The sequence below is a fragment of the Physcomitrium patens genome, chromosome 1, assembly GCF_059467195.1.
Source record: "Physcomitrium patens ecotype Gransden chromosome 1, ASM5946719v1, whole genome shotgun sequence".
In the NCBI taxonomy this organism is placed as follows: domain Eukaryota; kingdom Viridiplantae; phylum Streptophyta; class Bryopsida; order Funariales; family Funariaceae; genus Physcomitrium; species Physcomitrium patens.
This window is the reverse complement of record NC_143410.1, coordinates 3,031,513-3,092,460: the sequence shown is the minus strand read 5'-3', so window position 1 is coordinate 3,092,460 and position 60,948 is coordinate 3,031,513. Positions and strand designations below refer to the sequence as shown.

The 60,948-nt window shown below is 34.0% G+C and overlaps 3 protein-coding genes and 1 pseudogene across 14 annotated transcripts; 2 read left to right on the top strand and 2 right to left on the bottom strand.

Annotated features, from left to right (window-relative positions):
* Nucleotides 1-4,521: 4,521 nt before the first annotated feature.
* Nucleotides 4,522-11,307, top strand: LOC112288213 (uncharacterized). 10 transcript variants are annotated; one of them, XM_024532275.3, is made up of 8 exons: nucleotides 4,522-4,699; nucleotides 7,138-7,225; nucleotides 7,512-7,592; nucleotides 7,805-7,921; nucleotides 8,127-9,647; nucleotides 9,931-10,292; nucleotides 10,473-10,884; nucleotides 11,050-11,307. In XM_024532275.3, exons 2-7 carry the CDS (start codon nucleotides 7,157-7,159, stop codon nucleotides 10,477-10,479), a joined length of 2,157 nt encoding a protein of 718 aa, XP_024388043.1. In that variant the 5' UTR covers nucleotides 4,522-4,699; nucleotides 7,138-7,156; the 3' UTR covers nucleotides 10,480-10,884; nucleotides 11,050-11,307. The 10 variants fall into 10 exon arrangements, with proteins under 10 accessions (XP_024388043.1, XP_024388034.1, XP_024388027.1 ...); XM_024532266.3 differs by lacking the exon at nucleotides 4,522-4,699 and adding an exon at nucleotides 4,713-4,892; XM_024532259.3 differs by lacking the exon at nucleotides 4,522-4,699 and adding an exon at nucleotides 4,713-4,898.
* A 19,722-nt stretch (nucleotides 11,308-31,029) lies between these two features.
* Nucleotides 31,030-34,091, top strand: LOC112280029 (uncharacterized). The gene is made up of 4 exons (XM_024514951.3): nucleotides 31,030-31,299; nucleotides 31,440-32,662; nucleotides 32,786-33,171; nucleotides 33,502-34,091. The coding sequence occupies exons 2-4, from the start codon at nucleotides 31,442-31,444 to the stop codon at nucleotides 33,506-33,508; spliced, it is 1,614 nt and encodes a 537-aa protein (XP_024370719.1). The 5' UTR covers nucleotides 31,030-31,299; nucleotides 31,440-31,441; the 3' UTR covers nucleotides 33,509-34,091.
* Nucleotides 34,092-44,002: 9,911 nt separating this feature from the next.
* LOC112289526 (inositol 3-kinase) lies at nucleotides 44,003-48,198 on the bottom strand. Of its 3 annotated transcripts, XM_090256184.1 has the most exons (6): nucleotides 47,800-48,198; nucleotides 45,775-46,014; nucleotides 45,319-45,597; nucleotides 44,790-45,191; nucleotides 44,556-44,666; nucleotides 44,003-44,366 (listed from the first exon to the last, which is right to left on the bottom strand). In XM_090256184.1, the coding sequence occupies exons 1-5, from the start codon at nucleotides 48,028-48,030 to the stop codon at nucleotides 44,586-44,588; spliced, it is 1,233 nt and encodes a 410-aa protein (XP_090112310.1). In that variant the 5' UTR covers nucleotides 48,031-48,198; the 3' UTR covers nucleotides 44,003-44,366; nucleotides 44,556-44,585. The 3 variants fall into 3 exon arrangements, with proteins under 3 accessions (XP_090112310.1, XP_024390550.1, XP_073395387.1); XM_024534782.3 differs by having other exon boundaries at nucleotides 44,003-44,666; XM_073539286.2 differs by lacking the exon at nucleotides 47,800-48,198 and adding an exon at nucleotides 46,749-47,121 and having other exon boundaries at nucleotides 44,003-44,666.
* A 5,702-nt stretch (nucleotides 48,199-53,900) lies between these two features.
* LOC112288423 (UDP-galactose/UDP-glucose transporter 3-like) lies at nucleotides 53,901-55,984 on the bottom strand (annotated as a pseudogene).
* Between the last annotated feature and the right edge of the window lie 4,964 nt (nucleotides 55,985-60,948).

The following is a 60,948-nucleotide window of genomic DNA, read 5'->3' as shown; positions in this document are numbered from 1 at the left end:
TGTTTTCTTTTAAAGATGGTTGATAGGTCTTCTTTGCCACTGATAGTATCTGATACTAAGGCAAAAAGACCACCTTATTATTTGATCATTATTGAGGCTTTTATAACTTCTTTCAAATAAAATATTTGAAGTTTCGTTAAGAATTGTTCCTACCTCCAAGAAAATCACCAAACATCAAGAGTTTCTTCCAAGGTTGTGATATCAAATGCATTGTATCTTACCATCTATTTGAAAAAGAATATGTTATTCTTAAGGATCTTTATTTCTATTATATTGTCTCAAAGATTGTGACAATTGTAATATCTTGTTTAATAATTTTTCAAATGATAGCTCTTAAATTGAATTTTCTAGTAATTAATTTTCCATCTATTTAGTCTTACAATTATACATAAATTACAATGAAAGATAGAAGATAAAATGCAATCTTTTTTAAATTATATTTCTTTTATAGCAAAGATTTGTTATTCTTCATCTTGATTTTGATAGATGTCATTGATCAAAACGTATCAACCTTTTTTATTATATTTATAAGATTATTTGTTGGCTCATATGTGCCATTTAGGATTCTATTAAAGTTTCTAAGACCTTATTGTTGCAATTTCTAATTTGCTCTCCACAACCAAGTACTCGATACATTCTCCAACAAGACTTTGCATAATACAACACTGCACTTTTAAATTTGTTGCTACTATTGGAGTTGCTATATTCCTTGTATTCAACCACTTCAACCCCTTCGTTTTCTCCCACTAGGGCATTTGAGGGTGTACTTAAATAATCTCAATCATCCCACAATTTCATTCATATATATATATATATATATATATATTTAATTATATCTTCCAATTCCTACAACAATTAAAACTATAGCTATTCCAAATGACATAGATGGCTCCTCAATTCACCAATCAAGGTTGCTTGTCCCTTCCCCCACCACGAACAAATCCCTTTTTTGTTGTCAAGTGCAGTACCTAATTCATCAACCAGTATATCTTCTCCTTTGATGGACATGCCAACCTTGACATGATTCCACATAAATTTTAAAACCCAACATAATTTATAAAAGTTCCATCTACTTAAAATTATGAATTAAGCAAAGTACATGGATGAATGAATGAATATATATTTATATATATATAGGATAAAATTGAGTACTAGTGTGGTTAAAGATTTTGGTGCCCATTTTATATACTGGAAATCTTTCCAAGTCAATTAGTCTAACAAACTCAAGTTGATAGTTGATATCTACTTATATAAAATAAGATCTCTGCAGAGTAAACTCTAAAAATGCATGCTTAAAGAAGTTAATGAAAACAGTACAATTTTTTATACATGAATGTGTTTAATCTCCTTCAAACCATGAAAACCAGATCACATTATCCAACTCCTATCAATAGGCAGCTAAGTGCAAGCAACTATAGTTCTTGAACATGGATTCTTGTAAGGGAAAATTCCTATTCAGCAAGGGAAATTCATTAGGATTCAAATTTTACTACTACCCCTTAATGAGAATTAAATCTGGTTCAATTATAAGAGGCTAAAAATTATAGATTTATTTATTTATTTATTTATTTATAAGAGAAAACACGTATTGTATTTATGAAAAGCATATAGAATTCAATGATAAACTAGTTTACTGTGCACATAACCCACACAAATTTGGGGTTTATTTGATCTTACCATCTACATCTTCATTTCAGTTTGTGATTATTCACAAAGATACAATTACACCAAAATTGAAGTTGTAAGGAGATGCTTCCTCAACATCTAAATGTTTATTAAGGTTTACCAATTATTGTAATAGCAAGTTCAAAAGAAAGAAGCAATCATCCATTTTTGCATTCACGTATGTACAAAAAATAACATATTTCCTGAACTTAAATTAATGTGTGTAACTTTTGACCAAAGGTGAAGCACTGTTCCATCTCTATTAGACACATGAACTCAAATTAGCTCATTAATTAAGGTGGGTCCTTAGATTGGGCATCTAAATGTAAGTGGCGCCATTCGATGACGCCATGAAAATGGGTCGGTGGGGTCCCACACGGAGACCCACTCTGTTACGAGGTTCCTATTACCGTGACGACTGAATTCATCCTACATCCAAATGAAAATTCAAACTATGGATTAAATTATTCATACGAAAGGTGACTTCACGTGGAAATTTGTTATGATTTTCTAAAATTGTGCGTGTTCAAGGAATTCATGAATATTACATCCATTAATTTTTTTATTTTTATTTTTATTTTTTTCACGATGAGTACATGTAGTTTTGATTGTTTATACAATGATTTTTTAAAACTTTTTTTACGTTTATTGAGAAGAAACGTGGACCCAATTTATGCCTTCATGAACCAAAGCAAGGATGTAGATTCTAATGGAACTGTCCCATTTGTGTCAAAGTGTGAAAGAATTTTTACTGCAAATAATGCTCGAGTCTTCGTATTGTACTTCCATCTTATCTTCTTACTTTTTTTTTGAAGGCTTGCCGTTATCTCCACTTCTTTTCTGGGCCTATTTTGTTCTATGATGCCATCATGGTTTTCATACACAAAGAAATAAAGTAATAATGAAAAAGCAAGTGTATAAATTTTTCAAAGAGGAGACTAATACATATGCATACCAATGTAATAGACAAATAATAAGATTTGACATTTAGAGGCAAGAAAGGATTTCATAGTAAGCTTCATTACATTGTATGTTTCTGTGGTTTCAATGGCATTTGCACCAGAGTGTGAACGGTAAGGAGTTTGTGTTTGGGTGATAAAGCATCTTAGTCTTTTCAAAGGCTTGCACTTTTCCAATGTGGAATCAATAAAGCAAAATAATAAAAAAGTAACAAAAAAAACATTGGATTTACTCAAGAATTGGCTGATGGTTTGGCAGTGAGCTGGACTCCCACCGCTGATCCACTTTCACTTTTTCCGTCCACCTGTCACTTTTTCTTGCCGTGTCGTGGTTGGTCCAGACCCCATCGTTGCCAGCTGGGCTACCAGAAGAAATCCACGTTGCCCATCTCTGATTATTGCTTTATAGTTTGGGAAGAACTTTTTGATGGTAATTTTCCACGTGGCATGCATTCGGTGAGGACTTATTGCCACTCTTCAAATCATTCGATGATGTCCAATTTCTTTTTAAGAATCCAGTTGATATTTTATATCGTGCCTCCTTTCAAAAACAATGTAGTAACAATAAAATATATATACTATCGTGAGGGACTTTGTAGCTTAATTTTCGTAAACACAATTTCTAATGAATAATATCAAAGTTCACAAATAATAATAATAACAGTATTATTATTGATGAAAGCAAATTAACCAAAATATGCCCCCGTTAATTTTATGCTTTGTTATTTTAAAATACAACTGTAATGTTTCTGAATTTCATTATAACCAGTCACTTGTGTTCATAGAAAGAATGAACAAATTAGCCCTTTCTATTAAGCAATCATTTACAGCACAATTAATCATAGATTCAAAATACAATTTGGTAATTTCAATTTGATTTGTCTTACTATTGTTGGTCTCTCAATTAAAATGAAGGAGACACACACATACACACGTTGAGCAAAGTAAACCATTCTTTGATTTTTGTTCTTACTTTCTTGATCCTCCTATAGTTGTTCTGTATTTATCTGTGTATACATATTTCACAAAATTTAAAATCATAAAAATCTGCTCTCTTTAAACGAAGGGTCCACACAAAGTTAAAAAATGAGATCAGCATATCCTCAATGATACATTATACAAATAAATTAATCCTTCAAAATTTGTTGATTCATTTGAGATAGAAAGTACATCCATACATTACTCTTAAATTTAGTAACGTGTTGTTTTGTTTTTTAACTAATTGTTATTCATCCTCGTGGCATAGAATCCATAGAATTGAATGTAAAACCAATGGTTTAGACTCGTATGCCCCCCTGTTCCATCCACTACCACGACCAGCTTCCTTTCTTTCTTCACCTTGCGAGGAATCCAAGACTATATACTATTTAAGATACATGGGATGCGGCTGAAAGAGATATATATATATATATATATGCCTGCAGGCTCTGCAGTCGAGGAGGAGGGGCAGCAATGTGAAGAAGATATCCTGCTTGACCATCCACTTGATAAGGCGACTCGTGATTGGACACGAGCCCGTTATGGGCAGGAGCTTGAAACAATATCTGCCCGAACGTGCCCGCTCAATAATTCGGAACATTCCATTGGGCGGGGTCACCCTCCCTCCATCAACATTCATCCACAGAAACACATTCATTCATCCGCTTTGACCCTGGTGTAGGTGCGTGCGGGTCAAGCCGCGGGTGACAGTGACAGATAGTGAGATTAAATTTGAAATGACCATGATTGGCAAAGGAAGGGTAACTTAAACCCCGCTAAATGATGTGTTCCTATGACAGGGACCGTCGTAAGGAGCGCACGAAGGAAGTGGGCCCCGCGGGTCTCTGCGCGTTTCCCGCCTCACGGTAAAGAGGGGCTTTGCAGTTTAAACTGCGATCGTTTTTTTTGTTAATATTATTCTTGGACTGTATCGAATCGTGGAAGACTCGCAAGGGGTGATGCTGTTATCCCCGTCATCTTTCTTTGTCGCGCAGGGCACGTCTTTTCACGCTCCGCTGTTTCGCAACTTGTTTTCGGCGGAAAAAAACGTTGTTCAATAGCGGTTCTTGACGTGGTTTGTGGAAGGAGATTTAGAGGTTGGCTTTTGAGTATTATTATTTGTTTTCTCTTTAATTTTTAAATTTCGAGTTATTTTTAATAGAGAGTGCGAAGGTTTTGTTTCTGGAAGGGAGATGGTGTGGAGAGGTGGTGGTTTGGTGGTGAACAGTGGAGCGGAGAGTACACTCGGTACAGCTGCTCCAGGTGCATCAATCAGTTCTGGAAGAAGAGGTTGAGGTTGGCGTTGCGTTTTTGGTAGAATTGGTGGTGAATTTTGCTTGCTGTTGAAGTTCTGAGTGCATTGGAGCAGCAGCTGCGTGGTTTATGAATCCGGTGCGGGGCAAGCGTTAGTCGGAACGGTTCTTGAAGGTTGGGATGAATTGGCACTTTTACGGTTTTGACCAGTTTAGTGGTGTACGCTCCAGGTGTGATTTGAGTGATAGGGGGATATTTTAGATCTTGCTTATCGAGGACTGATCGTTGTGCAGCAATAATTCCTCGGAGGGGGCACAATTCTCGAGCTGCATGAATAGGAGAATCTCCCTTGAATCGTGTTACTGATTGGGTAAAGGATTTCGTGGCTCGAGACGGCCCTCTTGGTGTGCAGAACGGAGACGCAGCAGGCTAGAGAGCAGAATCGTCTCGTGTGTCTTTGCCTACATTCTTGCTCTGTCCCCCACCGCTGCACAGATGACGACGTTGCTTCAAATGCTCGCGGATTTCGGACAGTTATGCCAGAGAGATCTGCGGATCTTTTTGTGGCGGGGTGTTCTGATAGTGAGCCTACACGTTCGCGAATTAGACTTTTCTTAACGAAAATTTCTGAAATGCACTCAGCTGGGAAAATGTGAGTCCTTTGAGAGTAGGGCCGTTGTTGCCTCATTCAGGCTGTCCGGAAGACGCAAAGCGTGTGGAACATCGTAAGAATAGATCTTCTTCCGCCCTCTTTTCCTACTACCTTGCGGTCTCAAGAAGTGCTAGCTGCTGAAAACTCTTAAGGCTCTTCTCGCATTGCGGAGAGTAGATGAAATTCTTGATCGAACACGATCACGGTTGAAGTCATTAACAGCCGCCCTTTTCTTTACTTGTTTGTAGAGTATCCGATTGGGAGTTTTTTCACGTTTGGTAGCAGCAAGATTCCGATCGCACTGATTCGATTGGTCTCGACATACTGTGGCCACTGCTCACACTTTCAAGCATAGCCTAGCTGAGTTCATTTCAAGAGAAAGAGTATCGAAAGATCGCTGGGGTCGATTAGGCTCGTCGCAAAATTCTTCCAAGATTTTAGCATTCGCTAGCAACCACCTTATTCTGTAGATACAATTGATTATCTTGCAGTAAAAAAAATGAAAATACGATTTCTCCCTTCTTGGCATGTGCGTTGAGTCGATTTCTCAGGATCCTTGGTAAAGGCAGAGACACTCGTTGATTGTGTTCCTTATGTCATTTTGCAACCGCGGCTCCCGTTAAGTTTTTTATTTTTATTTACTATTATTATTATTATTATAAATAGTAAGCTTCAGATGTCCGTTTTTGGAGACTTTCACCATGCTCTTCCTCAATTCCGAGACTTGTACTCAAGACCATATGCTCAAGTTTGTGTGTTTGTAGAGATGATCTATTGTTTCTGCTGTTGATGTGCTAGACTATTGAGAAATTCTGTTAAGTTCTAGTTTGTTAAGTCTGAAAACCATGTACGAACCGGTGTTTTCCTTTTTTTTTTTGTTTTGTTTTGTTTTGTTTTTTTTCGGGTTTTGGTATCAGACCATTAATGGCGTTCTGAACTTAATGAGCACAATCTCAATGCTTAAAGCAGGCATTGTGCCAGGTGAGTTCTCGTTACAATATATTTAAAGTGATGCGACATTTGCAACTTAAAAATAATGGGTTGAAAACTTTGACGCTTTCGATGTTGGCGAAACAGCAAATATTGTCCTGCTTCACGAACAGCAAACTATACGGCATTGTGGTAGGATGACAACGTCCTGAGAACTACAGTCTTCTGCAAGATTGCAGCATGTGAGCACTAGGTGTGAGAATCAGTCAGGAATGTAACAAATCAGTTGCCGGAGTTGAAACGTACTCCCGGCAAAGCATGCTACGTTACGTTTCGTGCGATAAGACAGGATTGTTGCAATAGTGGATTTATTCGGGGTTCCTCGTGAAGATCAAACTAGAGGCCCCTGAGTTGGAGTGGAAGGGTTTGTGAACCCAAAAATAAGTTATTACCGAGTTGTGAAGCCAGTTCGGAAACCTATTTTCAGCTGCACGATTAGACATTATAAATTTTCCCCATGGAAAGGGCGGAATGAAACCTGATTCCTTCTGATTGCATATTGTATAGTTCTTCGATTCCATAAACAACCTCTTATTGCATCGAGTAATAACCTCACCTTATTCCTCTTTGTCTTTGAGTCGTTTCATTAGTAGCGAACGCTTCATGCCGCTTCTGAGCATTAGCTGTTGGATTTTGCAGAATCCATGTGAACGGATCAATGCAAGAAATTGAGTGTACAACGCCATTGGTTTCTTTGTCTCCAACAACGGCTCTTGAAAATTCCCAGGTGATTCTTTATGCAATCTCTTTAATTTCAAAATTTGAGTGAGAAACTTGACAAGTTTATCACTCAAATTTTGAGAAGTTTAACTCCAAAATTAGAATGCGAAAGTCCCTTCCTAAATTCTTATATTGAGTGAAGGCAGTGGATTATAATATGACGAATGGTTAACTTACACGTCCTAGAAGTTCTGTATTGATCTGGGTACGAAGTTGCAATAATTTTCTCTTCCCTTTCACTTCTCACGTGGCTGTTAATGAAGCTCGTCTAACCAAATCTTTTTCCTTTTCAGGGGCAGCATTATGATGTTGAGGTCAATCCCAATGAGAAGCTACCAGAGATCCAGGATCAACGACTTGCCTTGGAGCAAGAGGTATTGTTAAAATGGTGGATACTAGTGTGGAATATATATGACGGTAATTTTATGTAATAATGTTTTATATGTAAGTTCATTAATCTCTTAGAATGCGGAAGTTCTTAACCTGAATAGTCCTACAATAGCTTCCTTCTCAGTATGCTGTTCGTTGTATTCATATGTGTCACTCTATGGATTTTTTTCACAGTTATCTTGCATTGTTCCCTCAGGTGGCCAACTTGAAGAAGAAGCTTACGCATGAGATCAAGCTGCGGGAAGCTCTAAAGAGTGGCCTTCAGAGGTCTCCGGGTTTCCTGCCCAAAATTCCTGGATACGTTCCTGCCGAGGTTTTTCTTCTCAAACCAAACCTCTTCATGTTACTTCCGAAGACCTCTTTTGCTAGTTTGTTTTTCTTGGCATTTTTGGAACTTTGGAATACGTCTAATTACAATTTGGATTTCGTTCTGTTGTTTCGATCAGCCTGAAGCATCTCGTAGCCCTCTCTTGAAATTTGGAGCATCGAGTATTTATGTGCTCTAATCTGATGTGCAGACGAGAGAACTGCTATTTGAAGTTGCTGTTTTGGAGGAGGAGATTAATTTCCTTGAAAAGCATGCTGTGTATCTACGGCAGGAGATACATGATGAAGATAAGTCTGAATTGTTCGGATCCTTTCGACTGGGCGGTGAGGAAGAAACTGTCTCCGTCTCCGAGAAATCCGCTGTTTTGGAGATGGAGACCCCAGAATCGGGAGTTTCTGTGCAACCGTTAGTACATATATCTGAACCAGTCACCCCGACAATCCCAGTTACGCCGTCGTTGACACCGTTTCTAACTCCCGAGTGGAGACCGTCTGTCCCATCTTCACCTACACGCGTCCATGATAGAAACATTCCCCTACCTGTACCTTCAACTTTTGTGTCACCCCTCTCTATGGACTCTTCGCATCGTAATGAATCAGAAAGTGTACTTCCTCAGGTATTGAATAGGAAAAGAGTAATTAGACGAGGTTCTTCCTCATCAGAATCTCTTCCCGCAGACCTTACTGAACATTACAGTGCAATTCGAATGCCCTTGAGGAAAAAGGCAACTCACAAAAAGACTCTGTCCCTTCCACATGACGCCAGGAAGGCGGATATTGAATGCAGCGATGCCAGCTTTGCCAAATCTTCCTTAATGAAGAAGGAGGTGGGTAGAGGAGATGTCTTTGAGAGGTTATCTGCACTGAAGAATGGAGGACAAAGAAGAGCATCGGTTATCCCCTCTCCTGTAAATTCTGACAAACCTGAGAATTTTGCCGTCAAGAAGCCCGCACATTTGAAGGGGGTTCAGAGCAGGTATCTGTCTCATAGATCACCGCCAACTACCTTGTCGAATGAGAACGTGAAAACTTGTACAAAGAGGCCTACGAGAGCGAAGGAAGATCGTGGCCGTTCGCCACGTCTTGCTTCGCCGCAATTGGAGACTAAAGCACCTTCGTGCTTCGGGCGCTCCTCCAGTAACAGAGATATACAAATTGAATCCTCACCCACTTCAACTCCGTCTCCGATATTTGAAGATAAGGCTATATCCTCTATTAAGCGTATTGTATCAAGCATGAGTCCAACCGGATCCCCACAACTGAAATTTCAGAATGGCGTTAACTCTCCATTCACTCCAACTTCGGATATAGGAAATGAAGATCGGTTAGTAACTCCTTTCAAATTGCCTCCAACTGGAGAGAGGGAAAACTTGAAAGTTTTGACTCTCAGTGATGAGAGACGAAGGACACATGATCTTGTTATTGCGAAGTCTCTTCCTTCCATCAAATTAAACAAGGCATCCAATCAAATACATTCGCCTTTCAGAGGTTCTGTACAACATCGTCTATCTGGGACAAACAATTTCGCGGAGAATGCTAAGCTATATGCTCAGGTAAAGGTCTCATCTACACCGACAAGTCAAGCTTACAAAATAAAGCCTATTCAAGTTCAGAAGTCTATGCCTAAAGGCGTGGACAGCGTACATAGCACTCCCAAGTCAGAGTACACATGCTCGACAAAACCTCGGCCCGACAGGGACAACGATTATAAGGTATGTAGATTTCGCTTATGCCCAATTCATGTATTCTGCCGTATTCAGTTTTTTCATCCCATGAAAGTATTTTAATGTACAAGGTAATACTGTGTGCCTTCTGCAAAGCTACTCTTCCTTCTACTTAAACTTCGTTATAATTTAATCTATACTTCATTTTTTCAGTGTGCAAAAAAATATTAAAAAAATTGCTGAACATATCCATATGTTCAACCGTGATGTTGGTGGTGCTTCCGATTCGAGGAATCGATTTCTTACCTATTGAAGTTCTTTGATATCTTAGGATGATAAGGTGGACATGGCTTGTGCCCCGATATCAGATGCTTCCTGGCTATCTGAAGACCTGGCAAAATTATTGGGCACAGTATGTAGCAAAATCCGTAGGCATTCTCCGTCTCCAGATGCAAAGGTGGTTGCGAAACCTCCCGTTTCTGTGCTTGGAAGTTCTCGAAGAACGGATTCCTTTGGGAGAAGCCAGAGTTTTGACATTCGAAGTCACGAAGGTTTACAGTTATTGGAAGAATTCTGTTCAGATGACATCAGCTTGTCGGATTCTCATGGTGTACACAAGCATCGAACGACGAACTTAGGGCCTCATCGACATTATTACAAAGCGTTGAAGTTACCACTTGAGCAAAATTTGAAGTAAGTTACCTTTCAATCTCAATTCGTTTTTTTGTAGCTTACCTGTCTTTTCTAGTGCCAAGCATGCGAAATCTTAGATGAATTCAAAAGTAAGCTTATTTGGGCTGTAACTGAAAGGATTTTACTATCGCGTATATGCAACTATTAGTGAATTCTTATGGATGAGTTGTCTGCTTGCAGGGCTTAGACCATTGCATTCGAAGAGTGGAAGAAGGATCTCTCAGCCCTCATATGGGGTGCAGTTATACACTGTCATAATCAGTATCTTTGACCTACGATCACAAGCTGCTACGACATGGAAGGAAGAAAAAAATCCGCTGTCCATCTGATTCTCTGCGGAAGGGGTGGACTTATGAGGACAAAAAGTAGTCTAGTGTGCTGCGCCATAGTGTAGAGTGTAGATTGAGATTGTGCATAAAAGGACATCAGGTGGTGAGATTGAGTTTGCTGAATGTGATTTTTTATGCATAGCTCCAGCAAAACCACGACTTCGACAAGAATTTGCGGAGGAAATGTTAGAGCATTAGATGTATCTTCGGCGATCAAGCAGCTAACTCTGATGCATGAAGTCAGCATCCAGCTACTCTGCACAGTAAGTCCTAATCGTTTATTTTATTTTATTTTACTTTATGTTGAGTTACTGTTAATCATATCTTACGTTATCTTCACTGCTAATTTGTTGTTTATACAAGCGAAATCGTTTCACTCTGGTGCAATATTGTAATATGTAATCTGACAAGTTGTGACGTATCAACAGGATCGTGGTGAACAATGTTCTTAAACGACTCTTTGACCATGGCAAACTACGGTTCAGAGTTTGAATGTAAACGGTGTGGTTTCTATGGGCTCGCTGAAAACGTAGAAAGCACAGAACCTCAGCAAACCGCCTGGCCCAACTCCTATTTTATTTTAAGTTATGATTCCTGGCTCCCTGCAAACTATAACTTTCACAAACTGTATTTTGTTTATTTTGTTTCGAATATATGAAAAGGGTTGTCAGATGTTTTCACTTGGAGTGCGAGCAACCGACTTACGTCTCTGTTACATCTGATCATTGCGAGGCATGTTGCTGTGGCTCAAGCCTAGTTAGCGGTCAGTTAATGGGGCACCCGATCACTTCAGTTGATGGGTATTGTCAAGAGTGATGGAAGGTGCTCTCTTAACGGGCTGAATGGGGGTTCTGTTGGAAATTTCTCAACAAATATTGATTTCACCCAAAAGAGGTTGTGTGCTGAGCATCATTTCTTCATGGAACCTATATTAGAAAACTTTCATGAATTTCTTCGATGAATGTGAAGTAAATGAATTTGGGAACGGAGAGTAAGAGTACAACTCAGATTACTTCCAGATCTCTGCAGCTTTGAGCAACCTTTTGAGATCTCTCCAAAGTTTTAAACTCGAGTCGCTGGTAACTATAGAATGTATTTTGAAATATTGTGTTAGATCTGTCAAGATATTTTTGGTTTAATATATTGTAATAGATTATCGGGACGGCAAACCACTTCTACAATGCGTAGTTTGCAAGAGTAAAAATGATTTATTATTTCACTTTTTGAATAAATAAAAAAATTCCTTAAAAAATGTAGGACATAACATATGTTTATTTTATTTTTAAAAATGTAATTAAAATCGATCTTTGAATATTGCATTTAATTTCAGTTGTGTTGAGATTTTGCATGTTTATAATGAGATAAAATATGAATATATATGTAAATATATATAAAAATATATGTGTGTGTGTATGTGTCTTAATAATTTAATTATTTTGACATTTGGCAAAAAATTAAGAGTTTCAAATAACTAGTAAAAGTAAGAAAAACTATGTTATATATATATTGGTTGTGGTTTCTTAACAGAGTTATTAAATTCCAAGAATCAATTTAGGTAGTTTTTTATTTTTATTTTTATGTACTCTTGATGATATGATTAAATAAAATGTTAAAAAACACAATCACTTTTTTTAATTTTAATTTTTTAAAAAAGAGGCTTTCATTATAGATAAGAAGGTAATAGCTATTCATATTAAATTCATGTTTCTCAGGGCTAGTATTTATTTGAGTCCAAATCAATTAAAAAAATAAAAATAAAAATTGAGATTGTTTTGACAATCTATTTGGATGTCATTGAAATCTATAGTACATGTTTACTTTGTATTACATTGTATTTATTAGATCTATTTTTTGTATAATTTATTATAATTTTACTTATAGAACTACATATTTTATTTTGATGTTTTGCTTTAAGATTATTCCAAATGCAATTACTCAGTATGTTCATTGTGTTTTTCCTTATTTTTCTTGGCATTTGGTTTTCTCTACTTTCAATGAGATATCATGTATCATAAATTGTAACAATTCATGACAATAATAAAAAATATTTTTTTATCAAGTTTTCCTTGTATTTGTATAGATGTACCTTGCTTAATTTATAGCCTTGGTAGATGGAAATTTTATAGATTATGCAATGATTGTTGGTTACGGGATCTAAGTTTACTACTTAGTAACAACTTTTGTTCCACCAAATATTATTATTTAAGCAAGAAATATTAGTCAAATAGTATCAAATAATTGGGATTGTGTTTTATCATCATGTGTTACGGAACATAAAACAACAATTGACACCGATTTAAAATAACTTTATTTTTTATTAGTGTACTTGATATATATATATATATATATATATATATATATATATATATATATATGGATAAATTATTGAACCAGGTTTTAAAAAAAATTGGAATTAACATAACATTCCAATATGAAATCAAAGCACCTGTTTTCAAAATTTTAAATCTTCTCTACTTAATATCTCAAATTGTGTTACTATCATTTCCCCAACAAAAAAATAGAAAAATAAAAAAATAGCATCCACTTTAATAAACACTTGGACACAGAACTCAACATCTCAACTGCAAATGTGTCATCTTTACCAGATATCCATGTCAAAAAGTGCCCTATGATGTTTTAAACATTAATCTAATTATCACCCATGTTACAATAACTAAAAAACATTCATCCACTCTATGAAAAACAAAATAGTGGTCAAAAAATGTTGTTTTCGTTGAGAATGTTTAGAAAGAGACAAGAGTAATAATAAGTCATACACACACATAAGAGTAGTAGTAAGTCATACACACACAAGAGTAGTAGTAAGTCATACACACACAAGAGTAGTAGTAAGTCATACACACACAAGAGTAGTAGTAAGTCATACACACACAAGAGTAGTAGTAAGTCATACACACACAAGAGTAGTAGTAAGTCATACACACACAAGAGTAGTAGTAAGTCATACACACACAAGAGTAGTAGTAAGTCATACACACACAAGAGTAGTAGTAAGTCATACATACAAGAGGGTTTCTAAGGAGAGAGAGCTTCATACATACACATCTATTGATCTGGTTGTGTCTCGTATACAAGAAGAGAGAAGATAAGAGAATGAACAGTACTTCTCCACTAGACTCTAAATATTGTAGCTATGGTAATTACTGTAGTCTATAGTAAATATTATGGAGAGCGTCGGTTACATTTAATGATGTCAATACTCCTCGTTGCTCATCATAATATTTACATAATATAAAATTTATATAGATTTATAATCTATACTTTTCTGTGATCTTGCAAGATCAAGAATTGTTGCCTCATTAAAACCTTATCTAAGAAAACCTTATTTTATTTAAGGACAAAACCATAGATGGAGGAAAAAGAGTACAACATCATTTTCTTTAATTATTTAAAGAGCTCATTAACTTTCTTATTCAAGAAAAGTAAGTCGCCGCATATCAATGCCATAAGTAAGTCGACGATGATTGCTTAGTGGGAGAGCTTTGGTGAAGAGATCACCAAGGTTATTTGTAGATTTAATTTTCTTAATTATAAGTGCTTGATCAGTAATCAAGTCATGAGTATAACTAAAATACTTTGGATCAATATGCTTTGACTTGTCGCCTTTAATGAAACCAACTTGCATCTATGCAATACAAGCACTATTATCTTCATGCAAGATAGTTGGAGAATCATCATATGAAAATCCATAGGTTGTTTGAATGAATTTATCAATTGATCGCAACCAAATACATTCTCGAGATGCTTCATATAAGGCAATAATTTTTGTATGATTGGATGAAGTTGTACTTATTGTTTGTTTCATTGATTTCCATGATATTACAACTCCATGTCTTAAAAATACATATCTTGTTTGAGATTTAACTGTTGTAATATCAGATTTATATCCTGCATCACAATATCCAACCAATTTTAGATCTGTAGATTTTGTGTAATATAATCGGAAGTCTTCAGTACCTTTTAAATATCGTAATAAATGTTTGATGCCATTCCAATGTCATAGTGTTGGACATGCACTATGTCTTACAAGAACACTAACTGCAAATGTAATATCTGGTATTGTAGATGTAGCTAAATATAAAAGTGCTCCAACTGTTGCGAGGTATGGATATTGGTCTCCCAATATTTCATCTTCCTCTTTGCATGGACGATATGGATTATGACCATTACGACCACGTCCAACCATTGGTGTGGACAATGAATAAGCATCAATCATATTAAATATTTACAAAATTCGTCTAATATACATTAGTTGGTAAAAAAAAATGCTACCATCTGTAAGATGCATAATCTGAAGACCAATGCAGAAAGTTATTTTTCCTAGCATTTTCATCTCAAATTCACATATAAGTAGGTTTGTAGCTGTAACACATGCAGATGTAGTACCCACTAGGTTAAGATCATCAACATATACAGTGATGATCACAAAACCAGTTTTATCTCGTTTGATAAACAAACAAGACATTAGTGGATCACTTATAAAATTATTTGTAATTAAATAATCTTAAAGACATTGATACCACATTTGTCCGGATTGTTTTGAACCATATAAGGCCTTACATAATTTAATACCACAATATTTTTCTGGAGCGGGTTGATTTGGAATTCCTGTTTCTAAGCCAGGTGGAACTTTCATATAAATATTTGCATCAAGGGAACCATATAGATATGTACTAACTACATCCATCAGATGCATCTCAAGGGTGGCATGAACTGTCATTCCAATAATATATCGAAATGTAATTGAATCCATGAGTGGAAAATATGTGGATTCATAATCAATGCCAAATCGTTGAGTAAATCCTTGAGCAACAAGACGAGCTTTATAGTGGATTATTTGGCCTTAAGCATCTCGCTTGCATATTAATACCATTTTATATCCCACATGGCAAGATGTAAGAGTGTTTACAATTGGACCAAAGACTTTCGTCTTATGTAAAGAGGCATATTCTTCTTCAATAGCAGTTTTCCATTTTGACTAATCAGATCGACGCATCGCTTCTTTGATGGTTTGAGGTTCAGGATCGTCTTCCTTGCAAGAAAGGGCTTCTATAATCATATATGCAAATGATTCATCTACCGTAATAGATATTCTGTCCCAAATATCATCTGTAGCACAATACAGAATAGATAATTCTTTACTCAACTTGTTCTTATTCCTTCCAATTCCAAGATTGTTTTTCATAGGAATTGAAGGTACATTATGCATGGATATATCATCATGAATTGGTAGTCCTGCAAGATAAGTGGCAATTTCTTGAAAAATAATACCAAGATTAGTTAATTTTATAGCTTTCTTTTTACGTGGTTGCTTATCTGGTCCACGAGTTCTTTTAGTTGTTGTTGTTATAACTTGAGATATTGTAATCAATGGCCCTGCAATCTGAGCAAGTGCATTCTGAGCCTCATTAATAAGAACTCTTGTAATTCTAGGTACATCATTGAAGCCATCAGGTGTTTCATCCGTGATCCGTTTTAAATGTAAAATCTTAGCAATTTCAGTTTCTGCTAAAGATGTCCTAGGATCGAGATTCATTATAAATGTTTCTCATGCTTCAAATATGAGTACTTTATTTCTTTGTTGATTAGATATTCCTCCTTGAAGAGATGGGAATACAGTTTCTTCAAAACGACAATTTTACAAATGTACACATAATAATGTGCCAGTTGATGGATCAACAATACGAATAATGCTTGGTGAATCAAAACCAACATATATGCCTTCTTGTCGATGAGCTCCAATGGTACACCGTTGAGGTTCTAGTACTGGAATCCAAGCACGGCAACCAAATACTCATAAGTGAGATACATTTGGAACACGACCTGAAATGAGCTCATGTGGTGAAACAATTTCAAGAGAAGAAGGGCGGAGGCGTATTAATGCTGTAGCATGTAAAACTGAATGACTCCACATAGATGCAAGTAGATTTGCGCGAAGGAGGAGTGGCCATGTAATGAGTTGTATACGCTTTATAAATGATTCTACAAGTCCATTTTGAGCATGTTCATATGGAACACAATATGCCAACTCAATTTCCGTTGCAGTACAATAGTCTTCAAAAGACTTTGATATAAATTCTTTTGCATTATCCATATGCAATGTTTTTATAGGATAATCAAAAAAATGTGCCAGAAAGCGAATAAACATAGATATAAGATTGGCAAACACCATGTTTCGAGTTGATAATAATGAAACATGTAATTGTTTACCTGATGTATCAACAAGGACCAAAAAATAACGAAATGGTCATGATATTGGATTAATAGGACCACAAATATCACCATGCAATCTTTCAAGCATTGGTGGTAATTCTTGTGGAAGTTTCCAAATTGAAGGCCGAGTAATCATTTTACCTTGCACATATGCACAACATAATTCCATAGAGTCTACATCTACAGGCTTTAAATTGTGCTCAGTTATACATGGAATGATCTTTCTAAATAATGTGGATCTTGGATGTCCCAATCATCCATGCCAGAGAGAAACACGACTCTCTGAGATAGATGATGCAAAATTAAATATAATGGGAGGCCGAATCACAATTCGGTATAAACCATTTTCTGTAGCAAAAGCTTTTTCAACAACTTTATGGTTCTTTGCAAGAACCAAAACTTCTTTTCTATTTAAAGTGGCGATCGAGAGGTGATAACTATTAATACATACATCTCGGTCGCTGATCAAACTCCGAGGTGCTGAGGGTGCAAACATCGCATGTTTATATTTTATGATGGAATCCGTAGGTAATTTTACCATCGCTGTGCCCTCTTGGAAACAAAACGCATTTGCTCCAACCATGGTCATCATATTTTTAGTTTGCCAAGTTGAAGATTTTTCAATAAAAAATCGTCTAGCTTGCAAGATAGTATGTGTTGTTGCAGAATCAATGAGTGCATCATTTGATTCATCATTAGAGGTTCTATCATTCATATAAGCTTCTAAGTCATCAACACCAATTGAATCCATGGACGCATCCATGATATGAACTTCACGAGCCTCAACTTGTAATTTCTTATTTTCTTGGAACATTTTAGTAAAATTTTTTGAAGTACGGCACGCTTGTGCTAAATGTCCAATCATTCCACACTTATGGCAAGAACGCATCTCTGATTTTTGTTTTCTACTATAATTAATAGTAGAACATTTATTCTTTCCATATGGGTAGAAATGGTCTTGACTATGACTACCCTGATACTTATGAGTACGTTTTCCATGTTTATATAATTTCTTCTTAGACTTTGAAATATTAAGAGCATGAGATTCTGGAATTGTAGTTCCAATAGGACGAGCTTCCGCATTGCACAAGAGTAGCTCATTTTGCTTCTTCGCAAGAAGTAGATAGGACATGAGATCAGAATGACTCTAAAATTTCATGTTCCTATATTACTGTGCAAGCACAGCAGATGCAAGAGGAAATGTAGAGAGAGTTTTCTCAATCATTTCTTCTTCAGAAATGCTTTGTCCACATAATCGTAATTGTGAGACAATACTATACATTTCACTATTGAAAGCATTTAAATTTGAAAAATCCAAGACATGTAAATGTGTCCAATTATGACGTGCACGTGGAAGAAAAATGGTTTTTTGATGATCAAACCTAGATTTAAGATTCTTCCAAAGTATTGTAGGGTCTTCCATTTCCAAATATTGATGTTGTAATGTAGGTATAAGATGACAACGAAGGAGAAGAAGTGCTTTCCAACGAATAGCAGGAGGTATAAAAATACTTGTTGTAGGAAATTCTTCAAACATAACAACATCCGAGAGTTGTTTTGCAAATAAATTTGCTTTTGCCATTTTTGCCCATAATAGATAATTATTTCCATCCACAGTCAATGGTGGAAATAAAAGAGTTTGAAAATGTTGGGATACACTGGTAATAGTTGGAACCATAGTAGAAGCAGTTGAAGATGTTGAAGCACTCATTATAAATAAATCTGTAAGGAAAATACAAGATCAAGTAGAAAAGTTGAGTAAAACATACCTTAAAATATAAAGACAAATAAAAAGATAAACTTGAACTTGAAAAAATAAATATATATATATATATATATATATATATATAGATTTTTAAGAAGAAAGAGTTGTAGATTAAGGCAGCAGAACAACAATAAGATGGCAGCAGCAGGCAACAGTTGTCACGGACATACATATAATTACCTATATGAATAGATAAAAGTATGTAAAAGTAGGTTAATTGTGTAATATCTTCTAGAGAAGCTTCTTAGAAGCTTCATAGACGCTGCTTTGACTTTATAGGAGTCTATAGTTGACTTTTAGGTTAGAAACTTGGTCAATAAGTTAGCCATGTGCCACGCATGTTGGAAGCTTAAAGAACAAGCTAACTACGTGGTCCATCCATAGAAAACTTGCCTTGCAAGCAAAGGCATGTGGCCTAGAAAGTCAACATATATTGGAGGTCTTATAGAACATCGCCACGTGGCTTCTAGTTAGATAGTATATATAGAGGCAAGAGTGAAGCCCTCTTCACTCTTGTCAACTCCTTTCTTGCTTCTAGTCTAGTTTCAAGGGTCTCTAGTTTTCTTGTATTTTGGCAATAGCCATTCCAGTTTCTTTCTTAATATACATATTCTTATTTTGTCCTATTTCTTTTTGAGAAAAGTCTCACTTACTCTTTAGCTTTCATCGAGTTCTTGTCCCTGACAGATTGACAAGAATACACTTACAATATCAGAGCTTTGTCTTTTCTTGATTAAGAGTGGATTACCCCTTTTTCTTGATAAGACATAAGCGCATTAGAAGTTGCGGATTACCCTCTTTTAAACTGATATTGTTCTTAGTATTTTCTTTGTTATCAATTCCTCTCTTCTATTTGTTTTGAGCGTTGTTAGACATCTTCTCTTTTGTAAGTGCTACTATGGCAGAGCTTGTTGAAATGAAGAGTGCAATGGCACAGATGCAAGAACAATTGAGGGAGTTAATGCTTGCGATGCATCAATTCAATTTACCACCACAAGGAGCAACAAGAATGGTAGGAAGTGAAGATATAGAGATGATTGGGGCTGCTTCAACATCTGCACCAAACCATGTCCCTTCTCCCAGAATGGAACACCCTTCGAGTGTTAGAGAACCGAGAGTTGCCTTGCCCGAGAAGTTTGATGGTACCAGATCCAAGTTTCGAGGATTCATCAATCAGGTCCAACTAGTGATTGAACTTCAACCCCAGAGCTATCCAACTCCAGGGTCACAAGTAAGATTCATTGGTACACTTCTTTCAGGTTCAGCATTGTCATGGTTTTCATCTTTTCTTGAACGACGAGATCCAATATTGGATAATCTGGAGGCTTTTTTGGCGGAGTTTCGATCCATGTTTGGAGAACATGATGCAATTCGTGTTGCAACCAACAAGATCCGTATTTTGCGACAAGGCGATCGATCAGTAACATTATATGCTTCGCAATTTCGATAACTTGCAACTGATATCAAGTGGGATGATGCCGCACTTGTGAGTCAATTTCTCTATGGATTACAATATGAGGTAAAGAAATTGATGCTTAATTTACCTGATCCTCAAACATTGAGTCAAGCAATTGACTTTGCTGTGAAGTGCGACAATCGACTTTTTGAATTTCGATCCGAGAGTCGCACAAGTGGGCCTCAACGTTACTACAATTCAATGGCAACACCGACGTCTCTTCAACACATACCTTCGGAAGTAGAGGATATGCAAATTGATGCGGTACGTTTCAAACCTCTTACTGAGCAAGAAAAGTCTCGTCGTCGATAAGAAGGATTGTGCTTATATAGTGGAGAACCTAAGCACACTGCTCAACATTGTCCAAAGAAGCGACGTAACTACAAAATGAGGAGTACGGCTGTCAAAGAAGACAGTATGTCGGAAAACGAGTACGTCCAGCTACAATAAGGACCGTGCGGCTGGAATCTTGTACAACTTCTAATAAAGGTCCTATCCTCTCCTCAAAACCATCTCCTTGTTTTATAATAGATGTGCGTTTAGGACCTAATAATTACAAAGCCTCTGCCTTGGTAGATTCAGGAGCCTCATCTTGTTTTTTAGATGAAGAATTTGCTAGATGTCATAGAATATCATTAATACAAAAAACTAAACCTGTACACGTAGAAGTCATAGATGGTCGTCCGTTGTCTTCTGGAGATGTAACTCACGAAACACTTCCTGTAGATGTAGTAATAAATGGTCATAGTAGTTGCGTAATTTTTAATATAATTAGATCTCCCTCTAATCCAGTAATTTTAGGCTTATCATGGTTAGAAAAGTATAATCCTCGAATAGATTGGATTTCTCGTAAACTTGATTTTCCTCAGAGCATTAGTAACAGTTCTATTAACCAAGTAAAAAACCATGAGTCTAGTATAGTAAAACTCACACCTATAGGTGCAAAAGCATTTATACACGCAGCAAAAGAAGGATCAACTTTTGCTATTTATGCTGCACCTATTTCTGAAAGCGTAAAGACTTCAAGTGGCATTCCAAGTCAATATCAGGATTATCAAGACGTTTTTGAGAAAAAAAATGCAGATATTCTTCCTGAGCATCGCCCATACGATTGTTCAATCGATCTCAAGGAAGGAACTCAGCCACCATTTGGACCAATTTACAGTTTATCGCAAGATGAGTTGGCTGAACTCAAGACATATATTGACGAGAATTTAGCGAAGAATTTCATACGCCATTCAAAATCTCCAGCAGGAGCTCCAATTTTATTAGTAAAGAAAAAAGATGGATCTTTACGAATGTGTGTTGACTATCGAGGACTCAACAAGATCACAATCAAGAACATGTATCCATTACCTTTGATATCAGGACTCCTTGACCAGTTAAATCAAGCTAAGATCTATACAAAAATAGATCTAAGAGGAGCATATAATCTAGTACGGATCAAAGAAGGAGATGAATGGAAGACTGCGTTTCGAACCAGGTACGGGCATTTTGAATATAATGTCATGCCTTTTCGACTCACGAATGCACCAGCTGCTTTTCAACATCTCATGAATGATGTATTTCGTGAATTCTTAGACAATTATGTCGTCTGCTACCTAGACGATATCCTGATTTATTCTAAGAATGTTGAAGAACATGAAATACATGTTCGTCAAGTATTACAAAAACTCAGAGATGCAGGATTGTACGCCAAGATGGAAAAGTGTGTATTTCACACTACTCAAGTTGACTTTTTAGGATACATTATTTCAAATGATGGTCTTATGATGGATTCTAAGAAAGTCCAAACAATCATGGATTGGAAGATTCCAAAGACTGTGAGAGGTGTCCAATGTTTCTTGGGATTTGCCAATTACTATCGGATCTTCATCAAAGACTTCTCACGAGTTGCAGCTCCACTTACACGCTTGACTAGTAAAGATAAATTCCAATGGAATCAAGAAGCGGAAGCAGCATTTGAAGCCTTGAAGACATCGTTTGTCTCTGCACCAGTCTTATATCGTGTTGATTTTTCCAAGGTATTTTTTATGGAAACAGACGCATCGGATTTTGCCTTGGGTGCAGTTTTATCACAAATGGGAACAGATGACAAACTTCATCCGATAGCTTTTTATTCAAGAAAATTCTCAGCAGCCGAGATCAATTATGAGATCCACGATAAAGAACTTCTTGCAATCGTGGATTCCTTTCAAGAATGGCGTCATTATCTAGAAGGTGCTTCTAGTCCAGTCACTGTGTATACAGATCACAAGAACCTCGAGTATTTCATGTCAGCACGCGTGTTGAATCGTCGTCAAGCTCGTTGGAGTATGTCTTTGTCAAGATTCGAGTTCATTATCACTTATCGGCCAGGAAAACAACAAGCTTTGTCCGATGCCCTGTCTAGACGTTCTTATTTTGCACCAAAAGAAGGAGATGCAGCTTTTGAGCAACAAAGAACGGTCCTCTTGAAACCAGAGCAATTTCATCTCCGAGCAGTGAAATCAACATTGACTGTTGATTCAACTTTTCTCAAGCAAATCCAGTCCAGTATGTCCTCAGACCCTCTTGTTCATGATATCGAGAATAATTCTTCCAAGTCTCATGATTCTTCTAAGTTCGAGTTCAAGAATAATCTATTATATTTTGAAGGACGCCTATATGTTCCAGAAGGAAAAGCACGTTTGCGTGTTCTTCAAGCACGTCATGACTTTCCAGCAGCAGGGCACTTTGGATATAATAAGACTCTGGAACTCATATCAAGAGATTTTTGGTGGCCACAAATGTGGAAGTCAGTCAAAGACTTTGTACAATCATGTGATATTTGTTCAAGATCAAAAATTCCTCGACATCGACCTTACGGACTTCTTCAGCCATTACCTATACCAGAACAACCATGGTCTTCTGTTTCTATGGATTTCATCACAGATCTTCCAAACTCAAGATCTTATGATTCTATATTTGTGATAGTAGATCGTTTCACCAAGATGGCACATTTTATGCCATGTACAAAATCTATCACAGGTGAAGAAACAGCTAAGCTTTTCATTGATAATATCTATCGCTATCATGGATTACCTAAAGATATCATATCGGATAGGGGAACTCAATTTGTGTCGAGATTCTGGAGGACTCTTTTCAAGATTTTAAAAGTGGACATAAAGCTATCTTCAGCTTTCCATCCTCAAACTGATGAACAAACAGAGCGCGTAAACCAAGTCTTGGAACAGTATTTAAGGTGTACCATCAACTACCAACAAGATGATTGGACAAACCTTCTGCCATTGGCAGAGTTTGCTTATAATAATACGGTACATTCCTCCACGCAACAAACACCTTTCTTTGCCAATTATGGCTATCATCCACGACTTGATACTTTTGATTTTTCAAAAGTTGATAATCTTGCAGCAGAAGATATGGCAAATCGGTTGTCAGAGTTACATGCAATAATGAAGGCGCAGTTGAAGAAAGCTCAAGAACGACAAAAGATAAATGCAGATGTATATCGTAAAGAGCAACCACAACTCAACGTGGGTGATAAGGTATGGCTACTTCGTCGCAATATCAAGACCACTCGACCTTGTGAAAAATTGGACTATCGTAGGCTTGGCCCCTTTTCTGTTTCTGAACAGATCAACCCAGTTGCATATCGGTTACATCTACCGGAGTCAATGAAGATCCATCCTGTATTCCACGTGTCTCTTCTTGAACCATATAAGACAGTGGATATACAAGGAAGAAGACAAATGCCACCGCCTCCTATAGAAGTAGATAATAATGAAGAATTTGAGGCGGAAGAGATATTAGACTCAAGGCGGCGCCGAAATAAGCTGGAATATCTTGTTCATTGGTGCGGATATGATATTAGTGAGCGCACATGGGAGCCATCCAGGAATCTAGCAAATGCATGAGCTAAAGTCAAAGTTTTTCATCAACGACATCCATCAAAACCAAGATGAAAACCTCTCTTATAAAAGAGACAAGATTGAGGCAAGATAACATTCAATTTCCTATCCTTGTTTGTAACTTCTTTGCATTTTGTGACGCTAATTAGATGGAGAGCCAACAACCAGCGGATTCAACTCAAGAACCTTCGTTTGCTGACTTACCGGATGAGACATTGCGATTGTCACAACCTTCAAGACGACGCAACCGAAATGAAGACCCTCAAGAACGACATGTTCTTCCTCGAATAGATGGTGAGATACAACGCGTTTGGTATCACGACCTTGGAAGAGATTCTCGATGTTTGGTGATATTATTGGAGATAGGAACGACTCTTGATGGTGTTTCAAATGTATTATTTGAAGGAAGTTATGAAGGCCTCAACAGTGATCAAATAACAGGGTGGTCTTCTCGCCTTGGAATGGGACACTATCGATGGCTAAGAGGACCCATCAACTATCTTCGAAGAGAACAAAGATCAGAGTATGTAGCAAATACAATTCGCCGCATATTAGATTTTCTCAATATATAATCACCGCTCCTCGTGGAACTCGTCCCTAGAAGGGGGGGTAATGTCACGGACATACATATAATTACCTATATGAATAGATAAAAGTATGTAAAAGTAGGTTAATTGTGTAATATCTTCTAGAGAAGCTTCTTAGAAGCTTCATAGACGCTGCTTTGACTTTATAGGAGTCTATAGTTGACTTTTAGGTTAGAAACTTGGTCAACAAGTTAGCCATGTGCCACGCATGTTGGAAGCTTAAAGAACAAGCTAACTACGTGGTCCATCCATAGAAAACTTGCCTTGCAAGCAAAGGCATGTGGCCTAGAAAGTCAACATATATTGGAGGTCTTATAGAACATCGCCACGTGGCTTCTAGTTAGATAGTATATATAGAGGCAAGAGTGAAGCCCTCTTCACTCTTGTCAACTCCTTTCTTGCTTCTAGTCTAGTTTCAAGGGTCTCTAGTTTTCTTGTATTTTGGCAATAGCCATTCCAGTTTCTTTCTTAATATACATATTCTTATTTTGTCCTATTTCTTTTTGAGAAAAGTCTCACTTACTCTTTAGCTTTCATCAAGTTCTTGTCCCTGACAACAGTAGGGCGGCAGGCGGGCAGCGGCGAGCAACGGCGGACAGCAGCGGCACGCAAGGGCGGGCAGCGACGGCGGCAGCGGCAGATTTGGCAGCAATTCGGCGTCTGTTTGGCGACAGTTCGAGGCGCAGTAGGGAGTAAGCAGAGGGTGGAGTTGGGCTGGATCAAGTATTCAGAGCAAGCAAGGCAGAGAGTGGAACAAGTGCTCTAAGCAAGCAACTAATGTGTGAGGGGCCAGCAAGAAGAAAAAAGATCATGATCCAGACAGTAAGCAAGGATAGCAATAGGTTTGAAGAGCCAAAGACTAGAGCAAAAAAAATTGTGATAGTGTGTAGAAGAGAATCGTACTGATAACGTGTTGAGAATGTTTAGAAAGACACAAGAGTAGTAGTAAGTCATACACACACAAGAGTAGTAGTAAGTCATACACACAAGAGGGTTTCTAAGAAGAAAGAGCTTCACACACACCTCTATTGATCTGGTTGTGTTTCGTATACAAGAAGAGAGAAGATAAGAGGATGAACAGTACTTCTCCACTAGACTCTAAATATTGTAACTATGGTAATTACTGTAGTCTACAGTAAATATTATGGAGAGTGTCGGTTACATTTAATGATCTCAACAGTGTTCAAAGCATCGCTGTGGTCGCTTTGCTTTTTTTTTGTTTTTTTTTTCGCTTCCTCGAGCTCCTTGAGCTTGTCAATACTCAGAGCTCAGTTCCTGATGAGCTTGTCAATACTCAGAGCTCAGTTGTTGATGAGACTGATTCCTCGTGCCGCAATCAGCAGCCTGAAGCATTTCTATTGTGGGTGAAGTGAAGGGCTTGGAAACCCCCCCCCCCCTTGAGTTTGCGGCTCTCTGTGGAAAGCCATCACCAGAATAGAAGTAGCTCTGTTTATAGCTCAACATTGCAATCAGTGAGCTCGCAAAGGCAGCGATCTCTCGGAATTGCCGAGCATGAACGAAATTAGTTATTATCGACCCAATGTCGAAAAGTAGTTGCGCTTCGACCTGAGCCGTTCTCCTTAATTGGTTGGTGCCCACCAGATTAGCGTTTGTTGTTTGTGCGATTGAGCCATTTTTAGGGCCAGGATTTTGATCTGGAACCAGAGTTTTCCATGTGCTTTGTTGTACCTTGTGCTTGTTCGTCGCTTCGGAATGTGTTGTGAAGCGGTTGAGCTCCCAGCGGGCTTCCACCGCGACACTGTGAGGCTCCTGACCTAGGCTACGAAGTTTCGAGGCGTGGGTGATTAGGGTTATTTATTTACTTGTTTTTTTTTGGTTTTACTCATTCTCTGTCTAAAGATAATTTAGCAGCCAATTTAGAAATTGACACAATGCTGTGCTGTAGCTCGACTAGAGTTTTTTCCATTTTGACGTCAGTAATAATGCACTGGCACGATGGGTTCTGATTATGCTCGCGGAACTGTTCTTCCTTAAGTTTGGGGAGGTAGAGATCCATGACTTATTTGCGGCATGCTTGAGGGATAGTTTTTTTTTCTTCTTCCTTTTTTTTTTTTTTTTTTTAAATCTTCGCTCTACACATGGCTTCACAGCATTAGATCACCAGGATTAACAATTCATTTTTCCAGATCCATCACTGGAGCCCAAAGGGCAGAATTATTGCCTACTCTAGTGTCTCCACACATTGTAGCACCTCAAGACCTGCTGCTGTTGTGTGGGTGTATTTAATACCTACTTTTGTGTGATTCTTCGGAAGCCAATTTTCTCTTTCTACTGCTTGGGAAGTGTTGAAGAGAAGCTTGTTTCTATGGAGTCTTTCAAACCCTAATTCTCGGGTTTTACTTTGTGGTGGTACGATTCAAGAGAAAATCAAGACTTTTGAATAGTTTGTTTTGTTCACTTTAACATCTATATTTCTTCTATGAACATCTATAATGTGGAAAAAGAGAAAAAGATATAGAACAAAGAAACTATACTCATGATACTATTTAAATATACAACTTGTTTTATTATTTCACTATAAAAATTATAGTTAGTTTCAAATGTAATTATTTATATATTTTATATACTTATAATTAATTAAATAATAAAACAACTTGAATTTGATAATAATAAAAATACAAAATATGTTTATAAATGTTGTTTTCTTACCATATAATTTTTTGGAACCTAAATTTATTAAATATTATATTTTTTATTGTGCTTATATGCTTTGTCCAACACTTAATTCTTCAATTGTATAAAAAGCAGATTTTTTTGTTTTTCTATCAAATAAAATCTAAATTTTTATAATATTTTTGAATGATAATAATAATAATAATATATTTCTATTTTTTTATATATTTTAAATTTTAAGAAAGATGTTTTTTCTGATATGAGATGTATTTATAAATAAAACATTTTTTTTACAAAAAATAAAACTACTATTTTTAATTTTTTGAATTTGTCAAATTAAAATTATAAGATATCATACTCAAATCTAATAAGATGCATTCTTTTAAATGACAATATATTAAATTTATTACAATTCTTTTTTTTTTTTTTTAATATAATTTTGTATTTATGTACTTATGTATGTATGTGTTCAATAATTAATATGAACATAAAATACAATCTACAAATTTTTCATTAATAACTAATTTTAATACTAATTTTTATTTTATTTTATAAGATATAAGAAAAATAAAATTTTATCAACATCATCTAAGTTTTTGTTCTAAGGATAAGGTCTAGTTTACCAATATAAATTTTCTAATTTTATTATGTTTTTATTTTGAAATACACATGTCATCACGGTAAGGAATGTAATAATGTATGTATAGTAATTTTTTAATATTACATTGATTCTCATGCATTTTTATTTTATTTTAAAATTGATATTCTTGGATTAAAACTCTTTTACAATGATAAATATATCAATACCATTTTAGGCAGGTGTGGTTACTTTGGACAGATAACAATGCTACATTCCCAATTGATATTGCTATACCCTTTGTGACCACCACACAACTTAAATTGAGTAAAAAGTGTGCTTCTACACTTAGGATGGATTTAGCAGCCCAATATTTAACTCCAATCTTGATCCAAAAATAGAATAAACTAAAAAAAATAAAATTTTGAATTAAACAAATTTTAAGACTAATAATCTATTTTTTGAAAAAATAGCTCACAACCTATTTTTTTTTTTTTATAAAATATTCATTGTCTCTCTTTTAACTATCACCCTTTCTTAAAGCAAAGAAATAAAAAATGCTCAAAAGAAAGAAGAATATTATTAGCTAGTTGTCTACAAGGAGATCTTAGGGATGTAGCAATATCAATTGGAGATGTAGCAATAACAATTATATATATATATATATATATATATATATATAAATTTAATTATTTTTTTGAAATAAAACATGATTTTTAATTTATTATTATTTATAATTTAAGAAAAAATAAATATTAAAAATAAATATTCTTTAAAAGTATATAATCATCTTTATTAAATTTTAAAAAAGTATATTGGCTATAGTAAACCTTTATAATAAGAAAATAGATGATTAAAAAAATACTTAATTTCATTTCAAAATTTTATATATAAATATAGGATTAAATTTTAAGATTAGTATAAATACAAGTAGGATTAAAAATAATTATTTTATTTATATTAAAATATATCTTTTTTTGGATTATATTAAACTTAATATTTTAATAGATAAAATATTAAAATTTAATATTAAATATTTGATAGTTCTTTAAAAAAATAGAATTTTTAATATAATTATAGAAATCAAATATTTAAAATAATTCTTATAGTAATAAAAGAGAGAACATTGAAAGAAAGAAATAACTAATAGGACTACTAAATATATGCGTTATAGAAATGAGGTGAATGTATTAAGCCTTGCATTTATTTATTTATATTTTACTTTTAATATAAAAGAAATTACTTTGCATAGTGCAATAAGTGCAATCTACTTTGATTTTTTTTAATCATTAAATACAAAGCATATATGTCATGACTAGTAGTGTTATGAATATATCTATTAAGCTACATTTTAGTCAACATAAGAACTTGCATAAATCAATTTGAGTTTGAAATTTGTTTCTATTAGGAACCACCATTTTTTATCCATGACATGTTGCTAGATGCACCATGTATAGAAATGCTCCAGCATTCTACAACTAATTATTGTAGGTACATGATATTTTATATATATATATATACATATATATACATAGATGAAAAATAATAATTAAAATGTATACGAATGAATTGATTGATTTCCTTTAATTTAATGATGAAGATTTTAAAACTATATCTACATATAAGAACCTTTAATATGTTGTATATCAAAATCAAATATATCTATCACAAAAAATATTTACATTCTATAAATTAGGACACCAATTTGAGATATATATATGTATATATATATATATATATATATACATAATTCAACCATTTTCTTTCTCTACAAACCATTGTAGTTTTTTTTTGCTTGATCAAAGTAAGGGGATAAAATTTAACTAGTAACCGTCAATGAGACCTTAAATTTATATATCTTAGTACTGGATTATTAACTTATTTTTTTTGTATTATTCTTTGAATATACTCATGACCAGTTTGAATTACTGAAACATGGAAGCAAAGTAACCAATCTACAAATATCGTGTATTGTTAAGAATATAAATGTATTTTTCCGAAAAGAATGGTAAAATATTTTCATTAAGAATAGCTTCCATTCACTGAAGGAAATTTTCAGGAAAAACAAATTCTACTCACATGGATTGATGGATACATAGGTAGACACTGATCATGATCAGTGTGAGAAAACAGCTACGAAACGTTAACATGAATTTGAAGCTGTGGATGTCAGTTCGTGCGGAAAAACAGTCACCGGATCGAAGCTGATAGAAGTCAGGATGCCATCGTTATGCATGAATCTAGTGCTTCTTTCGCGCGACGCATTGCGAAGGTCGCCGACCTCGACCAGATTCAGTATCAGTTGTCGTCGTTGTTGTTGTTCGATCACAATCTCTGCGGAGGAGGCTTCGACGCACGTCGAGAACGACGCGGTCAAAGCAGACCAGGAGACTGCGGAACCGGAAGAAAGTTGTCCTAATGACGGTGGTGGAAGCCTGCTTCCAATATTAGGACGCCAGTCCCGACGAATCCTTCAACGATGCCCATTTGAATGTCGAAGGACCTCCATCAGTAGCTCGGTTCTCGATCCCACACTATACGAAACGCACAAGGCGCTGGAGTACTCTGTAGCTTTGTGAGCGATCGGGCGCTGAATCCGACACAGACGCCGAGGTCACTGTCATCTGAAGCTTGAACTTCGGCGTCCAAGAGGATGACATTTTCAAGTGCCGGGATCATCATTTGTGGGGCTCGGTCAACCCCATGCAAGATACGAGTTTTCTATGTGGGTTTTGTACTTCGTGGTCTTCTCGCCGCACTTCAATCAATTTGCTTATAGAGATGCGAGTGGAGTCCCCACCGGTCCTGCACACCTCAGCCTGTCCCGCAGCTTTCCTCCCTCGCATCCCAGTCATTGGGTTCTCTCCAGGTTTTCGGCTCCATGATTGCCGTTTATCTCCGCTGGTCCTTGACTGGAGCTGGAAGGTAAGTGCGAGCCTTGGACGTTCGAGTAGTGATATCCTGCAGTATCTGATTCTACACAGTTTGATGCTTTGATTTTTGGTTTCAATCTAGTGTGTTGGTATTCTTTGAGATTCAACTAGACAGAGGTTCGTCTACGTTGCATGTAGGTCTCCAGGCCATCCTGATTCCGTGCAAAGTCTGCTTGCCTCTCGGCTCTTTTAGTCTTCGCGGGTTTAGTGAAGGTTTGCTTCTTCTCCGCAGTCTGAGCGTTCAGTAATATGTAGAGGTTGAGCTGTTGGAGCAGTTAGTAATGCTGTCTTCGTAATTGCGCTTTAATTTAGCTACTCTTTTTCGAAACGAGACTCTCCTAATGCAGGACGAAACTAGAGCAGATTCGTCCTCACCATATGGCTGAGTGCAGCCTCTGTTGAACGTTTCCTTCCCCTTCATGCTCGTCGTGGTGATGGCCTGATACCTCCTTCTGTGAGCTCTACAATCATCGCTCTCACATTCCCGTCTAACAAGAATTCAAGCGGAGCTCTAATCTCAAGAGTCCACGACAAGTTTTTCCCCTTCACGTAATCTACAATTATTAAGGCCTGTCAAGTTTCGAGTGCTGCAATTCAACTAGGTCAGTGCCATTCCTCCCGTTTTTGTGCTTATCTGGTTTGGTGCCGCATATGAGCAACATTCGTGTTCCTGATGCTTTGCGGAATAGTTTATTTAGGAATCTTGACCCACCTCTCATTGTGATCCTCGTGAATTTTTTAGTTATGGAACGCGAGACCGAACTAACTCAGTCATGGAACTCTGAGATCACACGCGTGGACGAAAATGGAGGGGTGCTCCAAGGCATACCCCTTCTTGTGGGCGGGGAAATGCGAACCTTCAGCTTGCCTGCACCCCTCGATGATGACGGAACCGATGTCTCTCTCAAGGATTGGCAAGTAGGTCCCGGAGGTAACTCCACGGACCGCGAGCGCAGGGGAGTTTACCCCATCAAACCATTCAAAGGCAGCGTACGCATGCGGTTCACACCGATGGAGCCTAGGCTAGATGAGGATCAATATAGTTCTCAGGGGCAGTCCTCGCCCGAGCTCTTCGAAACCCCCACGACGCCCCGCACACCGCGAGCATCGTCAACTGGAACACGGAGCAACTCAGCCTCGCCGACGAAGTCTTTCCGGCATCAGGGAAACCCACCTGGAATTAATTTTCAGTCGCTGCAACCAGAAACTCCATCTGGAGAATCTGATTTTTCGCCAAACAGGGATGCTCACCACCAACAGCAGAACATCACCTCAATTGACGTCAGCGAGACTTCTTCCCCTCGAACGTCGGGAATGGCATTCGATGCCTGCATTGATGGAATAAGTCCAGACGAAGTAACACCCGAGAACGCCAATCTCCGCTGCCGATCACAGCGCGGAAGCTCACGGGGGAATTCATTGCGGGTCTCTTTTGTGGAGAAGACCGAGGTTGCACCTGAGCCACGTCCAAGCCCCCCGATAAAGATTCGACACACGTTGAAGAGTAGGTCGCTTCGGGAGCCAAAGGAGGTGAAGATCTCGCAACCGAAATGGGAAAGCTCCACCAAGATCAGCTCCCACCCGACACCCTCTCCAACGCCGAAGCCGACTGTGCATGCACCTAAGCATGGGGTGCGACCACGGAAATCATCAACTCCTGGTGCCAAACCTCGAGCGCACTCTCAGCCAACCCCTGAGATTGTGCCAGAGCCTCACAGCAATCTCTACTCGTCGGCGGGGAGAAGCTTTGGCTCGCAGCGTCACTCGAGAAGGTCCCCAGACTCCCAGCACTTCAGCGGTGAGAGCGACAAGCTGTATGACTCGTCGTCTCAGGAGCTGGGAACCTCCTCAAACGAATCTGGTCGAGAGAATGTGACGAGCTTGAAACCCAATTCGCCGTCCTATCGCGTCCGAAGCAATCGCAAGCAGCAGAATGGCCGTCAACAAGTGGACGACCCAGATGAGGTATCACAACACATCTCAATCACGTCTATGGATACAATGGCATCTAGACCAGAGTTACTACGCTTGTTGTTTTCGAGGTCGATCGCGTTTGGAAGGAAGCTCATCTGATCCGATTGAGTGCAGGATACGAAGGGGGTGATGTGCGGCGGCGGATTTGGTGACACCAAACTCAGCGCCGAGTTTGTTCGCCTTCTGAGCAAGCTCTGCCGCGTATCGATTCCCTCGCCGAAACAACCCGATTGTTTAAAACCGGCGCTTCAGCAAAGAGGACGCAGTCTTGAGAAGAGCAACTCAATGCCAGTTAAATGGGATCAGGCGAAGGATGTCTCGCCCATGCGGGAAAATTACGCTGTGATTGGGCGCCGTGACAGCCTGAGGCTACTGTCCGAGCGATGCTCGACTGCGCCGGCGCCTACTTACAGTGTGGACAAGCCTCGCAAGATTCGAACGCACGGGCCTCACATCCACTTCTACAAATCCATCTCCAAGAATCTCGACCTCAAACTGAGGTCTGCCACCCTTTCCTTCCACACTTGAGTCCACACATCTTCATGTGATCTTACACATCACGCTGTTGCACATCAAAGTTTGCATTCCAGCTGGATAGTCTTTAACTTGCAACATTCACATTCTGAGAACTCGTCACCATGCTCCACCATACTAACGGGTTTCAGTCGTTAGATCTGCAACTTTTCTGTTGAAAATCTCGAGGGTCCACCTCTGAAACCTGTCGTGGAGGACTGACTGCTTTTAAATGTTATGATATCATTCAAGTAATTCATGTCATACTTGTAGCTTTTTTGTCTGATAATTTAATCTGGCCTTCTCTCTCTTTTCAGGAGCTAGGACGGTGATGGCGAGACTCAAGTAATCTCGGTGCTTGCTCAAATGGGTACTACGCAAGAAAGCCCGTCAATAAACAGCCAAATTCAGCAACCGAAATGGATGCTTAAGGTGTAGTCACTCATTGGACTTATCTACAACTTCGTCATTTGGAGGCGGCCAGATATGTCTTGAAGCATCATATATCATGTCATACAATCCATAAACAAAAAAGAGTGACGTGTACATATATTCCCTGGTGAGGCGCCCCCTCAAACATGTTAATCTCAGTTGTGATCGCTGAATCCGTTTTCTTTGATGAGTCTAAAGAAAACAAATTCTGTTTTGATCCTCCATGAGAACCCATTTCTCATAAGAGAGGCTTCCTGCAGACTAGCTGCAATATCGGTGTATAAATTATATAGGAATCTGTAAGCTGGAGAGAGGCTTACAGATTAGAGTTGGATTAGGGTTACAAGCCCCTTTGAACTGCACTTGGTTTAGGGTTTCGGAGGACGCTTCAGTCGTTGTATTCTACTTTCTGGGACAAACTGAAAATATGTTTGTTCAAAATTCTACCAATCATTCTCGAATGGGTGTTCTTGTAAACGTTTTTTTTGTAAGACTGATTCAATCTTAGAAAGAATAAATTATGGCTTTGGAGGTTTTGGTCTAATGGTATAATGTCAATGAGCAGTAGATTCCACCACAAATATAATAAAAACACTATTTTTTACTTGAGTAAATGATACTAGAGTACTGAATGAATGAATAAATGAATATATTGTTTAATTTGGACTATTCTTTCAATCATTCTTCTTATTGTATAACTTTTTAAATTTCAGTTTAAAATAAAATTCCCTAAGAACTGTTGGGTGGTCACCCCCCTTTTTACTTTGTACACATTTTTGTGCCATGCATCCCTACATACACACAATAAAACTCTTATTTCCAATAAAAAAAAGTTTTAAGATAAATTTACAATAAAATATTTTTAAAATGATAAAATTAAATATAAAAATACGATTAAAAAAAATTCAATCAATAAATCATATTTAAAAATAAAATATCAAAAAATCAATTAATTCTACAACTTCAATGTTTTAATACTAACCAAATAGATTGCATAAACATGTTACTTTTAAATGCAATTAGATCAAATAAATAACATTATATATATATATATATATATATATATATATATATACAAGAAATTATATTGAATATTAAATAATTTTAAAATAATAATATAGAACCATGATATAATTTTATATTGTCTAGCATTTTAATATAGTTGATATTTTAATATTAAATGTATTTGACAATAGACATTTTGGAAATTTTTATTTTTCATTATTTTAATAGAAATAAAAAAGTCTCAAATTTTTAATAGGTTTTAACATTCGCTTGCAAATAGAAAAAAAATCTTTATTTTATGACCATATTGAGGTGGATTTTAAAATTTTTAATTGCATTGATTAATTTAGGGAATTTTTGGGTGGAAACCCCTCTTTAACAAGTAGATATCCTTGTATCATGTATCTTTGCATATACACAATAAAACTCTTATTTATACTAAAACATTTTAGTACAAATTTATAATAAAATACTTATGTGCAATGGTGTATGGGGGGTTTTCTTTTTATTAAATTATATAGAATATCATATTACATTCCATGTAATTCTTTTATTTATTTTAAAGTTCTTAATAATTTCATTTAAAGAATATATAACTGTAAATTTATTACTAGTTTGTTACAATAGTCTATTATACTTGAATTCGGACAATATCTATATTAGCATGCATTTTGATAAAATCAATTTTTGTACATAGTTATAAAATTAATATTTTTAATTTTTGCTATTAGATCCTACCATTAAATCTAATTTATGTATTTTTAAAATTTTATTACTTACTTAATAATTGATAATTAATCACCAATAAAAAATCATTGTCATATGAATAGAAAAAACCATAAATAATTTTCTACACAAGTGATAAAGCTTCATTCTTATAGAATTTATATTATAATTTTTTTATATTGTTTTTGGATAAATTGATATTTACCATAAAAGAAAAGTTTAGCAATATTTGGTTTTAATATGTAAATTATTGTAAATAAATAAATTCAACAAATCTTTATTATATGTCTTTTATATGTCTTTATAAAATAAATGGTTATTTTTTAATTAAATCCAGACAGTAGTTATATATTTTATTTAAAATATGTAAATTATTTTATTTATATAATCTAAAAATCATCTTTACTAACATTGCAATAATAATAATTATTTTATGATATCCATTTTAGTTTTTTAAAACATTTTTGTTTCTTTGATTTAATCCATGTTTGTGTATAGTAATAAAATTATATATTTTTATTGAACATATATTATTAACTCATTTTTGGTTTTTTTTAGTTAATTCTTAACAACTTTTTAGTTAGATAAATTCTTATATCCTCTTTAAAAATTTGAAATAATAGATTAGAAGATTGAAATCATGATCTTTCTTATATTTCAAGTTGTAGATTAAAAAATGGCTTTTAAATGGATTGCAAGCAAATAATGCATATAAGTAATGGTTGATTGTATCTACTTACTATAAATGTTATACATTCTTTTATAAAACTACTTATAAAAAATTAAATAGAATACAAAAATATTGGTTATAAAACAAAAAGATGAGAACTTCATTTTTATATCTATATAATGCTATATATATTATCCTTACAACAATAACAATTAAAAAAAAATATTGAATGAATAAAGAATAAATATTAAGTAAGAATCGATACATTAGATAATAAAAGTCTAACAAATTTTGATTCCAAAGATGTTGTTAAATCAAATATATTAGAAAAAATAATAAATAAAGTTAAGAGCATAATAAAGAACTCTCCTGAAGGTTTTCAAACTTGCACAACAATTCATTAGTATAAATGCAATATTAGTGAATGCATCAAAGAATCTTGTAAATATAATAAAGAAGGTCAAAGCTTTTCATCAACAACATCTATCAAAACTAAAATGAAGAATCAAGGAAATCTTTGATTTAAAAGAAAAGATGATGAATAAAGATTGCATTCAATCTTTTATCCTCGATTGTGATTTCTTTGTATTAGTGGCAATAACAGGATGAAAAATCAACAGCCAATAGATTCAACTCAAAAACTATTATTTATTGAGTTATCAAATGAAATGTTATGATTGTAACAATCTGTAACATAATGTAATAGAGTTGAAGATCTTCAAGAATGACATATTTTTCCTTGAATAGATGGCAAAATATAATACATATGATATCACAATCTTAAAAAAGACTCCCAATGTTTAGTAATTTTATTCAAGGTAAGAACAACTCCTAATGGTGTTATAAATGTTTTGATTGAAGGAAGTTATGAAGACCTAAAAAATTATCAAAAATCAAAGTAGTCTTCTCACTCTAGTATGAGACATTATCAATAGTTGAGAGGACCTATCAACTATTTCTAAAGGAAGCAAAGATCAAAGTATGTAACAAATATAATTTTTTTGTATCTTGAATTTCATCAACATGTGTTCACTAATCTTTGTAGAATTCATGCCTAAAAGAGAAGATATTATCATGAACATCTATATTTATTCTAATAATTATCTAGATGATATGAATAGGTAGAATTAAGTGAAAGTAGATTAATTTCATAATATTTTGTAGAATAACTTCTTAAAAACTTCATAAATATGGTTTCACTATCATACTATAATTTTTTATAATATATAAAAATTAATTAGGACATTTAATATGTTGATAAGTCTTCGTGTATGTTAGAATGGTTAATAGATTAATTTAAAGAGAGTGGATATAAAAAAATTTATTTTGAGTTTTATCTATTTTGATTATAGCATTTAAAAAAATTATAGGGCCTAAATGTTTAGTACAAAGCCTTGAGAGGAGATTAGAACCTAAAGAAGAAAATCTTAACTAATAGGAGGCTTATTGGGAAGGATGAAAGCAAGGCATGGTTGGATGAAGGCAAGGAATGGGGATCTTCATTCCTATTAGTCGAAGGCCATGCCCAATGGGCTTCAAAGAGGCCGCCCGAGGCCTTATTAGGGATTAAGATTTTTTTTGAAGTCATTTGAGCTTTGGAGGCTAGAGTCATCAATTTTAGGTTTTTGGGTATGGATTGGATGCAAATTTTGTGTGATTTTGAATTTTTATGAAGGAATTATTGGCGCTCAAATTTAAGGTATTAATTTCATACCTACTGTCACTCTTTGGGGCATAACATACGTTTACTGAAAGAAACGAAGAATCGGCGACTAGGGTTGAAGAGAGTACTTCTTTGACTATACTTTTCATATACTTTTTGATGAATTTGAAGTTTGGATGAAGAAGTTATAGAGAGTTAAAGTCAGCGCATCCAAATCAAAGGCAGTAAGTAAGTGATTTTATTCATAGTAATGATTGGAGCCATATCTTGAGTTTTTAGACGAATTTTTAGCTAAAACCTTTTGGAGAAGGTAGATTATTGTATTAAAAAGCTATAGATATAATTTTTTTGGCATTTGAGTACTTAGTTTGTGAGATATGAAGAAAATTACATGTAGATGTATAAAAACTAGGGTTTGAAGCTACTGTAAGGGTTTGGTGATATCTTATGACCCACAACAAATCTGTGGTTGAAATTTTTTGTGATAGTTTTTCAAAGTACATATGTACTTCTTGTAAAATTTGAGTGTATTTGGATAGTCCGATTGGAAGATATGAGTTTTTGAAGTTTGGGAATAATATCCCATAAGGATATTTAAGGATTTAGAGGTTTTATCATATTTTGGGTATTTTCGGGAACTTAAGACTTATATATTTGGTGTATTAGCACCCAGAAGTGTTATATGTATGTATAAAAACTTGGTCTTTCGTATCTCAAGACTTGATTGAGCAATTAGTGGCAGCCAGGAGCCTAGTGTTTTCTTGAGGTAAACTCTCTCTACCCCAACATCACCTTTATATATATTTAAAAGTGATTGATAGATTAAATACTTTTAAGGATGAAAATAAAGATGGGGTAGACCACTTGTGGTGGATTCTCATGAAAGAAATATCTTGGTGATATTTTTGAAGTATCAAGATGTCTTAAAGGAAGTAGGAGAAATACAAAGATATGATTGTTATGATTTTTGTATCTTTTGTTTTGGATAATAAAGATGATAGATTTTGAATCTTAGAAAAAAATCTATTGTAATTGATTAGAGTCTTTGATTAAAAAAATCTTTTAAAAAATTGTTTAAAACATGTATATCCACTTATTTATAAAATTTTAAGACAAAAAATAATCAAATCAAAGAGAAAAAAAGTGCTAAAGTAAAGGAGGTCCAACAAGTTTGTAAGTTAAGAGTAACAAATTTGAGGAGTAATTACTTGATATTTATAAGAGCTATAGTTATAAAACTTAAAATTTAGTTATTTTATTAAGTCAAATTTAATCTAATTACCAAATTTTAATATATTTTGACATTTGGTTTAAAAAATATGCACAAAAGAAAAACCAAGTATTAGATTGTGAAGAAAAAGTAGTGACTAAAAAATTAACTTAAAAAATTTGCTTGCTATAAATGATTTAAATATTCAATCATTTTAAAATTTAAAATATAAAAAAGAGATGAAATATATAATCTATTGATAAAGTTTTTAAAACATTCTACTAATTTTAATTGAGTTATACAAATCTAAAATAAGGTATGCTAGATTAGGTGCAAGTAAGGATTTGGTTGATAACTTAGTATATATATGTGCAAATGGGAAGATAGAAACTAACTTATATAAATAATAAAGATCTTCACAATAAGAAGCTTTGTACTTACCCAAATCAACAACAAATTTTTCAATAATGTCCCTAGAATCATGATTATTATCAAAAGTAACATAATTTGGAGTTCAATTTTAAGTAGATTAATTGTCATGCAATGCTCTCCAACATTTAAGAGATATGATGTTTGAACCATCTAATTAAGCTTAACTAATACCTTGTTGTCAGTACTAATAATTACATCTATTGTGACTATAATGCCAATAATGATGATTGTTAGAAAGATGGTGCTAAAAGGGCAATGCCATGTGGTGACATGACTATATAGTGAAAAATAAAAAAAATGGATGTTATCATAGAAGAACCTAATAGAAAGATGTAGTAAAAAAATAAGGATAAATGATTGAAAGGTAATAAAAAGTTTAGTCTTAATATTGCTTTTTATAGAAGAAACTTCTATTTATATTATAGAGGCATAAATGAGCCAAATTAAAATAAATGAAATAAGAAATTAATATAGGGATGTTTTAAAAAAATTTAATAATAGATTAAAATAAAAATTACCTCAAAATACCAGAAATTTATATCCAAAGAGATCCAGTTGTCAATCTAGAATAAAATCAGACTTTGAGGCACAAGACCACACACCTATGGCGATTCAAAGGTGCTTTTGTAAATCACAAAGTAAGATTTGAGAGCAAATTTAAAGAAAGATTTTTAAAAATTGGTTTTATATCATTTAGATTAATATTGATATTTTGAAGAATTTTCAAAGTTAATGATGTATTCAATAGATTTAGATTTTGAGAAATAAAAATAAATTTATGAATTTGAGAATTTCTTAAGTTTTGTAGCATATGTATGGATGAAAATTAGGCAATTTTTTTTTGTGCTTGTTATAAATGTGTGTGAAAAAATGAAGTCAATCAAGCAATTGGATTGAAGCATATGAAGGTTTTTGTGGGTTATGGTCTCAAAAATTTGAGATTTAGGATTAATGAATGATTCTAAGATCTAGCAATATCTATTAATTGGATTAAAATAAAATTTGGTGAAAAAAATTAAGACTCAAATATCTACACCGAACTTAATTTTTGAAGCAATTGAATTATTTAACAAGGAGAAATTGATGTTGAAAGATCAATATTTAAGTTGGAGAAGAAAGGCGATCAATAATTGAGAGGTTTTAGGAGCTTTGCTTCCTATTGGTATGTACGATCTTCTTCAATTTTTTTGTGCTTATTGTTTACTTACTTGTTGTAAGATATGCAAAGTTTGAATTAAAATCAATTGTTCAATTATTAGTTATTGAATTTTGAATGTGTTGTAGGATTATTAAGATTTGTATAAGATTTAGAGATTGATTAAATATTGATTAGGATTAATTTAGGATCTAAGATTTGATTAGATTTAGGATTTCATCTAAATTTTATTAAGATTTTATCAAGATTTAATTAGGATTTGACTAAGATTTGATTAAGATTTGAATAGGATTTGATTAAAATTTTACTAGGATTTGATCAAGTTTTCAATTAGATTTCATTAGATTTGACTTAGGATTTGATCAAATTCATTAAATTTTTAATTAGGATTTTAATTAGAATTTGACTTAAACTTTGGCTAAGATTCAATAGGATTCAATTAAGATTTCAATTAAAATTTGATCTAAAATTTATTTAGGATTTATTTAGAATTTTTATTTTTAATATTTATTAAAGATTTTCTTTTATTTCTTTAATTTCTTTATTTCTAATATTTTTTTAAATTATTATTATTTATTTAAAATATTATTTTTATATATTTTTTTAAAGATATTTTTTATTTTTCTTCGAAATTAATTTAAGACTTCTTTGTGTTTCTTTTAAATTTATTTTGAAGTGATTAAAATTTGATTAAGATTATTAAGATTTATATTAAAGTTTATTTAAGAATCTTGGTAGGATTGTTGTTGTATTTCTACTTACCTTCTATAGATAGGTACTCAATACATTCTCAAGCAAGAACTTACATAATATAATAGTGGTTTCTATTGCCATTGGAGATGGCAACAAAAATATATATATAATTGTGATGTGGGAATTAAGAAGTTTTATGATTGATAGTAGTATCAATATTATCTTGCAGCAAGTATCAATAATAAATGGTTTGTCAATACCATGGATTTGTCACAAAATAATACATAGTCTCACTAGAACATCCTTTATGGAAGAAAAAGTATAATTGAGTAGAAAAAATAAAATTGACATAAGGATGGATGGTCTTACGATAGCCTTCACATTTTAACTGCTCAAAAATATAATGCCTTGTTTAAATGCAGTTTAGGTGGAGTTCAAAACTCAAGCTCTTGCATCATGTTTTCTACTCTTTTTAGTATGAAAGAACAAAAGACACAACTTATGGCATTATGCCTAAACATATTTCAGATACTACAAAGAAATATCATATGTTTATATCCTCTTGTATTGGTGGTGATCCAGATGGAGGTGGCCTCAACTTGATTCTATTGTAATTTATTTCAAAAGATTGTTATCTAAATGGAGAGATCTTAGAGGGATATGTTTTGGTCAAAATCCTCATAATTATAGTGATTATTTAAACAATTGTAGTCCAATAAATGTATATGAGTTGTTATAGGCACAATAATGTCTATGTGTTTAGGTTTGACCTATTGAGATGCGATTAGCTTAGAGTAATGATATAATATAGTTTTATTAGAAGCAAATGTCTTAATTCTTGCTTTGCACACTAAATCTAGTGGCAAAGAACATATGCAATGTTGTGAAGTTCCATGACACATGAACTCAACTTCATCACTTATGGCAAATTTAAAATGAGTTGTGAATCACACAAAATATAAATCTAAATTCTCTCGATGATAGTATTTTGTATTGTTGAAGTAGTTCCAAGTAAGTTTGCATTGGTTAGTTGAATAAGGTTTCACCTAATTACTATATCTTAGCTTAAATAAGTGGGATAGAGTGGTTGAAATAAGATTTAAATAGATCTTGTTCATCTGCAATGAAAGATATGTAAAATCACAAGATGCAATATAAATTGGGCCTATTATATCTATTTGTGATGGTTGTAAAGTCTTCAAGTAACAGCTATGTAGTCGTCTCTTGGGAAGAATTTTGTAAATGAAAGGAGAAGAGTTTGCTGAGATTAATATGATATTTGGATGGAGGCCTTATGTGGGTGGTTGTAGCTGTCACAAGTAGAAGTATAGATGGTAGGAGGCTATTAACAATGATCTTAATAGATCAGACTATTTTCAATACTTGATCTTCTAGTAGGAACTTGGCGATTTAATATAGCGTCATTGCCAAGAAATATTTGCAAAGTGTAGATAGGAGATCTTGGGAAGTAGTAATTGATAGTATTTGTTATAGCCAAAGATACTTAGCCCTACATTTGACCTGCTTCCAATTTTTTGGTGGCCATGATTAAAGTGAATCCTTTGACGATTGCAAATGCCAAAATGCTTGGATTTGCCATTCTTACCAACGCCCTTAACTCAACAAGTTTCTTAGTTTTGGGAGGAATAGACATGGTGAGTGAGATTAATTATCATACTAAATTGCTTCCAATGCAAGCTTGATAGGTGGAGCATTCCATTAATTCCAAGATAATGTAACATCCACCAAATGATAATTTTTTGTGAACATTGCCAAACCCTATTCCGTAAAGCTCTTTTTAGTACATTGCCAAGTTGTGATATAGAGGTAAGTATGTTCTTTTTTGAAAGATAAGAAGTTGTCCTATAATACAAAGGAACTACAATCCTTATATCCTCTATTCCAATTGTTAGAGCATACAAGATTAATCATGCCTAAGATAATATGGATATTGTTCTTTTGAATGTGAAAGTTAGCTAATTATCTAGTAAAATCCACTTCTTCGAATGTAAAAATGTGGCCAAACAAATCTCTTGAAGTGATGAAGTTTAGTGGAGCTAATGCAAGTCATAACACAACTTGTTGCCAAGTAGATATAGAATGATCTTGATGAAAGATGGGCACCGATGTTGGAGGCGAGTAGAAATTTTGGTGTAATTTTGGCTGGGTCTAAGAATGAAGTGACTAACAAATTGATGTTTTAGTTGCAAGCAGAGTTTTCGGAGAGAGATTCTTGGACTAGACTTGCCTAGTTGAGCGGAAGCATACTACTCACATTGCAGTGATCTCCAAGGATTTGCAAGTGTTGTAAGGTGGTTGATGAATCTTCCCTCCGTTGTCTCCCAGGGCTGCTACTGCGAGTCTCAAGTGCTCAAACTAGATGAGAGTTGTATGTGGCTCATTAGTGGCGAGTGGTGGTCTCTGTAATCAATGTCACTTGTTCCGAAAAACTAAATCTCAAGTACCAACTATTCTTCAGACCCTTACAATCTCTTGAACGTCTCCCACACGTGTTGACTTAGAGTTTTCCTAGCCACCATTGCAGCAACTCGTATTGACAAGATCTCCGCCTTCCCATGACATGTCTGAGTTCCTATGTCTTCGGGTTCAAGTGAGGTTATCTGACATCTCTACCAAAAGCCTGGCTAGTCGTGATTCCTGTGTTGGCCAATAAAATAAGATTGGGCAAGCACGACCTAGCAAAATTCAAAAGGCCAGGTTCCCACCGCTAACAGACACAACACTCAAGGTATACAACTCGGTGATGAGGCCAAAGATATACTCAAATGTAAATCATCCTACAACCATGAGTACGTATAGTGAAAAAATACTTACACCTCAAAACATGCCCAGCAATTGTAGCCAACTGCGTTTTATATTAATGAAGGTGTGAGGGAAGTTCTACAAGTTCTACCGCGGCATAGAGAGACATTGTGTGCATCTTCTCCCCAAACTGACAATCCAGAAAAGTTTTACGATGCTTTAATACAGTATGTCTACTGAAGCAGCTACAGAATATAAGTCATTGCTAGGCATATTTCACAAAACAAGTGAGTTCCAACACTTGCAGAATACAAATTTCTTTGTCCGTCTGCAAACTGACTGTTGCCTCGCATTCTTTGTACTGTTTAAGTTCAGATCAGAAAGGCATATAATCACGGCATCATATATTGCCACCACACCTGCCTGAAAATACTGCACATGAAATGTTCAACAGGCTTCAGGGATTTCTCAATCACAAAGGTACGACACTCTTCAAGTCGATGAACTTCTCGTCAGTGAAATTCGTTCTTTTTTGAGAGTATTACCAAATTGAAAGAATCTTCAAAATACAAAATTTTAAAAGAAGCTGATACACAAGGGCATTCAATTTCAGGATTCTACTCGGAATAGTGTCAATCCGTCAACATGATGTTACTGATCACTGAGGCGTTCGTCACACTTTTCAAGCGGAATCTGTTCGATTTGTACACTGGCACGATCCTCCTCCATAGCCTACATAAAAAACGAGAAAGAAAAACATCATAAACTGTCTAGGAAACTTTATTGACTAATTGCAATAACACATAAATAATTTGAAGGCAAAATCAGAGTCTAAGATCGAGATGTGCACAGTACCTGAAGTTGAGTGTGTGTAAAATTTGGGATTCCCACTTGACTGACTGCTAAACCTCCAAAATAGTTACCCATTAAAACTGCCTGTTCAACAGGAAGACCCTGGTATAGTCCTGCAGAGAAACCAGCCAAGAAGCTGTCTCCAGCTCCAGTGGGATCCACTTCTATTGCAGGAAACGCAGGTACACGAAACTCCCGGTCTGCAGAGTATATTCTGCTCCCATTCTTCCCCTCCGTCACGATAACACAAGTCTTCTTTCTCACTTTTTCAATGTCAATATACAAAGCTTCGTTACGAGCCGCCTTCAGAAACGAAATGTCTTCAAGCATGTCATAGTAAGGGGTATCCTTTATATTTCGAAGGCCAACCAGGCCAGTTTCTGGATCAATGGTCCTTATAAGCGCCTGAAAAGGTAACCATCAATACAAAATTTTAACTCAAGCTTGCCAAAAGGGAGTAATCAGGGCAAAAGTTAGCCTCTTGACGTAGGAAGTCTCCATTTTACTCACAAAAATCGACAAATGGACATACCTGTATATCAACCACCACGTAACGGGACACAGAGACCATATGCTGTAAGGTTTCAGGCAACACTTCGCCGGCGATCCCCACTGCAAGACCTAATTCATATTGCATGTCAGGTATATCCAATGGTTCAATGGGTGCACATATATTCCCTGCCTTCAGAACCCTCTCATCGCCTTGTGTGAAGTCCGCAAAAAATTCAGTGGTTTGTTGATCTTCAAGAATTTCAGGTGGGTGTGAAATCTGTGAATGGTAGAGAAAGTCTGGTCCAACTTTTGAAGCTACCTGCACGTACATTTGATCATATACTCCGCGATTAGCATTAACAACGACAGTACTTGCAGCATTGTTCAGTTATTCCTCAAGGTATCTGCTCCTACTCATCAAATAGCTACATGTAGAAGCTCAAGACATGCCAATGTTAATAATAATTATAATAATAACAAATCTCAGTTGACTTACTTTGCACTCCATGCCAACGGCTCCAAACACATTGGTGATATAAGAGACAGACCCTCCTAGACTGTACGCGATCTTGCCCCCGTTGAAAATGAGCTCATCATGACAGTAGTGTCCCACGACAAGAGCTGCACATTGATCTCTCTTTCTCAGAGAATGTCGGCGCATATACTTCCCTTGCTTCAGATCTGGGACCTTCTGTTTCTCCTTATGAGCCACCTCATCCACCCAAAGCAGAGCTTCCTGGCACTCACAGATGATCGATATAAGTTCTAAACTACCTGGAAGCACGTGCATTCCTGAACAAAGTTCATGGGTGCAGAATACTATCAAGAACGATGTAACACAGTAACAAGAAAAATCGCATGGGAAGGGACAGAGAAAATCCTGATATGACTAAGCATCTTAAAATATTGCTAATCGTTTCTGATTCCTTTCAATTGATCGCACCCTCTAGCAAAAGATATTTATCTGGGAAACTGATTGCGAATAGAATAGATCCCAGCTTCCAACTCAAAAAGAGGGCATAGGTTATCACTAAAAAGCTTTAAACGCGAAAAATGACTTCTGAAAGTCAGAGTGCACAATTGGCCTAAGCGAACTCATATAAATTGATTTTCTGCAATCCCCTACGAGAAGCTTAGCAATCAACTTTTCGTTAGGCGTTCTTTAATGCATTAATGCTCTATTGGCAAATGCTCCAGAAAATACCGTAAGGCCCTGAACTACGGTCTATCCACTCGATCTGGACCTAGGCTTTACATAAAATACCGAAAATAAATAGGCGGTGATTTGAGAGAGCTTTCTGGTGGCACATGCATCCTAATATTTTTGACTCCCATTTCTTCATCAGTTCACAACGCTCCAGCCAAAGGAAAATTAGATAAAATTGTTAAAAGATTAGAGATTCAGAAAAATAAAAGAAAAAAAGAAGAAGCAAAGGGTTGAACAGAAAAATCTCTCATGCCGTATATTACCGTATGCTTGCCGACACAGGTCACAACTTCAACCATGTGCACAAATTTTCCAGCGATCGCTAAATCGAAATTCAAACCCGCGGAAACTACTTAAGCCTGTCCTCTATGAAGACCTCTGCGAAACATTCCTAACCAAAAAATTGAAGCAATTTTCCTACTCCGTGGCACAGATGGACTCCAACATTCATCTGCACAATTGTCACTATTTCGAACTCCAAATTCGAACGACAGCCACTGATGATATTGTCCGCCATTCCCAAAATGAATTTCAGTCTTGAGGTTCCCAAGCTTGCAGAATGACGAACACCTCTCCGAACAGACAATGATGAGATTAAAGAATATAATCTATGAAAGCATGAACGCTGAGAAATATTTTCGTAAAAAAACTTGGAGCAATTTAAGAATGCGGGTTTAAATTTACTTGATCTGTTACCTTTTTAACACATTGTTAACGCATCATCTCATAACGACAACTAATTGAACCTCACGATTATCACACAAAGTTTCATCCTCTTATTGTGCATTAATACTTTGGTAGATCGAATTTAGAATTCACTCTACATTTCTTGAAACCTCTCCTCTCGGCTGTAGACCTGGGCCGAGAATTTAAAAGGTGCAGGAGAAACAAAACCTAAATTATCGTGTACGCTGCCCAAGAGGTAAGTCAGTGCAAACAATCAAAACAATGTTGAGAACGAACACCTGAGGATCACATATAGTGGCATATAATCGTTCCTAGCAAAAAAAATCTAAGTTATCACAAGAAGTTTGAAACCCCACTGGTATATTTGTCCAATTTTCTGTAGATTCCACCTTCGCTGTGTCTTCAAACTGGATGCTTCCCAAAACGAAAAATTCTTTCACACTGACAAACTATAACCGAATCTTCCATAAGGACATGGCAGGCATTAAAGCATACTACGCTCCTACATTCATTTTCGCGAGCAATAGCATAAATTTCCCCAACATACACCGAGCATAGTAGCCACAAACAGCCCCCCCAAAAAACGGAACAATGCGGGGACGCAGGGATCAGGAGAAGCCAATCTACCTCCTTGGTAGCGGGATCCGGGGCGAATGGCGACGCTAACGGGCTATACAAAGGTGGATGGGTACAATTGACCGTCCCGGATAGACTCAACCGCGACACATCCACTTGCAATCGCCTGTTCCGAGACGAGAGGGATCGCAAAGCCGACCTAGGACTCGTGGGTGGCTTCATAGCCAAAAACCGTTCTTCTGTGTGGTTCGAATCCTGCCCATGCTCACCGTCGCCACCCATCACTGCAAATCCTCCTCTAAATTCGCAACCACCCGTCGCTAAAAACACGAGCCCAACCCCCAAAAACCCTCTCTGGTGAACCCAACTCGCAAAATTCACAGCGAAACAAGGCCAATCCTTTGCACGGCGAGCATTCTACGGCAGCACTCCAAAACGCACGCCCCACCCTACCGTCCGCCTGAAAACAGAGATAGAGCTGACCCAAGTTTATAAGAACGAATTGTTGTGCAGCCGAACGTGGAAATCGGGAGATGCTACAAACAAACGACCCAATTGACAAAATCTGTTAACGGAATAAACATATGCATCCGTCCATAGGTGGGCTCAAACAACGGCTCCGGAGTGGCACGACCGAGTATGATTAGCACGAGGATGTGAAGCGTGTGATATTCTCCTCGCTTTTGACCCGCTTGCTTCTATATTTATAGCTACAGTTTTTCGGCACTATTTCAAAGAGTTGTTTAGTGAAGGAATCGCGTGCTGCTGTGTCCCTCTTGTGCCGAGGGAGCGGGGTCTGGCTCCTCGGGATCGACGCCGTGGGTGCTTTACCAACTCAACCTCTGTTCTCGTCTCGGTCGCACAGCTCGCCCTTCCTCATCATCTCGCCATTCTCACCCTCCTCCTCACTTGCCAACACCCGCACCCACGCCGTGTTGGCAACACACTCACTTGCCAACCTCGCCTTTGTTGGCATTTGTGCTTTTCATATCTTTGTGAGGGTTTCCTCTTGCTTGTTGTCAGTAAATATATGTTAAATAGACCCATGATGGTGGTTAAGATGAGTGGATCAAAATTTGGGTCCATTTAACATTTCTCTATAAATATTAAATATGTAGAAATTCAAATATATATATATATATATATATATACACACACATAATTCACATAGATTTTTAGTTGTTTGGGCAACAATCCAAATAAGAAATTAAGTTAGATAAATATAAAGTTAGAATTAAAACCATCCACTTTATTGTTGACTAGGATAGTTGTAGTTTCATTGATAAAAACACTTAACATACTTTAATATTTGTATAGTTTATTTATTAAGTATTATTATTTAAAGATTAAAATTTAAATACTTAGATTTATCGGTTTAATATAATTACTAATATTAAAATATTAAAAATCTAAAAAAATTATTCAATGCACAATATTTTTTTATTAAATATAGTGATTTTAATTCAAAACATAGAATTATTTTTTATTATTTTTGTTGTTTTATTTTTAAAGAAATTTATCTATAAGAAGAACTTTCAACATGTTTTGATTTACATATTTTAAATAACTTAGTTAAAGTTTATAGATTACAGTTTTTTTAAAAAAAATTAAGATATATATTAAATTGATTCATCTAAATCTTATATCAATCCACCGTAATGACACCACAAATACTTGAAGATTTAAACATCTAAGGCATAGAAGAGTGTTAGTATATTGCATGTAAGTAATGATCTTAGTTTTTTCTTTGTAAATTATAAATGGTTCTTTGGCAAGAAATGGTGGATGTATGCTAATACCAATCAATAGATTGGATTTATTGGAAATGTGAATCAATAGAAGATTACATTGCTTCATTGACCCTACAATTGAAACATGTTCCATGACTTGTAATAACCTTTAAGAAATCTCTCAATTTGTCAAAATAATAGATATATTTATGAAACAATATAGGTGGATTAATTTAATACTCTTTTATAATTATAACATATATAATATATAAACAAAAAAATATTAATTTTCTACTTTTATTTATGCTTTTACTTATATTATAAATGAATTATTTAGCTTAATATACCAGAATATAATAAAGACCTATATTACGTTTTAAGCTAAGAAGTATCTAACAGATATTAAAATTATAATATATGATATGAAAAATATCTTATAAATTTAATAAATCATGTTGTAATGTTAAAATAAAGAGATTTATTACATGATCAAGCTAAAAACTCTTGACATTGAGTATTAATTTAGAACTAGTATTGATGTTGATCCACCATATATATATATATATATATATATATATATTGTTTAAATTTTCTATTCAAAATTTGATAACACAATTAGTCCAATTCTTAAGTCAATATTGTTTAATTAAATATTTTAAAGATGTAGTATTAAAAATCATCTCTTTTTAAATGAAATGTAGAAATAAAAATTACCTATCTTAGAAGTGTAAAAAGATATATATTAAATTTATGAAATATTATGCTACTTCTAAATAATATTAAATATAAATAAATAAAATAAAAATATGATAATAAATGATTACAATAATATTTTAGAATCTAAAAAATAAGATTATATTTGTAAAAATTCTTTTCTTTATTATTTTTATATTAAAATATATAAATTTTTGTATATATATAAGAAAATATTAAATTCATCTTGGCTTTTATTAAATAAATCCACCAAATAAAACCATCATTATACCTCTCTTCTTCCATATCCTCTTCTCCCCCATCTTTATTTTCAATACTCATTTCCCTTTCTTCTTGTCTTTGTCACATGTTTCTCTTATCTTTCCTCCCTATTCTCATTCCTTGTCTCATGTCCCAAGTAATTGCCATTATTGTCCTCTTGTCTATTCTATTTTTATTTTGTTGAAATAAATTTGTTCTTGTCTATTATCTAAAAATGTTCCCTTTTGAGCTCCATCAACAACTATGGCTTCACAAAATCTCTCCAAGCACATGAAAGAGACAAAAATCTACTATTCTACAACTTTGATGAAAATAGATAGACATTACTGCATAGTTTATCACTACAACATCGACCATTATCTACTTTAATTGCAAATTACGATAATGCCTTTCATCTCCTCTCTACTTTTTGCATTCAACTTCAAAAGTCCATGAGATCTTTGATCCAAAAAAACCACAATTTAAAAAAATGATAGTCTAAAAATTAATATATGAATATAATAATACATATTCAATTTAGTTGGGTTCATGTCTACACTCTAATTCCCATTTATGGAACCCAAACTATAATATTTTTGGCATTCAAGAAAAAAAAAGTAGAAAATAGGTTGTTCCTTAAGATTTGAAAGATGCATTACAAGAACACAAAACAACCAAAGCCAACATGACATAGTATAATTACTAATTCTATTTTTTCATACATCTAATTTAAAAAGAGCTTTGCAATACAACAAGCATTGTCAAAAGAATCAAGATCCTAATCATGTTTCAAAATGTATTTTTGTTGATTTGTGTGGTTGTCATTGGTTCACATGTAGCAAGAAGTAGAGCTTCCAATACTAAATTCAAGCACAATGCAAACAAACTTATTAATCATTTTGACCACACCCTACTTTGAGCTAAAGTCTCTGATGTGCTTGATCAATATTCTCAAAATGTTAGAAACAAAGTTGGTGATATGACAACGTTGGAGTTCATAGGCTTCAACAAAGATTGGTTGTAATAGATCTATATAGGACTACGGATGTCATGGACATACATTGGAAGATTCTTCGAATATTCTTCTAGAATATTCTCTAAAGATTCTCTAAAGATTCTTTTAGAAGGTTCTAAAAGATTCTTAGAATATTCCCTAAAGATTCTCTTAGAAGGTTCTAGAATATTCTTAGAAGGTTCTAGAATATTTTGATAGATTCTAGGAAGTTGCTCGAGAAGTTTCCTAATTAGTAGAAGTTGTTGGAGAAGCGTCCTAGTTAGCGGAAGTAGCTCGAGAAGCTTCCTATTCAGTAGTATATATAGGAGTCAAGGCTGAAGGGTTCTTCAGTCTCGACAACACATCTCTTGGAGTTCTAGCTCACCTTTCTGGTGTTGTTCTTGTACTCATCTGTTTAATCTAGTTCTGCCACTTCTTCTTGAACTTCTTGTTAGATTTCAAGTCTGTATTTTGTGTCCGTGACAACGGACTACTAGAATAGAAGATGAGAATAAGATGGAGAGAAGGAAGGAATGGAGGAGAAGGATGGGTGCATGGAACAAAAATGGGATGGGAGAGGGGAGGGGGGAGGGGATTGAGAATAAAGATGGGAAATAGGAATGGAAGATGAGAGGATATAATGATGGTTTTGTTAGGTGGGTTGATTTAGCAAAAGCTGGGATCAAGTTAATATTTATATATATATATTAAAGATAATAAATATTTATTTTAAAATATAATATTATTAAAAATATTATATAAAAAGTATAGATTAAATATTAAACAAATATAGATGGTTATTTTTTGCTTCATATTTATAGTCATAGTTTTTAAGATGATGTATATTAAAAAAGATTTTGTACTAGAAATATTATCTAAAATGCTTTTTGCAATGCAAATTTTTTCTTGCAATTGGAAAGGACTTAGCATTTTAGAAATCTAGTATTAAAATTAGGTTTATATAAAATAAGAACTATAAAACTCATTATTATTTTTTATTTATCTTATTAATTACTAATGTTATTTGATAACCTTAAAAAATCTAAGAAATAATAAACTATTTTAATGATAATATATATATATATATATATATATATATAAATTTGACATAATTTTTCCAACAACAAAAACAAAGATTATATAACATCATGTAATAACAATCATTCTTATAAAAATCTAGTGCAAGATAAAAGATCTATTTAAAAAAATAACATATAGCCATGTACAACCAAATGTTATTGATAAGACAAATTGACAAAATAAAAGAATCAAATGTAAACAAAATTGGTTTTATTTCATTAATGATATTTTTTACTTTCAAAATTATATTAAGCAGTAATATTACGATTCAACTTTTAAAATAAGTATTCTTTTTAAAATTAAACTTTGACTCTTTATTTATTTATTGAATTAATTTTTTTAATAGGATTTTCAAAAATTAAAATTATATGCTTTAAAATTACAACTTTTGAGGTATTTTTTGAATATATTTTACATGTTTATTTAAATATATAAACATGTAATAAATGTAATCCATATATAAGAACTAAAAAGTGTTCAAATCATGTAAAATATTATGCTGAAATTGCAAGAACAATAAAAATAGTATACATATATCTATTTGTTTATAATATATAACTATTCTACTTGTTATTAAAAAACTAGATTTATGGAATTTTGAATCATTGATTTACTAGGCTAAAAAATCGCATTTAAATTCCTTAATTTTATTGTTAAAATGTTGTGAAAATTTATTTGTGAATTTTTTTTCTTATGTTAATAGACTTATGGCGCCACATTTACTAGCAAATCAAATGCAATTCAGGCTTCTGTTTCACAATGTGAAAAAGAAGATCATTCATTCTGTTACAGAAGGTAGACAACCTTCTGATGCAACCAAACTCTTTGTTTGAGATTACCATTTCTTCTTCAGCGGATTCTCATCTCCAGCTTGATATTTATTTTCCAAGACTGGGTGCCTCCAAATATTCTCATCTGCAGCAACTCTGCTAAAACAAAACTTTGGCAAGACCTAGTAGGCCTACGTAAAGTTATTTTTCGCCTGCAACTTGCAATTCTGTGTACCTATCAGTCTTATGTTGTCATTCTCATTGAGCCACTTCCCTGTTAGTTGCATTGCTTGCTCTGATTGTGAAAGACCCAACTGGGATAATGGTAAATTGGTCCAAGAGCATGAATGCTATCGATTTGTTTGTGTTTCTGCGTCTCTGAGTTTGGGATAGGTAACAGCAAAGTGCCGGCCGGACGTGGAAGAACCCATTTGGCAACACTTATGGTGAGTTCATCAAAATCCTATTTCTTGAGGAAACAGCCCATTTCTAATTGCAGTGTTTTGTTGCCGCAACCAAGTAGAAGTTGCAGAACTACTGTGGAATGGTATCAGTATACGGAGTTGGATTTACCGTTGTCAATTGTGTTGGATAATGGATAGCTGTGGGAGTATGTGTGATTTTTCAATGTTGAATCTGCCAGCTGCTCCCTCGGGAATGGTTAGGGTTGTTCAATCGGACAAGGTCAGCTAATTTGTCCCGCTTCTTTAGGCACTTGCACCAAATCTGGTATGAAAGACCGGAGAACACCATGGCCACACTGCCCCATTCCGGAGGTGACATCGGGTTCCCGTTCTAAATTGAGGACACAAGTATGCTCACAAACTTCCGTGTCGTGGTGATGGTAGTGTTGGTCAATGCGCCGAAGTGGCTGATAGTGAGGAAGATGAAGTTATGGCCGATTGTCCCACACAGCAAAACAAGAAAATGTCCCAAGCAATGTCAGGGTGGTGCATGCAGAACCCCACGGCATCGTACCCACCTCCACCAGGAATCAAGAACATGAAAAGCGTCATGTACGCTAAGCCCCACACGTTCATCCCGACCATCAAGTGCCATGCGTTCAATTTTGGATAACCCAATGGTGCGTTTGGACTAGCGATACTTCCTTGCTTATCTGAGTTCTACAGAAACAATCAATTATATAGAATTATTCTTTGAATGTATCCGTGTGGAATACGAGGTTGTACATCAAAATTGAAACCAAGAGTATTGACGTGTTTATCTGAAGTGCGAACACCGCTACTCCACCAGCCACCAGGAAGGTGCACAAATATTCTCGGAGGGAGTAAGGGACTCCGCATAGGAGGGCTCCCATCAGCATTACTGCCATGATTCCTCACTAGCACATGCCCCGAGTCAATTCTCCACTTTGCAGGTGAGTAGTTGGTTTCAAATCAGAAAAAGAACCAATGTTTGAACCTACAATTCAAGATATAGACTGCATATTATTTGGGAAGCTGAATTTAAATTGTTTTTCTCCCATATCGTGACCTTGAGAATCGTGACTGGTCCTCATTGGCCAATTGTTGACCCCTTGAACCCTTAAAATATAGATCTGAGGATTCACGCTTGTGATTCTAGATTATGCGAGAAGGAATGGCACCTGGAATCATCTTGGAGGACTTAACGAGCACCCGTACATATGCACATCAACTAAACAGAAAGCGTTTGAAAGTACGTACACCCAGTTCTGATTTCGGTAGCTTGCATCATATATCAAATGCAGAAAACATGGTGCAGTGCTGTTTCGCCAACAGGATACTTACGTGATATGCCAAGCACAGGAGTCCAATTTTCGTACCTGAGCAGGATAGCTGATGTGTTTCAGTGCAAGAATTCCACATGCAGGGCCGATTGTATTGGAAAGACTGCATGCCCAGTACACTAGAATAGGAGCTTCGGCGCCTGCTTCCCCCGGGCGTATCTTTAGGACTACAGTCCACTAAAAACCCTTCAGGAAGAGGAACCCGTTCCAAAGAACAATTCTAGAGCACTCCCTTATGAGTTAAAGCTTCACGACAAGAATTGAATATAATGGTGGTGGTGGTAGGACGGATGAAGTGCGCACTAACAAAAGACCAGATGAAGCACATGAGGCATTGAGCCAAATTTAGGAAGTTGAGATGGTCGAATCGCTGCTGTCCAGTTCCATATTTTTGTTGTTGATCTACACAAAGCATCAAGCAAGGATAATTGTTACGCAGATTCAACTATATTTTGCTGATAACAGTGAGGGATGGAATTGTTTTTGTGACTCACACTTTTTCTTGCAGCACGCCTTGGGTGATGTATGCGCCGTAAATCGCCATCACACAACAACAAAAAATGACACCGTTACTAGCATCAGTGACACAGCTATTGGATCATGAGCCCTCATTCGGAGCTTCATTCACTGCCGACCTCGACGGTCGGCGCTCCCTAGCTGGCATCCAATTTTTACCTGTATCACCTCTGTATTGTTGTTTGTCGCTTTGTTGCTTCACAGACGGTATATTCTTCCCAAAGCACGGAAACGGCTACAAACACAGCAGAATCTTCAGAATAGGAGCCACCACCCATGACCCGGATTATGTTTGACCATTCAACATTACTGATTCAATGGGACTGGGCGACATGCAAAACCAAGTGCTGCAACAGAAAAGAAAAGAAAAAAAGGAAAAAAATAAAAAGATGTTCACTGCAAAAAGCAGATAGTATCAGAGTGTAAGGATCCCCCGAGTCCGATTGGAGATGAAGTAAACAGAAATGATTGATTAAGTCGGTGTAACCGCACATATCCATCGACTGCATTCAGAATCTTCTGCAAAGGACTCAGGTGGGACAGAGACACGCTGACACCAGCTGACTATTGTTAGAACTTGGGCCAGTAAGCAGTAAATCAGCTTCCTCTGCGATCAAGAGCTAGAATGTGCTTGACACGTTATGCAGAAAACCTATACTGGGATCCATGAATCAGTTTGCGATGTGGTGAAGGTGTGGCATGCACGCTAAACAAACGTGTTGAAGATGTAGCCAGTGTTTGTGAAGAAGGTGAACAGGCATGAAATGACTTGACGAGTCTGTCTCTTGAACCTTTGAGCAAGAACCGTCTGCAATCCCTGAAAATATTGCTTTTGGTGAAGGAAGAGGTGCATGAAGCTATTGCTGAATACTCAGACACCAGAGGGGTTTATGCTCGAGTAATACTTAGACATGTCAAAAATTTAAACAAATGGGAATTGCTACTAATATAGATGGTTGTCTTATAATCTTTGGTTGCTAACATATAATTGCTTTCTATAATAATATGGGTGAAAATATGGAACTTTAATTTGGTGTATCAATGCTTGACTTGTTACAAAAGCATGTGATTTCTTTATTTTTTTCTTCTTGTCTTTTAGTTAATTTTCTTACCATAATAATTTGAAGTAGTCTTTGATAGCAATTTTTTGTTATATATATAAGTAGACAAATTAAATTTAGAGTGTTAATATTTTTTATTTTGAAGAAATAAAGGTTCATTTTTTTAATCTATTTTATCGACAAAACTAAAAATAAGATTCTAAATAAACCATCAGTATTGTCTACTAAAATATTACAAGTTAATTTTGTAATACAAAAGATAATTATTTTATATTTATATAGATTAATGAATGATTAAAAAATTCAACTTTAATATTTTATATATAATGTACAATCTTTATTAGAGTTTTTTTTGAAAAAATTAGTTGCAACTTTAAATTTTTACTATCAAAACCTTTCATGTAACATCTTAAGATTTTTTATATCTTTTTTTAATTTTAGCTTTATAATTTGTATTTTGGAAAAATATGTTTGTTATAGTATATTTTTGTTAAAGATATCCAAATTCAATGATGACTTCATAATTAGGCAAGCAATACTATCTCCTAAATAAGCCATTTTTATTTAATTTCTAATCTTTAACCTTATAGGTTTTAATTCAATATAACCTTATTATAAACATTATATTTTATGTTATTTTTATTTATTATTTTTATTCATAGAATCATGAATTTAGGAATTTTTTTAGGAGTTAAAAGAATGAATTCTAATTAGCTATTATAGTATAAAAATTTATTAATTATAATTTGAGATAAAAATACTTAAAATTTTATTTTATTATTTTTAAAGTCTCAAATTTCATAAATTCAAATCATAGTTGTTTTTTAAAAAATACCAAAAGAAAGGCGATTATTAAAACTAAAGAGTAAATTAAGTCAAAAATTTAAAGAATGAATGTTAAAATTCTATCTAATAATCCTATAAATGTAAAATTTTAAAACCTAAATTCTAAAAACTTCAATCATAAATCCAAAATCTTCATTTTATAACTTTTGTTTCTATTTAAGATTTTATTTTTCTAACTTACATTTAAAAAAATTTAATACATTTTAAAATTTGGTGGTGGCATAAGACTTATATTTGATGGTTGATTTTAAGACTTCTCTAATCACATTCTCCCTGTTATAATTAAGCATCTATATTTATTAACTATTTCATATTTAAATTTGTGTTCCATGATTTGGATCTATTTAATTTGATGCAAAAACCTTATAGTATGTATCTTATTTTTAAAATATAAACATAAGTTTTTACAACATTGTCTATTTTTTACTTTGTTTTATTGTACTATTAACTACTTAAATTTGGTTGTATCAACCAACATGGATTCTAATCTTAATAAATACATTTTCAAAGTCTTAGAAATTGTTGTCATTAATTGATTTTTTTCTTTCTTACTTGCCAACCAAATCTTTATTTTCATGTCTTTCAAAGAATCAATTGTTGCATATAATTGCTTAAGTATTAAATTTTTTTAATAAATTTAATATTAAAATTCTTAACAATAGATCCTTGTTATAATCTTTTAATCCATATTAGAACTAATTAATAAGAGTCTTATTATTCTAATCTATATTGCAAACAAATTGTTGGAATTTTAGAGCATAGTGAAGTATTAATTGTGATCTTTGTTACAAAGATTAGAGATTTTTTTTACTCTTTTTTATTTTATTTTCTAAATATTGATATAAATGCCTCTAAAAATAAGTTCAAATTATATAAAAGTCTTAAATATGTTTTCATCGAATTTTTAAAAATAAAAAAGAAAAAAAACACTTTTAGATAGAGCTTGCTAATAATTTCTACTTTGATGATATTATTAAGATAATAAAAAAAATATAATTGTAAGAAGAATTTAATCCAATGTAAAAATTCTTGAAATTTTGACCTTGTTCTATCAAACTTCTCTAACATATTGATCTTATAGTAGTAAGATTTGTAGAATTTAATTGTGAAGTTAGTCCATTTATAATGAAATCTTTCTATTGTACAACTTCTTAATATAAACATTGAATTTATTGTTGACTTCTTCCATAGGCACAACAATAATACTTCCATTGTTGAGACTGCTAATACTCAAAACTTTTTTCTTAGTGAGTAATAAAAATACTAAAAATATTAGTAATAGTTACAAATCTAATTTTACTTTATTCAAGTGTAGCATCTATGGTTTAATTTTATTTCTAACTAAGTTCATATAGACTTTTAATCTATAACATTAACAACAACACAAGTCAAATTTGAAAAGAAAAATGCACAAGTTCTAATATTAAATAAATAATTTCTACAAAGAAAAGTAGTATATTTTTTTATAATAGGAATCAATGCTAGAAATTAAAATAAATTTTAAAATTAAAATATTAGTTTAAAGATGAGTAATTTATAATTCTTTTAAAATATAATAATATTTTCTATAATTTGAGATAATCTATTAACTTCTCAAATAAAACAACCATAACAAAGTAGTAGTCTTATCAAATTGTTTAAGCCACGAATTTAAAAAAATTATAATAAAATAATACAATCTTATATTTTTGAAAGTTACATACTTGTAAGGTCATAATAATGAGTTTTTACAAATTAAAATTTTGTGTTTCAAATATAATCTATTATTGATTACCTTTAATAGTACTAATTTGTCTTAATTTATTCAAACTATTTTTTAACTATATTTTAAGTTTACGTGATTTAGAATAAAACTATCTATTTTGGATTTTAATCAAATTATTATTCAAATCATAAAATAAATAGTATACAGATTAGATTTATTCAAAATACTACTTATAAAATTAAATACTAAAGTAACTATTAATACTCAAATAATTGATGTCTTTTTAGAAAGAAAATATTTATGTTATAGCAACAAATATTAAAATTTTATGAATTAATAAAAATGATATTACAAGTAAAAAAATATTAACATTAGTATGATTATTTTTGATTATGACATGGATAAGTAAATTACAAACCAAATAAACTTTTTGATTGCAAATCATGCAATGTATTGTGATTCAAAAGTCTATTTTTTTAATAGTGTAAGTGTATAATAATAATAATACTAATAATAATCATATATTCTATTTATAAATTTTCAATTACTGCATAAAAATTATTGTGTAAGTACATAAAATAAATTATATTAAAATAAATTAAGAAAAAAGGCGGTTTCTTATAGTATAACGAATTTGAATATTAAAGCATAATTAAGACTTCAAAAGACATTATTTCTAATAAAATTATTGATTTTTTTTCTTATTTTTTATATTTTTTATAACAATATTAATTTTATAATATATTTATAATAAGATAATTATAAATTAATATTTAATTTAAAAAATATACAAATACTAATATCTTATTATTAAATTATTATCATATTGTGGTATGTGAGTATTTCATCTTTTATATTAGATGCTAATAATTTTAATCCTACTCAATATTGTATGGAGTGATCAAGAGTTTTTTATGTTTTAAAATATGTTACCTATAAATTTAAATAAATTTGACAAAAATATTTGACAATTTTTTATTAAATATGAATTATAAATTAAAATCATATTTTCTAATTTTAATTCAAATTACTTTCAAAATATTTCTTTTAATATTAATATATTTTATAAATAATATATATTCACACATTAAAGTATCTAAACAAGTTTTAAAATTATCTTCAATGCTCATTTTAAACTTTAATAATTTACTTATAAAATAAAAAAGATTCAAGATTCTTTAGTAGATATTTAGAAAGAAAAAATAATTTATTTGATTTAAAATAATAATAAAAAATTATAAAATTTAATAAAAATATAAAAACTAAATACTATTCAAATAAAGATAAAAAATCTAAATTAACCAAATAATTTAATGTCACATATTTTATAATTTAAAATTTTAATAATGGTTATAAAAAAATCTAAAAGTGCTAACATGAACTTTAATATAATTATTAAAGCTATGTGGTTATTTATTAGATTGTAATTCAAATCACATATAATGTATTTTGAAATTTATAGTATAGTTATAAATGTTTCTAAAAAAATCTGCAAATCTAAAAGCTAACTTTTAAGTGCCATAGTTTAAAAGAATTTTGAAGATCCTCTACTTAATAAAAGAAAATATTGTTCTTCACAATAATTGGCCTATATATAAATTATAAAGTAAAAAAAGCCATGATATGGGTCAAATCAGTATTTTATTATAATTTCAAATATAAAAACTTAAAACTTGATTGTATCAATTATGAAAAATATAAATATAATAAAATAAAATAATTTTTTTGTTAAATTTGAAGAGGTATTTTTAATAATATTTTATACAATTATTTTAA

Coding starts and splice junctions, on each gene's coding strand:
- LOC112288213 (XM_024532275.3), top strand. CDS start 7,157: ATGCAAGAAATTGAGTGTACAACGCCATTGGTTTCTTTGTCTCCAACA. Junction 7,226..7,511: donor CGGCTCTTGAAAATTCCCAG/GTGATTCTTTAT, acceptor TTTCCTTTTCAG/GGGCAGCATTATGATGTTGA. Junction 7,593..7,804: donor GACTTGCCTTGGAGCAAGAG/GTATTGTTAAAA, acceptor TTGTTCCCTCAG/GTGGCCAACTTGAAGAAGAA.
- LOC112280029 (XM_024514951.3), top strand. CDS start 31,442: ATGGAACGCGAGACCGAACTAACTCAGTCATGGAACTCTGAGATCACA. Junction 32,663..32,785: donor AAGTGGACGACCCAGATGAG/GTATCACAACAC, acceptor GATTGAGTGCAG/GATACGAAGGGGGTGATGTG.
- LOC112289526 (XM_024534782.3), bottom strand. CDS start 48,030: ATGGGTGGCGACGGTGAGCATGGGCAGGATTCGAACCACACAGAAGAA. Junction 45,598..45,774: donor CCGTTGGCATGGAGTGCAAA/GTAAGTCAACTG, acceptor ATGTACGTGCAG/GTAGCTTCAAAAGTTGGACC. Junction 44,667..44,789: donor TTACACACACTCAACTTCAG/GTACTGTGCACA, acceptor TTTTTTATGTAG/GCTATGGAGGAGGATCGTGC.